The following is a 72,089-nucleotide window of genomic DNA, read 5'->3' as shown; positions in this document are numbered from 1 at the left end:
TAGACCGAACAGCCACGACCGCCACGACACTGCCGCCGAACCCCGTGACTCACCCCATCGAGCTCTCAATCTCCATCAAGCCCCAAAAAACTAGAATCATCAACGAAGGTGCGTTCTTTCTCATCTCAATTTTCTCATTTACAGTGCATTACGAGCATAGATTTTGGAATTGCGGGATGTTGAAGAAATTTAGGGCATCAACCTTAATAGAAGGGCGAAATCTTGGGTATTAATGAGAAAATTAGATCTATTTTCATATTAATTTGAAGACTTTTCATCCAGAAGATGGACAAATTCATCTCACTTTTTTAAGCAAACTAAATGGATTATATTTCTAAATTTAATTTTGTGTACCCCCCAACTAAAAAGATCACCCCCGAGCCACTCAAGAAAATTTTGATACAAATATTTTGTATAGGTCAATTAAATTTTTTATATAGGACTACTATATAGGTCAATTAAAATTTTGTATAGGTCGGTCAAATTTTATATAGGTCAATTAAAATTTTTCTGATTTGAGAAATCTGATACAAAATTTTGTTGCATACATCAAAGTTATGATCGATAGGACTACTATGGAGAGCATTATTGAGAACCAAAAGATGATACCATTGATAAGTTATGTATACAAATATTTTCAGGTTATCCATAACAAAAAAGAGTTTTTATGTTGTGAAGAGTGGTCGACGATGTGATATTTTTTTTATAATTGGGAAGAATGCAAATCTCAGGTAGATAAATTCCCAAATGCCTCCTATAAAGGGTATGCAACGTACGAAGAGGCTTTGATTGAATGGGAGAAGCACACACTCACTCGTGATTCAGCATCCAGCTCAAGGCATGTCCAGATATCTGTTTATGCTCAAGAACAAAGATATTCAGTGAGGCATGATTTGGATGAGGACAATGAAAAGCTTGGGGCAACGGCTAGTTTCTCCATCAATGCTTTTGTATTAGGTTCACTGTTTACAATAGTAGTGTTTCTCGTATGTATCGTTACGGTATTTGTTGGTTTCTCTATTGCAAAAAAACATGTGATGTTATCTTTTCATTTTTGGTTTCTCTGGTGTTTTAGCCGGGGCTCGTTTTGTCTGTTGTTTTCGAGTCTTGTATCCCGTTTGGCATCCGTGATGTTTAGTGTCTGGGTCTGTTGAGGTTGCTTTTGCACAGTTCCTTTTTGATGCGGGAGAGTTGCAGGGTTTTGGTTATGGCGGTGGATTTTGAGCTTGCCATGATAGCCATTGATGTTGTTTTTTTTTCACCAAAGCCCTGCTTTTACTGGCTGAAGTTATGGCATTGTAATCTTTGTGACCTTTTCTAAATATTAGTGAAATAAGTCCTTTGTTGTTGTGTAGTTGTGGCTGCTATTCTTCTTTTATTCCTTGCATTGGCTGTTGTGCGTGATTTTGTGATCTTTGTCTTGCTTTGTTATTGAAAGGTTTTGCAGTTAGGAGATAGCTAGTGCTGTTCAGAATTGCGCTTTGCGATCTCTGTGTTGTGTTGTTTTTGTTTGTGGAAGGGGTTTGCATGAGCTTTGTGTTGTTTTATTGATGACAGGTTGTCTAGTTTGGAGAAATTTGGAAAATTCAGTTGCTGGTGGTTTGGATAGTTTTAAGGATCTGTTCTCTTATGGGTCATGGTTACTTGAGAGCATCAAGAGTTAGTATCTGCGTCGCTGCAAGTTTACATCAGAGGGGAGAATTGTGTTATTTATTTCTTTTCTTAATGCTATCTTCCATTCTAGTTTCAAGTTGATTATATATGTTTAAGGAAAGGAAAAGAGATTATCTCCAAGTTCTTTGTAAATGCTTTTTGGTTATCTAAGCTATCTAAGCTTGCTGCTTGAAATCTGATTCAAATCCCCTTTTCTACATTGTAGGTAGTGAATGCAGAGCTCAATTATTCAATCAAAATTGATGTGAAGTTGTTTATTATTAAGTAAATGGTTATGATTTGCTCAACATATGACAATCACTGCTTCTTCTATTTAGTCTCAACATATGACAATGCTTGCCACTAAGAAGTATGATAGCCCATTTCCTTTGCAAAGTAGAGGTGGGGAAAACTAAAGTATTCTAGGAATTGGGATATCATATTTCCAGTATCAGAGGAAGAAAATTATTTAACATGCGTTCTCAGTTCTCATCCTGTTACATAACAACTATGTACATTACAAAAATTAGTAAATGAATCTAGTTTAGTGAATGAGCAAAGTAAATTGTACATAACCACAAGGCAATTTGATGATTTAGCTAAAAATAATCAAACAAATAACGCACAAATATAGAGGATTCCTCATAAGCAAACACAATAGGTGCATACATAGCTGCATTCTGCAATGTCACTAGGCCTAGTTAACAAACTTGCTTCCATCCCATGAAACCAGTCAGACAGTATGGCTCTTCAGTAGTCCTACATGCACAAACATATATAGCTGAGCATTACATTTCTTCAATAGTCCTACATACAGAAAAGAGTGTTGTTTAGGTAATGAATACACATTCTAATTTAAATAATACAAAAACAAACAATTCATGGATGTACTATTACGAAAAAGGAGACTACTTGGAGCATTAAATCAGTCAAGGTAATCATAAAATCACACTAGAATTCATAGCAGTGATTGACAGCAATTCACAGCAATTTGCTTATACAAAACGTATAAATTTTGTGCATCTACACATCAACATAGATTTTATTTTGGTATATTAATGAATGACATGCAAATATTTGTTAAGTTGAATTTTTTTTACCAAGTTGAAATAAGAGTTGAAAATTAATCTTATCCTGGACATATTCTTAAGCTTCTAATTGTACTAGTTTTTTAAACTGGTATCTTCAAAAGTCCAGAACCATTACCCTCTTAATCTTCAAAAAGATCCACATCTTCACTTGATGACTCATCATTACCCTCTTGCAAATTTGTATCACCGCATGTAGAAGACCTACATTATATATATATATATATATATTTTATTATTTATGTTGTCTTATTTTTCACATTCTAGTATCCTTCTTGATGTGTGTGTGTGTGTGTATATATACACACACACACACACACACACACATCAAGAAGGATACTAGAATGTGAAAAATAAGACAACATAAATAATAAAATAATTATTACTTACAGATTTGTGAGTGCCGGACAATTTAGCTTATCATGTGATTGGCCTACTTTACCACACACGTGACAACGTCTATCTTTTTTATTTTTGGCTCTAGTCATTACTTTCTATTTTCCTCCTTTCAACCTTTTGCCACACCCTTTTGCTCGCACTTGATCGGGTTCATTGAAACTATTTTCATAACTACAAGAACCATGCGCACTAGTACCATCACCTATTATCTTACTACATATTGGATTACTTTTCTCAGTGAAAAGTAATGACTACAACATAAATAATAAAATAATGTGAGTACATGCGATTCCTCTTTCAAACTTTTTACAACTACAAGAAACCAAATCCAACTGCTTGTCGTAAACGATTTTGCGTACTTTACTTGTTGCGAGCTTCTTTCTTTGAATTTGATAAATACATCGATTGTCGGCTTCCCTAACAAACTGCAACTTGTAGTTAAATCTGTCACACACTTTAGCCTCAAATTTGTAATACATCTCATTCGTGTAAATATCAACCATTTGCTCCAAAAAGTCATGATTTATTCTAAGTTTAGGTTTCTCAATTACGCCTTTGTAATTGGCCATCAACTCCTCGTGACGTTAGCGCACTAGTCCCCTGCCAAACTGTATCATAAAATCCACCAATGAATTATTCTTTGAAATAAATTTCTTGAAGAATGCATGTCCACTTTCTGCTTGTTGACCACTTGACATGTCTGCTGAGAAAATGTGATTAACATATGCAGGAATCCATCTTGACCGAAGTTCATATTGGTCTTGTAACCACTTGTTTCCTTCTAACCCACTTTTCTTAATCAAATTTTCCCATTGTAAATCAAATTCTTCAGGAGTCTCTTATTTCCAAATGCAAGCCGAGAACTCACTTTTATAAATACAATACTTCGCTGCATTAATTTTCTCAGAAAACTTCATTAATATATGCTAACTACAATACCTGTCAAAAGAATTAAATAAAGTGTAAAAAAAGGCTATTTATATAAATATTTTTAATAGTCTATACAAACTATAATACCTATGAAAAGTATTTGGAAGAACATGAGGGAATGCCTTTGTCATAGCTGAGTCTTGATCGGTAATAATCATCTTTGGGGCACCACCAGGCATACTTTCCAAAAATTTATTACATAACCATACAAAATCATCAACGCTCTCATGATTCAAAAATCCACAAGAAAAAGTAATTGTTTGACCATGATTGTTAACTCTCATTATTGGTGCAAATATCAGGCCATAGAGATTAGTGTTATAAGTAGTATCAAAGATTACAACATCACCGAAAAAATTATAAGCTCGCCTTGAACTTGCATCGGACCAAAAACAACGAGTAATCTTTTGTTCCTCATCGGCCTCAATTTGAAAAGTAAATGCAGGATTCTTTCCTTGTTCCAATTTTAAATACTTGTAAAACATTTCACCATCATGCCCCTTCATATCAGCACGTATATCCCTTTTATGTTTATACAAATCACTTTGAGTGCACCCAATATTTTCTATACCTCCAGATTGTACTCCAAGAAAACTAAATTGTTGATGCTGAGGTATATTCACCATTGATAACTGTTTAGTTAAAGACTTTGTTGCGGCTAAAACTTTACGATGGGACCTTAAAAGATGAACCTTTGATGGTGTTGATAGCGAATGGCTATGCTCCTCTTTAAAAATAGTAACAATGTATTTTCCGGAGTTTGATTTTAAAACTGTAATTTTGGCAGTACAATCTTCAGCTATGCTTCCTCGACGTCTTTTATTTCCAACATCCGTGATTCTTAGAGATTTTCCTTGTTTAAAACAAACATACTCCTTCCTTCTTATTTCACCACTTTCCAGTTCTTTCTGAGTAGTCCATGCCCTTACACTAAACCCAGCTGTTTTAGCATAAGCATTATAGAATGTTACAACATCATCTATTGTGTAAATTCTTGCCCCTTTTTTGGCCTCAACTCATCTGATACTTGAGGAGTATATATCGAACTATCGTCATCCAAGTTTAATTCATTAGCTTCAGTGTCCAAGTTTTCCATTTCTCATAAAAAATTTTAATTATCGTCATCCAAGTTTAATTCATTAGCTTCAGTGTCCAAGTTTTCCATTTCTCATAAAAAATTTTAATTAACCTATATAAAATGCACTGTATATCAAATTTCTCTAATTCGAACCAAACAACAACTGCTTGTTTTAGAAAATCAGAAAATCATCAAATTCTTAGACTTTAGTTAAATTATTCTAGTCAGCCTTCAACATTCCAAACCCAAAAAATTTGATTCTTCAACATCAGAAAATCCGAAAATCAGAAAATCGAGAGCTCGTGAGGAAGAACGCACCTTCGTTGATGATTCTAGTTTTTTGGAACCTGATGGAGATCGAGAGCTCGAGGGGGTGAGTCACAGGGTTCGACGCAGTGTCGTGGCGGTTGTGGCTGTTCGGTCTATGACGCGGCGGTCATGGTTGGTCGAGAGAGGGGGGGGGGGAATTAGGGGTTTCAGCACACTGTGTCGCCACGGGGCGTGGTTGGTCGGGGTCGCGGTGGATGCGAGAGAGGAGGAGGCAGCAGGGGTTCGGCGGCGGTGTGGCCGTGGTTGGTCCGAGAGAGGGGGGAATTTAGGTTTGGCGCACTGTGGTCGGGGTTCAGTGGCGGATCGAGAGAGGGAGGGGGAAGGGTTGGAGGGGTGAGCACAGATCTGGATAAGGACCCCTTTGTGAGCTCTCGAACTTACTTATTTAGTTGATGGTTTTTTTAAAAAAAGTCGTCCCCCCCCCCCAACACACAATACGTACGCACAGTGCGTACTTGAAATGCACTATATATATATATATATATATATATATATATATATATATATATATATATAATATATATATATATTATATATTATATATATATATATATATATATATATATATTAGAGAGAGAGAGAGAGAGAGAGAGAGAGAGAGAGAGAGAGAGAGAGAGAGAGAGTAAGACTCCTATCAACTTAAGTTGATGTCCACCAAACTTCCTAGCCACTCGCTTATTAATTAAAAAACATTTTTATATCATACAAGGATCCCAAGGCAATATGAGTGGCTAAAAAGTTTGGTGGATAACTTTTTGCTATCCACTTAAGTTGACACAAGTTTTGCTCTCTCTCTCTCTCTCTCTCTCTCTATATATATATATATATATATATATATATATATATATATATATATATATATATATATATTATATACCATACCTTCCACACACAAGAAGCAAGAATGTTTCTTTCGCTCTGGCCTGAGGAATCTCACACTCACACACCAACCATGTGGCACATTTAATGCAGCACGAGCGCATCTACCACTCGTGGATAAAAGTTAGAGAGTAAAAGTTTTCACCCAAAACCCAAATATAACTCCCACGCAACACCATGTGCTATGCCTCATTGCCACCCACACGTGTGTCAGCTGTCAACGTAATCTACATTCTCGCGACCCCATTTGTATTGAAGGAATGTTGGGTGCGCATGCGGAGTTTGGAGGAAGATGAAATTTAACAAATTTGTGATGTATGGTTGAGTATATGTACCTGCAGATTTGCTTAAATAAATTGTGACATGTGTGGACTGCGTTAATTGAACTCATGTCCAATTGTTTAGATGTTCGATCCAAAATTCTTTCCTTTTTTTTAGCACTAAGAAATTTAGTTATTGTACTCAATAATTGAGGAAGTTAATTGAATTATTTATCCGCCGAGCTAACTAAAATGAAGACTTCGTCCGAATATCTTGATGATTAGAAAGATGTGGGAATAAATAGAGATGCGTGCATATGACGAATATGTATTAAGAATTCTAAGAGAACGAAATCAAGAATTGGGGCGTCACAGTGGGGATTCATCTTCCCCATGTGACTTAGGGGTTGTGGGAAAGCTTGGACCAAGTACATTCGGAGGGAATAACCACATTGTGTTTCCAAATATATTTATTTACTTATATATCCATCTCATTATCATACTTTCGATTAGGAACTAAATCTCTTCTCATGTTTCGTGCTAGATCAAAACATACCTAATCTGAATCGATTGACACGCCTATAAATCTGTGCGCTTTTTTTTTGGCAAACCAAGCTTGTATTATGATAAATCAGGATATTTAGTCGATATAAAGGGAACATTCAGATGTAGTATAATAAATTGAGAAATTTTTTTTATAATGTTTGTGCAACTGTCTCGTTTATGTAGTGATACTTCGAAAAAAATAACCTTACAAAAAAAGGGGTGTGGGTTGGGTTTGAAAAAGAAAGGGAAAAGAAGAAGGATCCCAGCTATATATATCAGCCTCACACTTGCTAATGTGCAGACTTTCAAGCCGAGTAGTATCGGTTGGTGGGCAACACAAGAGTATCGGGTGATATATGCCCTTTGTGTCATGAACCGCCCTATTTTTGGCTCAATTGAGTTCATTTGGACTCACTTATTCATGGTTGGGTCTATGAAGATCCTAGGGTTTTCTAGAAGTTTCTTGGATAATAAAGCTATGATAAATATCTTGTATCTAAAAGCTTCTAAGAAGTCTCATTAAAATATCTTGCAGAACGCTCTTGCTAAAAGGCCAACAAGGTAAACATAGGGAACACCACAAAGGGATATCGTCAGTAATTAACAAGTTAAATGAATTAATTCTGAAATTATCATGCTCATTTTATACCGTGCCTTCTGATCCCCATACCGTAATACAAACATCAAGCTTGATCCAAACATTTAGTTAGCCTAATGGCACCTGTCAAATCGTGGAAATCGCATGCAAATTAACCAGGTAACAAGTCAATGTTTTTCAAATCTCTCTGATGTCACTTTGCAATGGAGAAATCAGTTTCTTAATATTATGACCCTCATATTTAGATGTTGCGATTTATTTCTAATATAATTAAAATATATCCCTTACGAATTGTACTGATTTTATTTCCTATTTAGAGGATATAAGATGGTTCTGATTATTATAACTAGTATTCCGATGTACGCGATGTGTGCCTCACAAAAAATATGGAAAGAGTACCTAGGAGCATTGTGTGATTTCTTCTAAGTGTGATAGCATTTCCTTTGATTTTATCAAGTATGAAAGCATTTATATTGACTTTTTAAGTACTAGAGCATTTACGATTGATCCTTTTCATATATATATAGCTTTACCACACATTCAATGGACATTAAATTTATTTATTGAACTGTTACATAAAAAAAAGGCTAATTGCACTTTGATATCCTTCTCATCGGTTTCATAACTTTTAAATCCTGAAATTTAAATTTGTTCAAAAATAGTTGACAGTTTTTAAAGGTATATATATTTTTTAATTAACAATTCTAATGTTGTAACACTCTTATTCAAGCATGAGAATGTAGATTTTCATTTATGAAATATCAATTAAAATCATTATAGAGAATACATGCGCCTAAATATTATAGAAAATTATAAGGAGAAAAAAGTTGTACTATTTGAAAAAATATGCTCTGCGATCATGTTCAATTTTTTAATCGTTATATATTTCTATTGACATGTATCTGATAATTTTTTGGAAAGAAGCTAATATTTTTATTTTATTTCTTTAATACGGGAATTGAATTCAAGACCTTGGGAGTCATATTAGAACCTTCAAACCATCCGGACTATCGCGGTTCCCATTAGTTTATATTTATATCTCGTATTATTATTTTATATTATATATCTCTTGTAACAAATGTAAGGTGGTGGATACTTAATTATATTCTTTTGGTAAATAAAAATTTTCATTAACCAATTGAAAAACTTTATGTCCACTCTCACCCAGGCATGCCTGGTGTGTACAGTTATTAACACAGCAATATATTTGTGTAAAACTCAATGAGAGATCATCCTACAAACTCATAATCCAGTCACGAATTTGACAGGATTTATAAACACTTAGCAATTTGGTAAGCACGTCTATCTTCACTTTCTTCAACACAAATGACCCTAGACTGGAGAAGACCAACCTAGCTATATGATCTCTTCGATTGCAAAACAGAGCATGATATAATGTGGATATAACCTCGATCAATTTCCCCTCTATTTCCAGCTAGAGAATAGTTTGATCAGTAGACCCAAAATAACCAAGCAACCAATCCCTTACTTCCAACAGCTTCCTCCAAAACCAAGCGTTTAATCCGTAAATGATCCTCTTTGTCACGTACGTACAGCCCATAAAAGCTTTGATCATAGCCTTTTTATTCCATAATTCGGCCTTAATTAATTAGCCCCAAACCACTTTGATTCTCAGGCACACACAGTTTATCCCATGAGACTAAATGAATCTTATGAACTCCCTCACACGTACCCCATATAAAACTGACAGCAAAAAGCATCAATGCTCTGCATGCAACACCCTCTTAGGCAACATATAAACTCCAGACCAAAGAGTATGAATGTCAAAACAATACTGGCTGAACCAGTTCAAGCTTACTTGGATAAGAGAGAGTATTTAATTATATTTAGTTATGTAAGTTCATTTCGCTTTCTCGTTCATGATTTAAAATGTTCCAAAAATAAGAAAAGAAAGAATTATTAGAATATTCTCGAAAATAAGAAACTTTTACCTGCATGAGAAAGAGTATTTAATTATATTTAATTATGCAAGTTCATTTTCTTTCACATTCATGATTTAAAATGTTCTAAAAATAAGAAAAGAAAAATTTCTTGCGAAATTATAAATTAGAATGTTATAGAAATAATAAATTCTTAATTTGAGAAAGTAAGGAATGAAAATCATGGAACCTTCTAGAAATAGTGGAGAAAATGAAGGGAGAGAAATGAGGAACCCACATTAATAGCTAAGGTGACAAATGACCAAATTATCCCTACCTTCTACTAAAATGACATCATATTCTATATTAAATTGAAGGAATAATAACACAATCCTTCACTTTTATATACCCTCATAATTTCTTTTATATAGTAGCAAGACAATGACATTTCAGAAATTCTAAAACTATGGCTTACATTGATTAGAGGGGAGACTTTTCTCAATACACTAGTATTTTAACTCGTGCTAAGCACATACTTAGCTCCATATTTTCCAATTTTATTTTATTTTCTGGTTCATCATTTAATAAAATGATCTCCAGAAGCCAAAGACAAACATCCAATGAAATATGAAATATCAACAATGCGTTTAAAACATACTGGAATAATTTTAGATTATTAAAAACTAAATTCATAATTTTTTATTGATAATGATTATATTAAGAACAAATAAACATATAATGTATATATCTTAATATAATTCAGTTTTATATTTATAATAAATAAATTTCTTAGTGATAGCACTTCTAAATTCAATGATTGAGTGTTGTATGTTACTACCCATTCCATGCAAGGTCATACACATTATGCGCATCATATCATATAAATGGCTATTTGCATCAAGCATATGGTAAACACAAAGGATCAAATTTTTTTTCAAACTTAAATGATCAAAATTATACAGACACACACACATGCATATGTACATTCATACATGTAAAGGGAAAATAATTTAAAATTTTTAAAAAATAACTCCCGTTAGTTAATATTTTTCATATATAATGAATAATCTAAATTAATACCAAACTATGTACTATAATGAAAATTTTTTAAAATATAAAAAATTAACTCCCATTAGTTAATATTTTTCATATATATAATGAATAATATAAATACCAAATTATATACTATAGGTCAACATTTAGGTAATTTAGGATATTAAAATGTTTAATTCGTCAACAGATTATTTGCAAAACATGCTATCGTAATCTAACAAAAAAGTTTTCAATCCCTCAACATTTTTGAATATAAATCAATCAACATAAGTAAAATTCTCTAAAATTACAATCATTTTTTCTTCGTGTTGATCTTTTTCTTTAAAGTTGAAACTGCAGAATCTTTATTTATTTATTAATAAATATTTTACTTGATTGCGTCCTCGTCTTTCGAAGGATGGGAGATGGGACAGCGCATTACTAGTAATATGTTGATTCTTGTAATATGTTGATTCTTTCATGAACAGCGCATTACTAGTAAAATATATGTTTCAACATATTACATAAGATAGTAATTAATAGTTTCATCTTTAGACTATCTGTATATCATGTGCATTAATTTTGTGGGAAGATTTCCATAGTAAACACTAGTAAAAGGAGACCCAGCCCAACGGGTGGATAGAACAGTTAGGGCTGATTTCACCAGCCCCGACGGTTTCAATCAGTTAGGGCTGATTTCACCAGCCCCGACGGTTTAAACCGTTGGGGCAAGTTGATTTACACTACTCACGCGAGGGAGGAAAATTTCTCCTAATTTATTTTCACGAAAAGAAGAAAAAAAACCCGAAAACCCCCCCCCTCTCTCTCTCTCTATATATATATAGAGTAAAACTTGTGTCAACTTAAGTGGACGTCCACTAAGTTTCTTAGTCATTAATGATCACTTGATTGAGCTACATCGTGGATGATCCGCTCCGTTGAAATTGATCTACATATTCTAAAACCCCAACACACCAAATTTGGGGTGAATCCGTCGTGGTTTGACCCTCTGTCGAGCCATGTAAAAAGTTTTATTCATTCAAAACCGTTAAAATTAATACGAGTGGATGAAATGTCAAACCACGACGGATTCACCCCAAAATTGGTGTGTTGGGGTTTTAGAATATATAGATCAAGTTCAACGGAGCGGATCATCCACAATGTAGCTCAATCAAGTGATCATCAATGACTAAGAAACTTAGTGGATGTCCACTTAAGTTGACACAAGTTTTACTCTATATATATATATATATATATATATATATATGGGAAGAGGTTAATGGGTATCATGATTCATATGTCATATGAGGGGATAATACAGTGATGTTGCTCAATCTCAACCAAGTGTGTATATAAGGATTTCTCTCACGTACTCTCTTCACTTGGTTGAGATTGAGCCACATTTATATTGTATATGAGAGAATCTCCTCATATGACAAAGATACTTATTATTTTCACGTGTTTGTGCATGTATCCTCCTTTTTACAAATTTGTCATGTCATGTACCTGCATATGTACCCGTATCCGCGTAACTTAGATGGATAGTGTTTTTGCCCCCTTTGAAACCAGCGTCTCAATATCATATGAAGAAGGGAAAGTTTTGCAATTTAATTCAATTATGATGCAAACTCCTATTTAAGCAGTTGCATACTAGCTACATAAAGACTGCTAAAGAAAGTTTTTCTTTGACAAACTTTAGAGTTCTTTTTTTTCCCGTGTTTTGTGAGAGCTACATAAAATGGTTGAGCTATAGAAAACTTCACCTTTTTGTTGTAGTTTGTTCTCTTCAGTTCCCCTTTGTTGCTATCAAATTTCATTTGATCCATCATTTGATTGAATTTATGTATTTGTTTCTCAACTAGCTGTGGGATTTACAAGAACTTCTAGATAGTAAACAAGATGCCTCTAGCAGTCAGATGGTTGAAGCTGAGAGTGATAATGATGAAATGGATACAGACCCACTTCCAGGCAAGTCTTTTAAATATACTATCTTCAGTTACCATACTGTATGTAATTTTAATGTGCAAAATTTCAAAAGAACAAAAAATACACCTAGATTTTCCCTCTATCAAAATTATTGTTTTGGTGGATATCAATAAAAAGAAAAAGGTTAACTGCAGATAACCTGCTGTACCATTACGAAGTTGACCACTTATTATCCCTAAGCTTTTTCATGACATCTGCACCTTAGATGTCCATGTCGACAATTAACCCAGAATAAACAAAGAATATATATATATATATATATATTAAAATTTCTAATTTAGGGATTTACTATCCATTTTCAGCATCTAAGAATAGTCTAAGTTGATACTGGTAAACAAAAACAATAAGAATTGATTAAAAACATCCGGTTAATGGATAATTTTTTTAAAAATATTATAGATTAAAAATTATCGGCACTATATAAATTAAAGTAATTTCATATAATTTTAGTAATAAGTTGGGGTAGCCAAAATACATTCGTAACATTAATTGATAGATGTTTAAATCCATAGAAATGATAAAACACTATAATATTATACCTTAGCATTAATTGATTTTAATTTAGAAACTTTAATCTTTGACGTTAATAATATTTATAGGGTAAAAGAATACAAGGAATTACATATGGAGAAACTATTAGAATATTTAGAGATAACTTTAAAAGAATTGAGTTATTTCCATTACAAATGGGAAAGTAATGGAAATAAATCTAAAATTCAGAAAACGTCAATGAATCACTTAAATTGACATTAACATAAGACATATCTATTAATGAAGGGAGAAACTATTAGAATATTTAGAGATAACTTTAAAAGAATTGAGTTATTTCCATTACAAATGGGAAAGTAATGGAAATAAATCTAAAATTCAGAAAACGTCAATGAATCACTTAAATTGACATTAACATAAGACATATCTATTAATGAAGCACTGAATTAGTTACATTAAAAAATAATTTAATAACTTTATCCTAATCAAAGAAAAAATCTCCATGAAGGACATAAGAAAAATTAGTAAGTATTCATAAATTCCATACTGTGTTCTTCAAATTAAATATTAATATTATAATCTAAGAGAAATTGGTAATGAATAATACAGGTATTTAGTTTAGATCTTTATGGAAAATAACAGGGATAGACGGCATAAGGAGTAATGACTTGTATGTTCTACGTCAGCGAATATAAGGACATGAGAAGTTATCTATTCGGCGATGGCACATCAGAAGCAATTCATTTTTGAGGAATAAGAGATAGGCAGACTTATGAGGAAGATCTTATTTCCCTTATAATTATGAGAATAAGAGATTACATTAAGGTAATAAGATATGATGTAGAAACAGCAACGATTTTATATATACAGCTTGAGAATCTAATACATGTTACTATTGACTGCTACTGAAATAGGAAAAGATAAAAATGTGCAAGAGTCTACCAAACAGACTACTTTGAATTTGGGAAATAGTCAAAGATCTTGTGTTTGTAACATGCTTCATAAGTACGTAGTCTTTTTTGGGACCTTGCTTTGGGTTTTTCAAAAGTTAATGAGACTCTGATGAAAAAATCGTACCGTTCGGTTAAACCATGGAGACCTTTGATAAGAACAAAAAATATATGCAATTAATTATCGATATGAAAATGTTTTGAGCTCTCCAATCCTATTAGAAGCTCTATTACTTGAATCTTATATTGGTATTTCGCGGCAATCTTAAGCATTTTAATGTTACCAAGTCAATAAAAATTGGGATTTTTGTAAGGATGATGAAGAAACAAGTACTCTCATGCAATCCTAATTCATAATGTAGGAGTAGTATAGAAATGTGTGCCGGTGAGCCTGAAAATAATCAGTGGAATAAAATGAATAAACTAGAAGAATTGTGATGTGATCTTTTTAAACATCATAACAAATCAAAGTACAGGAAGCAAATAGAACAACTAGATCATTTCCTAGGAATATTTTCATAGGAATATAGTCATGTATATGTATTTGTGGGGAGGCGTGGAAGGTCGTTAGGGAATGCCTATAGGAAGGCGCAGCTTTCAGTGAAGTCTCTGTGTTTTTAAATCTAGCTTTTATACTTCCTTCATGGTGGATGTTTTTAATCCATGTAGGTACTTAATAAGTATAGTCATGCTCAGGAGTTAGGGCCCAGTTCAATCTTTAATTTAATATTGAGTCTTTATAAAGTCTATCAATGATTAGGAATAAAACTTCATATTGCTCCTTTTGGCCATGCCGTTGTCCTAGGACATGACTTTTAAATCAAAGGTCATTTTGGACAGTCGATACTTGGTTTATAATCATGTAAGCCCTCCAAGTCCGCTTGTATATCACACACTTGTTGCTCTTTATCATTTTTCAGCCTATTGAGGCCAAGTGGCTTCGAATATAACTTCTTTCTCAATGAAAGCTTAGTTTTGCATTTCGGGAATCAAAGGACTCTTCAAATGAATATGAAAATTCAAAGTTATTTTTATTAATGTATCATTTTGTTTTTTCCGTGACATTACAACATTGGTACAAGCGTGATATAACATGAAAAGTTTTAAATTGAGTGCTATCCTTTAAACATACCTAAAGGATTCGATTTATTAACGTAAATGAATAGATATAGGATGCGTAAGCAGTTTACAAACACTTCAGTTAATACAATTTGATCAAACAAACTGGCGAAGCAATGACTTGAATTCATTTTTGTATTAATTAATGCACCACGTGCATTACACGTTGTGCAAAAACTAGTAATATATATATGATACTATTATATATATATATATATATATATATATCATATATATATATATATATATATATATAAAACCCGTTCTCTCTCATCAGAAAATCGGCCCCAAACCCCGCTGCGTCTTCTTTGAACTCGCAGGTTGCGTCGGAGTTTGCCGCCGCCGTCGAGCCTTGAAGTTCCCCACCGCCGTCGAGCGCGTGAAGTTCTCCGTCGCCGTTGAGCTCGTGAAGTTTGCCGCCACCGTCGAGCCTGCAATTCTCCGATGAGTACCTGTCCTGGTCAAGAAAACCAACTATGAACTCGCCGCTGCCGTCGAAGTTCGCCGCCACTATCAAGCCCTGAAGTTCCCCGTCACCGTCGAGCCCTGAAGTTCGCTGTCGCCGTTGAGCCTACAGTTCATCGCCGAGTCCCCCTCAATTAGGTTTGGTACATTGACCTTTCAACTTACTTAAATCAGTAAAATATATTGTTTGTTTGAAGATTAATATCAATAATTAGTTGATATAAGAAGTATTGGGCAAAAGGTAAATGGAAACTTCAGCCTTAGCTTTTCTAAATACATTGTTAGAATAGGATTGTGTAGAGCTAGCTTGAGTTTTCTTGTGTTCTTTGTTAATTAAAAAAAATCATGGTCTATCATTTCCTGCTATTTGTTACTGGTCATGGTTGATGAGATGTATGCATCTTGTGGATTATTATTGTATCTACATATCTGTGAGAGTGGCTCATGAATAAGTTATGGACAAAACAGATCCAGGTCTCAAGATACTGGTATTTAAAATTTAAGGCAATGCATAACTGTGTTAATTTTAAGCTAATGTCTAGATCGAGTTGCTAATTTTTAATTGGCCAGTTGTTATCATTTAATTTCTAAGAGGTACTTGGTAGTCGGTGTTAGATTTTGGTGATTATGAAATTAGACTAATTTTGATGTGCTTTAATATTTTGATTATAGGAAGGATTTCATGTGCAGAATAAGCTAGGAGATTATGTTTTACATCTTATCTTCTCCAAAAAGTGATACCATAGCCTTCTATTTATGTATCTGCATGGTTGTTCATAATTGACATGGTACTCTACTTGAGGATCTTTTTTTTTACATTGAATTACAATTATGTGATGTGATGTCAAGAGTTTATGTTAAGCTAAATTTTGTCATTGTGAATTAGTCTTGCATTTTATGAATGATATTTGTCGGTTGCAATCCATTGTAAATTAAATTATCCGGGTCCGTGTGCTTTGCAAAGTTTACTTTCTTGAAATTTGTTTATCTTTATTTTGATCGTACCACATTTTTAATCTGTTATACAAAATATATAAAGCATCTTCATGTGGTTCACTTGAAACAGATTGAGCAAATGCAAATCTAGCCGTAGTTATTAGAAGGTAAATTGTATGGTTCTTATTTTTAATTTTACCATTGTGTGCATCATTTCTAGTTTGCTCTGTGGATAGGTTTGTAAGACCCTTCACTCTGCTAGTTTGCTTTCTTAATTTTAGAACATTGACTATTTTCCTTTTCATGTAGTTACCTTATGTATGGCTATACAATGATTTTTATTTTCCTATTTTTGTTTTTGGACAGAAGTTTATTTTTAAAAGTGGAGAATTTAATGCCTAGCTTCTCATATTTCATTGTTCTGCTATCATGGACTTTCCTTGATTTTAGAGTTTCTCCGAAAATATTAAACCCCACAAAATTGCAGATATTAAAACCCTTCGTTTGTATGTTGTTTTTGTCTATGGGACTAGGACCACTTATTAACGAATTGTTTCATCTTAGGTTTAACGGCATGTGAACAAGTGGTGAAATCGTTTAGAGAATATTTAATTGTTAATTGATGCTTTTAACTTGGATATTAGTGAATGCACAAAATCCATATTCATAATATATGCTTGCATAGATAATGTTGTTTTCGTCAAAAGTTGGTTTTGCTGTGAAATTCATTATATCTTCGGTCGATTACAATAAATTCAAAAGAGATAGCCTTTTTATAAGACTTCTTTTATACAACAAGATAAAAATTACAACTTTTTAGAAACAAACGCAGGATCGTTGTTTGGATCGCTGCTTGCGTGGGATCTTTGCCTGTGCCGGGAGCTCTTTGACTCGTGGACCACCAAATCACAGATTCTGATTGAATCGTGAGGGGTTTAATGATTCTTCCTTCGTGTATCGAAGTGAGAATTTGAAACGATATCTTATCAAAGTAAGATAGTCGTTCTTCTTAAGATCAAGTCAAAGCTCGAATCTCAAGGAATGGCCAGAAGCTCAGGAACTCTGCTCTCTCTCTGCTTCAAAGTGCTCAAAATGATCAGCCCTTCAAAAATCGACCTCAATGGGGTATTTATAGCCCCTAGGACAAACTGCACTCCCGAGACAGTGTTTCCTGTCTTGGCGGCCGAGACAGCAAAGACTGTCTCGGGTTCCGAGACAGTAAAGACTGTCTCGGCCCGTGAGACAGTAAATACTATCTCGGAAATAGTAACTGTCTGGCAGTTTTTGTTGTAACTGTCTTTCCACGTTTTAAAACTTTGTTATTTTGGCAGTTGTTAACGTGATTCTCGCCCACAACGTTTTCCATGTTCTTTGGCAGTTAATGGCCACGTGTCGGCGGTTTATAAAACAGTTTCTGAGCCTTCGAGAACTGTCTCGCTCTGCGAGATTAATGGACACGTGGGTGGGAGTTATTTAAGTGGTTTTGGTCGTCTCGACACTGTCTCGCTGGCGAGACAGCAAACACTGTCTCGCTGGCGAGATAGCAAACACTGTCTCGCTGTCGCTGCGAGACAGCAAACACTGTCTCGCTGGCGAGACAGTAAACACTGTCTCGCTGGCGAGACAGTTCATATCTGTCTTGATTTTTCTCTTAAGACAGTATGAGGTGATTTTTGATGATCTTCTCTATGTTTGGATATCTATTAGCATTTTTTTATAGAAGAGTCTGGGATACTTTGGATAAGATAGATTTTACTTACGATCCTTTCAATGCTTGGTTGAGTAGATCGTGTTGAAGAATCTGAAAAATAGCTTCGGCTCTTGATCTCTTCATCCATTAGTCTATTTAGTTCTTTGTAGAATAGCTAATACTTCTCCGGCACTGTGTTTATCGCTCGACCGTTGTTGAGATCTTGAATGGAAGCTGGTATTTCCAGATTGATGTTTGTTTGTCTCTCGAGAGTTCGTCAGGTTATCCTTAAGAATATCAAAAGTAATATTCTCCAGAAACTTCCCATCGAATGTAGGAAAACAGTTTAGACTCGTGTACCCATTGGAGTATTTTAGTCTCTTTTTTGTTGGTAGAGGTGAACCCGATGATGGAGAGGAAGAATTTTATATTCTATCTCCTGGTCTCTTGTTTGTTGGTAGAGATGAACCCGGAATTGGAGAGGAAGAATTTTATATTCTATCTCCTAGTCTCTTGTTTGTTGGTAGAGATGAACCCGGAATCGGAGAGGAAGAATTTTATATTCTATCTCCTGGTCCAAAGGAAACTCAAAGTGGGATCTTCACTTAGAGAATCTGGACGGGTTTGAATACTGGACCTCTCGTTCGTGGAAGGAATCGAAAGGGGATTTTGGTTTTGGTCCTAACTGTAGTAAGGTTTGACCAAGTTGGAGTTTTGAGACGATCCTAACTGTTTAAAGGTTTGATCGTTCAATTTGTGGACCTCTCGTTCATGGAACGAATCGAGAGGGGATTTTGGCTTTGGTCCTAACTGTTTAAAGGTTTGACCAAGATGGGAATTTGAGACGATCCTAACTGTTTAAAGGTTTGATCGTTCAATTTGTGGACCTCTCGTTCATGGAACGAATCGAGAGGGGATTTTGGCTTTGGTCCTAACTGTTTAAAGGTTTGACCAAATGGGAATTCGAGACGATCCTAACTGTTTAAAGGTTTGATCGTTCAATTTGTGGACCTCTCGTTCATAGAAGGAATCGAGAGGGGGTTTTGGCTTTGGTCCTAACTGTTTAAAGGTTTGACCACATGGGGACTTGAGACGATCCTAACTGTTTAAATGTTTGATCGTTCAATTTGTGGACCTCTTGTTCATGGAAGGAATTAAGAGGGGATTTTGGCTTTGGTCCTAACTGTTTAAAGGTTTGACCAAATGGGAATTCGAGACGATCCTAACTGTTTAAAGGTTTGATCGTTCAATTTGTGGACCTCTCGTTCATGGAAGGAATCGAGAGGGGGTTTTGGCTTTGGTCCTAACTGTTTAAAGGTTTGACCAAATAGGAGTTTTGAGACGATCCTAACTGTTTAAAGGTTTGATCGTTCAATTTGTGGACCTCTCGTTCATGGAAGGAATCGATAGGGGATTTTGGCTTTGGTCCTAACTGTTTAAAGGTTTGACCAAATGGGAATTCGAGACGATCCTAACTGTTTAAAGGTTTGATCGTTCAATTTGTGGACCTCTTGTTCATGGAAGGAATCGAGAGGGGGTTTTGGCTTTGGTCCTAACTGTTTAAAGGTTTGACCAAATGTGAGTTTTGTGAGGGAAGATTGATCTAAAGAAGTCATCGAATCTCATCTCAACAAAAGAGTATTCGGAAATCACTGTGGGGATGTAGTGTTTATCACTTTGTTTGTAATGATTGAGTTATCCCTAAGAAAATTATATATAACATTCTTTTGGGAACTTCCGTTACACGAACCATCAACCCCCAGCTTTCTTTACGAAACTGGGTCTAACATCATACTGAGTTACATGACCGGGTTATCCTTAAGAATGTAAAAATTCTCCAGGAATTTCCCGTCAAGAGTGGTAAACAGTTTAGACTCATATACCTATTGGAGTATCGAGGAGCAGTTTATACTCGTATACTCTTTGGAGTGTTGAGAAGCAATTTATACTCGTATACTCTTCGGAGTGACATGAAGAAGCAGTTTATACTCGTATACTCTTCGGAGTTAGGGGAAAACAGTTTATACTCGTGAATCCAATGGAGTATGGGGTCATTTTTATTTGGCTTGTTTCGCCGTTATGACGCCGGAGTCAATTAAGGCTTGGATTTTGTTTTTGAGTCCAAAACAAACCTTAGTGGGATGAAGAACCCTTCTGTGGTATGCACAGTAGTTTGGATCCGTAATCCTTTTAGCTCCCTCCTGATCTTTAATAGGTGGTAGCTCGATTTTGTCATTGGCGAGGAGGTATTTCAAGATGGCTGGAGCTTCATCATCTTCGAAAGAATACTCCTTTTGAAACCTCGGATCGAGAGTCGCGTTCCCAGCGATTGTAGATGTCGTCGGTCGGCTTCTCTCAGCTTTCTTTCTTTTAAGAAAATGTTCAGCTTGTTCACCGCGCATTTTCAAATATTTTCAAGTTTTGGATGGTATGACCCCCAGGGCTTCCAGGACATCGATTGAGAGATTATTATGGCATGTTTGCAGGATGAACTACTCTGTAACAGGATCTCTGCAATTCATTGCCTTGTTACGGAAGCGCTTGAAAAAATTGTCGACTGACTCTCCGTCTTTTTGCTTCTCATCTAGAAGGGTTCCGATTGATACATCGGTGTCATCATCGAAGAAATTGCTGAGGAACAAACTTTCCATGTCATCCCAGCAATTGATGCTCCCTGGCTTGAGACGTCGGTACCAATCGAAGGTGGGCCCACGAAGGGTGCCAACGAATGACTGGACCACTAAAGCCTCATTTCCAGAGATCATGCACAAATGAGACTTGAAATAAATCAAGTGTTGAGTAGGCGAGCTCTTCCCATCAAATGGTGTGAAGTTAATCAAATTGAATTTTGACGGGTACGATATTGAATCCCATTCTCTTGGATATGGACATGGAATACCCGTCTTTTTCACTTCTTGAGCCGTCATCAAAGCGTTGACTTTGTTTTCAAGCTCTTTCATTTTTTCGTTATCGTTTATGTCTTTATTCGCGTGACGTTGAGGAGAATGAGTTAGACCACCCCCTGTAAGAGGTGCCATTGAACCACCCCCAATATCGTTATTGGGAGGGTGCGTTAAACCACCCCCCAGCGTGATTGCTATTGGGAGGTGTATCAGCCATAATGACTTCATCCACTACTGGATCACTATCATCTGCCACATTCTGATTGTGGCGGCTGGATTCAGCTCGCTGACTGGACTCTGGAGGTTGAGGCCGCTGAGCTAGTAATTCCCTCATTTGTTGGATAGCCAACTCCATCTCTGTCTTCATCTCAGCTCTAATTTCTTCACGTTGCTTCGCTAGAGCTTCTTAAAGCATTTGAGCAAACTGATCAGAAGTGATTGTGAACACTTCTTTAGTTTGTCCCGTGCTAGACATTGTATCATCCGAAGCGATCGCAGAACAAGTGTCCAAAAGCTCATCCTCTGATGACATTCCTTCATGCATTCTCTTGTAGTCCCTATGTCTGATGGCTCTTAACTGGAGTCGGGACATCCGTTTGGCAACTCTTGAATTGACTTTTTCTCTCGGGGAAAAGTTGAGATTTGATTCACTTGAATGCCATTTAGATTTTCCTTTATCAGCCACGTTGATGGTGACTTCAGGGAATTCATCATCTTGGACATCTGATCTTCTTTTGCGGAAATGTCTCGGCTTAGGCTTCGACATTTCGGTAAAAAGACTGTGGAATACCAGGACTCTTCGTGGGATGGCTTCTCGTTTTGTGTAGTTATATTCCGACAATGCTGCTTTTATAAGTCGTGCACAGGAACAATGAGAGTGAATAATTCTCTTTCGAAATTTATTCACACCCCCAACTTGATAATACGATTCATCGATATGATTGCCAAAAAATCGTATCGTTTGTTGGCATGACCTTTCAGGTATGACGATGTCTTTTGGTGAATGCGTCTTTTTCTGGGGGTGTAAAATCTTGTTGGCATTCTCAGGACAATTTATTACTGTCTTTGAGCGATCCAAGGTTATGTCGGGAGTCACACGTTTAGAACCACCCCCTTGCGGGTATGGAGTCTTAACGGGCTCCGAATGCTGATTTTGCGCACCTCCAGACTTTAGAATCCAAACTTTGCAGAGTTTTGGTGGTTCTTTGGCCACTATCTCCTTGTTTCATTCTCTTCTTTGTTGTAAGAGAGCACAGGCATGAGCAGCGTTTGCACGACGCTTTTGTATACGTTCTTTGAGGGTCGAACAAGCCCTCTTAACAATAGTCCATTCCTCCATCGTGAGTTTAGTAGAGACATGAGTGATTGGTCGTTGAGACAACTGAATCACTCGATGCCTCCTCGACTCTAGGTCCGCGTGATAACGAACCCCGTCGGTTTGTTCCAAGGCCTTAGCCATTTGGTGAGCGCGGCATTAGCGTTGTCTCTGACGAGCTCTTTTCGTCAATGCCGGCGGGCTTTGGTTCAATGACTCTTTAACTAAATAAGAGTCATTGTGAGCAGAGAGGTTGCGAGTAGAATCCTCAGCAACAATCAAGCGAGAGTCTTCATCTGTAGTGTTCGACGGAGTCGAAAACTTGAAAACCTTCTTAGAAGATGGAATATTCCTGCATTTGTGAGGCGAGGAAGACTTTGAAGATGAGGATGACAGATATTCCTCAAACTTTGCTTGGTCGAATTTATATTCAATCATGGACTCAACCAGTATATTGATCGGCTGCGACACGACGGTCTCGGTAGTGAGACCGTTGGCTCCCACTGTGGTCGCCAGCTTGTTTTCGTCAAAAGTTAGTTTTGCTGTGGAATTCATTATATCTTCGGTCGATTATAATAAATTCAAAAGAGATAGCCTTTTTATAAGACTTCTTTTACACAACAAGATAAAAATTACAACTTTTTAGAAACAAACGCAGGATCATTGTTTGGATCGCTGCTTGCATGGGATCTTTGCCTGTGTCGGGAGCACTTTGACTCGTGGACCACCAAATCACAGATTCTGATTGAATCGTGAGGGGTTTAATGATTCTTCCTTCGTTTATCGAAGTGAGAATTTAAAATGATATCTTATCAAAGTAAGATAGTCGTTCTTCTTAAGATCAAGTCAAAGCTAGAATCTCAAGGAATTGCCTGAAGCTCAAGAACTCTGCTCTGTATGCTCAGCCTCTGGGTTTGCTCTGATCTAGGCTGGATCTGATCTCTCTCTCCTCCCTAAAAAATCATCTCGGGGGGTATTTATAGCCCCGGGTGAAAAAAAATGCTTTTGAGGCTAGCGAGACAGCAAACACTGTCTCGCTGGCGAGACAGCATACACTGTCTCGCTACGAGACAGCATACACTGTCTCGCTACGAGACAGCATACACTGTCTCGCTACGAGACAGCATACACTGTCTCGCTACGAGACAGCATACACTGTCTCGCTGGCGAGACAGTAAACACTGTCTCGCTGGCGAGACAGTTCATATCTGTCTTGATTTTTCTCTTAAGACTGTATGAGGTGATTTTTGATGATCTTCTCTATGTTTGGATATCTATTAGCATTTTTTTTAACGCCTACAAATGTATCAATTACTTTTTGATGAGAAAAATGTTCCAAACATTAACTTATAACGTCTCTATTATGATTATATCCTCAATTTGCTATTTGATGATTATTGATTTTGTCCTTTAATGCAAGCATGCATAATTCATAGAGTTTTTATCACTAACTTTGAATTATTTAGGTTGGCATGGCACAACTATATCAGAGTTAAGGATTGAATGTATGTGAATTGTGAAAAACGCACAAAGCCTGAATTCATTGAAGGAGTTACTTCTTTCATAAAATTTGTGCATGAACACGATAGGATCCAATATGGGATGATCCTTTGTCCATGCAGTCACTGTGGGAATAGGTTGTATCGTAAGGAGGAAGATGTAGAATTTCACATTGTTAAGCATGGTTTTATTAAGGATTATACAATTTGGGTATATCACGGAGAAATTCTAGCTCCTAATATTGCTTGTAATGAAGAAGAAGATAATGAAGAAATTTTTTTCCAGAAGAGGAGATGGAGGAAATGGTAAAAGTTACTTTTGGTGGCTCCAATCTTGCTAAAGATGATCATTCTTCCGGACAAGAACATGTAGATGAGAATGAGAAGTACATGAAAGATGCCAATAGACCGATTTATGTGAATGCAAAATATTCCCAACTATCATGGTTCATTCAACTTTTCCAGATTAAATGCCTACATAAATGGAGCAACAAGTTATTTACGATGCTTCTAAAATTCCTGAAAGATCCAATGCTTTTGGGGAACAATGTACCTCAGAGCTGGTATGAAGCTAAAAGGATAATGTCTGATCTGAGTTTGAATTGTGAGAAGATTCATGCATGTCCTAATGATTGTGTGATGTTCTGGAAAGAAAATTCTAAACTGAAAGAGTGCCCTAATTGTGGAGTTTCTAGATATAAGAAGAAATCACATGCTCACAAGAAAGACATACCAGTCAAGGTGGTACGATACTTTCCTATGATACAGAGGCTGCAGAGGCTCTACAGGTGTAAGAAGACAGTGATGGAAATGACCTGGCACGACCGTGCTATTCCAAGTGAAGATGGTAAAATGAGTCATCCAAGAGATTCACCAGCATGGAAGGATTTCGACAAGTTGCACACAACATTTAGTCAGGATCCCCGTAATATTAGGCTTGGACTAGATAGTGACGGTTTCTGCCCCTTTAGTTTTAATGGCAATCCGCACAGTACATGGCCTATTATAATGATGATATATAATCTTTTACCGTGGTTAACGATGGGTTAATCATACTTTCTGATGCCTCTTCTTATTGATGGGATGAGTTCACCGGGCAACAATATCAACGTCTACCTTCGACCTCTCATCGATGAGTTATGATCTTTATTCATTAATGATGTAGAGACATATGATGTAGACAAAGGGGAAACATTCATGATGCGTGCAGCCTAATGCGTGTAGCCTTAATGTGGACAATTAATGACTTTCCTGCATATGGAATGCTATCAGGTTATTCTGTACATGGTTATAAAGCATGTCCTTACTATCATGCCGATACATCATCGGTATGGTTGCCCTTTAGCAAAAAGATCTGTTATTGCGGTCATCGACGTATGTTGGAAGAAAATCAACCCTATAGGAATGATGTTGTTCACTTTGATGATACTACAGAGCATAGAAAGGCTCTAGCCTCCTTATCCGGAAAGGACATACTTGCTCAATGGAATGTTTAAATGTAACTTTTGGGAAAGTAAAGGAAAGACAGGAAAGGCCACAACGATGGAACAAAAAAAGTATTTTCTTTGTATTACCGTATTGGGAGACAAATACCATGTGTCACAATCTGGATGTGATGCACATTGAGAAGGGAGTATCTGAGCACATACTTAACTTGTTTCTTTGTAAAGATGGAAAATCAAAATACAACCTCCAAGTTCGGAGAGATTTTCAGCTCTTGAACATTAGAAAAGAATTGTATCCTATACCTAAAGCTGGTAATCCGAGCAAATTTGTACTCCCCAATGCCGTTTATCATATGTCAAAATTAGAAAAGAAAATGTTTTTAGAGGTATTACATGAGCTGAAGGTTCCTAGAGGCTTTTCAGGATCATTTAATAAGAAGATAAAGACTGTGAAAGGCAAGATCGATGGGTTAAAGAATCATGATCACCATGTTATTATGCAACACCTTATCCCACTATCCATAAGGACTTCTCTTCCAGGATCTATTGGTTTAGTGATCAATGAACTTTGCACATTCTTTAGAGAATTGTGTGCTAAAAATGGCAATGACAAGGATCTAGAAAAGCTAGAGAAAGTGATACCTTTGATATTGTGCAAGCTTGAGCGGATTTTTCCACCGTCGTTCTTTGATATCATAATCCACTTGACTGTTCATCTTGCAAAAGAGGCTAGACTTGCAAGGCCATTACAATATAGGTGGATGTATCCTATAGAAAGGTAACTTTAATTTTCCATTTGATGCAATAGATATAATTTTGTTATTCTGCATTCTTGTGTTTAGTAATTTAATGTGAGCCTTTGTGGGTATCTTTTGACTCTAAAAAATTATATACGAAATAGAGCCAGAGGGTTCTATTATGGAAGGTTATCTCTTGGAGGAAGTAATAACATTTTGTTCTCGTTATTTGGATGAAAATATAGAGACAAAGCTTAATAGACTTGTGAGTATTAATGATGGAACATATGGAGAACCAACTTACACGACAATGGAACTCATATTTATTAATAATATACATCGCTTTATCCTCCTCAATAGCATATGCCTTGAGGAAGTTAGAGAGTAAGTATGTTTTATATTAATTGTTATATGTATGTATGTATAAAATAATATAATATTAATGTTATAACAATTCATGTTGAGAGCAGAATTCACAAGGATAAATTACGTGAAGAACATCACAATTGGAATGTTGAATGGTTGGAAAAACATCATCATGACAATTTTGTGCTTGGTTTATAAATTATGTAAGATTTTCTTTATCAATATTTATGTGTCATTATCTTAATCTAAATTTGTATCTTTATATAATTACCACACGAACTATTTTGTCAGGTCCAAGATCCAAATGTAGAATTAACATTGGATAAGGATTTGAAATGTCTATCTGAATATCCGAGCCGAGAGGTTGCATACTATAAAGGATTTGGTGTAAGCGGTTACAAGTTTGAAATCAAGGAGAGAGAAGAATCTCAGATCACCCAAAATAGTCGAATTGCGGCTATTAGAACCGAAGGAATGATTTACTATGGGTATTTAGATAGAATATTCGGTAATCGCTATCCTGGAAGAGCAAAACTAATTTATTTATTCAAGTGTGTTTGATATCATACAAGAACCGGACATGAAAAGTGGAGAGAAACATATGGAACTTGGAAAGATGATATGGGTTAACTAGTGTAAACACTAATCTTTTGAGTTTGAAGATGAACCATATATATTCCTGGAATAAGCATTTCAAGTATATTACTCAAAGTGCTTGAAACATCTGGGATGGAGTGTTGTTTGCCGATTGAATCCTAGGAATACTTACGATGTCCCACAATTTGTGGATGTTGACATAGAGGACAATGTTGAGACAGATTCTGGTGATGAAGGACATAGATTGTTACAAGCTTCTATTTCTATACATCCAAATGAATCTCAGGTTGAGCATGAAGTTTTATGGGTTTGGAATGATTTTGAACATGAAATCATTGTAGACATTCCTACAACGTCCAAGGAGTCTGTAAAAAGAAAAAGGTAGTAATCACTTAAAAAAAATTCATACACTCACATATTTTCACTTTGTTACATGTACACACTCATATCACACATTTACACACTCATACACACTCATATCACACATAACTTTATATGCTAATAATTTTTAGGGGGTCATTTAACTTTATTAATCCACTTATATACAATGCTTGGTCGGGTGAGCAATCACACTAAACCTGATTATATACATATATATACATGTTCACTATATGCATGTATTGCATGCATCTCATATATATATGTACTCCTTTCCAGGGATTGATGATGTCTGGTAGAGGACCATCAAGGTCTAGGACTAGACGGGTGCCACCTAATAAACTTTCACAACAGGCAAGGGAGCGTCTGAAGGAGCTAGAGGACGCTCGTCGATCTACATCTATCCCTAGCATTCCAGCATCTACCCCTAGTATTCCAGCATCTACATCCTTAGTCGAGGATGATTTATAGACCCCCCTTACAGGTTTGTAAATTTTTATTTTGATTTTATTTTGCACTATGATTGATTTCTTGATATGATTACGCATCTAGCAGATATGACCGAGAATTATTTGCAGACCATCCTTACGCACTCTATACCTTCTAGACACTCGGCGGGTTAGTATAATTTAATGTATTGATATTATATTGATTTCATATTATTTTATTAAATACTTACATAATCTTCTTTTATTGTTTAGTTGGTGGGGATGCATCTGCATCCACATCAATAGCTCGTCCTCTACACTTGAGAAACTATCATCCTAATCGTGCTGCTAAACGACTGGAGAAGCGTGCTGAAAAAGCCGGAGGTATGTAATTCCAAGTAATGTCTAAAATAACGTCCACTCAGTTGGCTGGTACCATGCCCTGGTTAGCTTGGAATTGAAATGCTCCAGGATAGCTAAAGCTTTTATCAGAGAATATCACTTCTTCAAACTTGGTCAGAGCATAAAAGCAATGCTCCAGGTCTTCAAAATTCAGAAAAATATTAGGTTGTACCTATTACAATCATTCAAATATATTCCAAACAAGAAAGGGCACACAGAAGTTTCATTTAAGGAACAACTGAACCTCGCCTTAGCAATATCTTTTACTATTCGTTAATGTGTATGTGAGTGTGCATGAATGCTCACGTAATGTCTTTTTATGGCTTAATCATGACAGGTATATTGACGGGGATTGGCTTGTTATTCAAATTTTACTAATTACACAAGAGCACGATGAAAGTACCCTAGAGGGGGTTGAATAAAGTTATTGCTAATCATATTAGATATTAATGTCGATTAAAATTAATTAACAATTATATCCTAACAATGATGATATTCAATAAGATATATGCAAGGATATATATGCAAAGGAGAAAATAAACAACAAATAATATAAACAAATAGTGGACACAAAGAGCAATCCAAACACAATAGTATGATCACGGAGTTCGGATCTTCCGTCCTACGTCTCCGCTCCTCACTCTCGGGGAGAACTCCACTATCGACACACACGGTTTGGAAGCCGGAACTTCTCTACACACTCGGTTTTCTAGCTTACTAAAAACTCTACAAATCTCTTACAATGTACATACACAAACTACAACCTCAACTATTAGTCCTCACGTATCGTCTCCCTCAAGTGCTCGACTTTACTACCTCTCTCTAGGTTTTACTACCGACGCCACTCCTCTTGGTATCGACTACGTCCTCACCACACACTCCTCTTGGTGTAAATGTGTATTACAAAGTGATACTCTCACAATAAGGCTCAAGTACAATAATTTGTTCTCTAACAATGAATGAGAACACTATGAAGCTCACTCTCACTAAATCACTCACCAGAACCCAACAATATATTGCATGAATAATATTAAAAGCTCAATTGAGGTGTGAGTGATAAATGAGAACAATAAAATTCTAATTCAAATAAGACTAGCTAAGATATGAATATGAAAATAAAAAGATAAATAAGCTAGATAAAAGAGTTAGAAATCTTCTCTATAACACAAGGAGCTGTAGTTAGGTGATGAGGATGAATTCCTCAGTTGAAATAAAAAAGCTTCCTTCTTGTGAAAAAGTCCTCTTCTGAAACAAACTTAAAACAATGCTTAAACACAAACTAAACTCTTTGAAAACTTGATTAAATAATTTTCTGCATTACCATAATAGTTGAATGCACTGGGGTATTTATAGGCACTCAAGACATCAGCCAAAACCCAAAGAAAAAGACAAAACAGCTCAAAAACCGAAAATCTAGAAACTGCACAAAACTAGCCATTGGAAGGCTTATCAGTCGACTGACGGGTTTCATCAGTCGACTGATGAGCTGATTGTTACAGGCAATCGGCAGCTTATCAGTAGACTGATAACCTTTTATCAATCGTCTGATGGATCATCAGTCGACTGGTCAGTCGACCAAAATAAAATAGAGACTTTTGATGATTGCAGACACTTTCATCAGTCGACACATCAGTCGACTAATGTCATCAGTCAACTTACTAGTCGACTGATAACAGGTTATCAACCTGAATCGATTTTGAAATTAAGTTTTAAGGCTCTGTTAAAAGTAGTAAATAAATTCCAAAAAATGTGAAACTTTGTAAACAGTTTTTAAACATTTTGACAAACATGTTTGAAAAGGAATTTTTCAAAAAGATCCTCATATTTGTGAAACTCAACGTTTATCAAAAATATACTTAATACATGTTTTTGATGAATCTTAAAAATGAAGTTTGACATGTAAGAACATGTGGAAACTTTATGAAATGTTCTTATAAACGTTATAAAACATGAATGTAATATAAACAAGATTAATATAAAACAATATTGCATTGTTTTCTCAAATAAACTCATTTTGTAATAAAATCAAAATTGTGTGTGTGTGTGTGTGTGTGTGTGTGTGTGTGTGTGTGTGTATATATATATATATATATATATATATATATATATATAGAGAGAGAGAGAGAGAGAGAAAGAGAGCGCTTGAAATATATTCACACAATATACACTACAAAACAACTAATATACCAAAGCTTGATAGATCTTCAATATGCTCGTCTTGGTAAAAATGGAAGAAGCTTGAACTTGGATTTTGACTAGTATGCATAGGCTTCATTCCACTATTTCCTTCCATCCTCCAATGGATATGATCGTGAAAGCTCTAGTCCATCCATCCTCCAATGTATTATTTGTTTAGAATACCTAATAAGAAAACATAAACACTAGACAAATAATATTAGGAAATATTTGTAATTATCAAAACAAGATTGAAGATGTAGGCTCATAACATGAGACCTAACACACAGGCATGAGATTTTTACCAATTGAGCTCAGGTCTAATAAGTTGCCACTTTAAAGAATGATATTGATGTCCGTACAACAACTAGGTCAATTATAGCCACAAAAGAACAGAAATGGTGGAATGAAGCCTTTTGGTCACTTATGTTGTGAGTAAAGGAGAATTTACAAGAAATAAACATCCAGTAAGAACAATAGGAAGTGTCCTTGTCAGCTTGTCAAAGAGCCACTATCACCATAAGTTCACAAACTAGATAACATCTTTAATTGAAGCCTAAATTTTGTTAACTGCAAAGTTGCTAAATGTGATTGAAAATAGGAATAAAAGGGGATGAAATGTAAGATACGCATAACAAAATTTGTAGTCAAGAAACGCTTTCCACTGCTTTCCAATTCTCAGTTGTAAAATCCCATTGCACTTTGATATTGTTTAAGAGTTTCATTGCCAATGAACTATGAAATCCCATTGCACTTTGATGCAGGTTTGCCACGAACGTCCCAGAAGGTTCGATCTACAAATAAAGCCAATCGATTAAGTCCCGATACTAAGAAGAATAAACAGGCATTCCTCTTGCACTTTGATGAGTATTTCCGTATCACAGGCCCCAATGCTGAGAGATTCAGACAGTATGTGAGACAAGTGAGCTGCCAATACATGGACTTCCCACTTTATAAGAACTAGGGCACAGATCATGAGCGTTCGTCAGATAAGTTCTTTCTCCAAGCCCAGGTTTAAATACATTTTTAATCTATTTTGGTCCTCGCAAAACTAGCAAGATCTTATTCAATTCTCATGTATACGTCACTGACCACAAACTAGACACTTTAGATATTTGTACATGAATTCATGTAAACTGTTTAATGTTTTTTTTGTTAAATATGCAGAAAGATTATGAATTTCTTCATGTAGATCCTTATTGTCCTCTTAATCTTCCTGCTATACATCGAGGCGTGAATATAAAGATGCAGGAGAGAGTCCGAGGCAATTGAAATTAGGTGAAGAAGGAGTGTTATGAACTATGGCTGGAGACTCCCCAAGAGAAAAGAGATGATCTTTTCAAGACAGTGGTGTTCGAAGGGATCAATAAAAAATTATGGGACGGCCTCTGTAAGTTTTTTTTCTTCTAATAGGAAGTAGATATATGGTTAACAAATAATTCAATGATTAACATGTACTTATTTTTGGATCACAATCTAAATCTTACATTTTTGTGCAGGCGGAGGCAAAAATAAATAAAGATAATTGGGAGTCAAAGAAGCGAGGTTGAGCAACCTATACGGGTGGCTCGAGGAGCATGGTTCGGGCAAAACAGACGGTGGTAAAAATAATTCTTAAGAATTTTAAAAATGTATTTATTGATTTATGATACGATATCTTATACAAATTTATGTGTTGGTGAACTACAGAGAGCTCGGATCGAAGAATCAGGTGGTAGCTCAAGTGCATTAAAGGAGTATTTGGGTACCCAAGCGACGTTAGTCGATCCAGCAGTTGATACATATTCATCCACATATCCTGACACCCAAACTCAGGAGTATTGTGTAAGTGTTTTGTTTTTGACTAATTGAAATAATTTTCTTGAATATGTTTATAATAATATTGTTGACTTAATATTTGACTACTTTATGTGGTGTAGGCTCGGGTGATAGAAAGGGCTAAATCATTAGGGGTTGACCGAGAACTCAAATCTACTGCAATGACCACGGTCCTAGATGATGTACATGGAGGACATCATGGTGGTTATGAAAGAGGTTTGGGTCACAGTGTCACTAGATTTTATTTGAAGACTTCCTCCACTTTGACCTTCGCTACTCCTCTTGATGTGCTTCGTGAGATGGCGGAGCTTAAAGCCAAGATGGAATGACTAATCCAGCTTGTACGTATGGTTACTTTAATATAACTTTATTTTCAATTCAGAAAATAAATTTTTTCTGGAATACTTTCAATTGACAGAAGTGAGTAGGGGTTTCTGTAATATTTGGCTGCAGTCCCCATTCCTCCTTTTTCAGACTAACACTTTACTCCCCTCTCCCTCTCACTGCATCATTTCTAGAATAAGATAAACTCAGAGTCCAAAGCCACTTCTCTCTCTCACAATCTCCTCCAGTATAGTATAATAGAGCCTTAAGCTACGCACAATACTCATAAAGTTTATATTAAACTGACTTGTAGTTTGTGGCTAGTATATGATGTTTGACAAGCTTTTGTAGGAAATGTATATGTTTTCGTTGACACCTATGTGAATGTGGGATGCATTTTTGGTTAATTAATACAGTTCATATCTAATGCTTAGTTTGTTGTATGTGTAAATGTTTGGTACGTATATGTCTGGTATATTGATTTTTGGAGTATGAACAATGTCTGGTTGAAGCCTCAAGTTGGTTATATGTGTGGTAATAATGATGCTTGAATTTTGTATAGGGTGAGAATCAATAGAAATAAGCAAAACTATTGCCAATTTTTTTTATAAAATTTGGCAAGTAATGTGAACGCTTGTATAATGGACACATAATTTGGCATAACAGTGGAACGTAGATTTCATTACTTGGCCAAAACAACATGAACACTTTCATCCACCATTACAAAATACATATCCCATGTTCACATACATTTCATTACAAAAACAAATAAAATTAACACTAAAAAATACCAACAATTACAATATTTCCTCTTTTACAGTAACAAATTTTAGTTTTAAATTTTTCTTCTTATTTCCTCAAATATTGCTCAATTCTTTGCATTTATCCCATGTACTCGTATCAGGTTACATCACTTCTGACTTTATATGTGGTCTCGGTTAGTATAAATTGGTTGCATATGTTGTGCGCAGCGGAAATTTCGGCAGCACCTCCGGTGCGCAAGGTGCACAACAAGAGATTAGATCACAACGGAATTCTCGTTTCTCAAAAGAAACAAGAACCAAAAGCCAGATATCAGATCAAAGTGAGATATCAGCTCTTCCTCTCGTCAGCTCTAGGACTGCGCGTCGAGGGTCCTCTCGTCAGCTCTAGGACTGCGCGTCGAGGGATCCTACAAGCTATTACAAATCACGACAAGAACACAACTTTTACGTGGTTCGGCAAATAGCCTACGTCCACGGGGCAAGGAGGGGGAGATCTACTATTAGAGGGAGAGATACAACTAGGGTTTACAATCTCACAATCTAAACCCTCTCAAACAAACTCTCAAATCCCTCTACAAATATTCTCTCAAAGGGATGCACAAACAAAGAACAACTACAAAAACTTCGCAACCAAAAATATTCCTGTAGCCGCAATTATTCCTTGCTTCAAAGCCTTTTCAAAAAGAAGCCTCTGATTGCTTTCGTAGCCGCCAACAAAAACCCCAGAGACTCTGACCTCACTTTAAAACCTAGGAACAATTTGTTCCTATTTTATAGTCTGGAAAATTCGAATAGAGGAGTTCGGGTGGGCCAGTCCAAGAAACAAAACATCCGCTGCACATGTATTGCAGCGGGTGGGCCCTCTGCAATTGTCCAATCGTGGACATGGGTGTGAGACCCCCACGTTCAAGAAACCCCTCACGTTCACAATTCTCCACCTCGGCGAAGTTTCTTTCAAAACTGAGCCGACACCAAGGCAACCAAATGTCCCACTTGTTGTGTCCAATACGAACTCAATCCACAACAAGTCGAGAACCCGAACGAGAGTCCAAACAATCTCACCCCCATCAAAATCAATTAATCCAAACCAGCTGCATCATAAAGACTGTAGTTCATCCCAATGGCCTCGAAAGGCCTCAACACCGAAGAATGTTCAAAAGTTCCAAACAATGACCAAACTTAATACCTGAAACAACTTTGGTCAACATATCTGCAGGGTTATCCTTCGTGTGGATCTTCTCCAACATGACGTCTCCTTCATCCAAAACGTCACGAACAAAATAAAATCTGACATCGATATGCTTCGTGCGTGCATGATAAACCTGGTTCTTAGCCAAATAGATAGCTGACATGCTATCACAATATACCCGAAGGGTCTTCTGTGCAATCCCCAAGTTCTCCAATAATCCCTGCAACCACAAAGCCTCCTTTACCGCTTCAGTCAACGCCATATACTCTGCCACCGTAGTGGAGAGAGCCACTGTAGACTGAAGTGTGCATCTCCAACATACCGGTGCTCCTGCTAGTGTAAACACATATCCGCTAGTAGACCGGCGCTTGTCCAGATCCCCCGCATAATCAGAATCCACGTAACTAATACAATCCTGCCCATTCTTCTCATTCTTCTGAAATACCAAACCAACATCTACGGTACCTTTGATATACCGTAGAATCCACTTCACGGCCTCCCAATGACCCTTCCCGGGGTCGTGTATCTGGATACCATGCTCACGGCCTGTGATAAATCTGGCCTTGTACACACCATCGCATACATCAAGCTACCCACAGCATTGGCATATGGAACTTTGGACATGTATTCCCGGTCCTCAACTGAAACAGGTGACATCTTAGCTGATAGCTTAAAGTGGGGAGCTAATGGAGTACTCACCGCTTTGGCATTGCCATCATAACTGAATTTCTTCAGCATCTTCTGCAAGTAACTCCTCTGTGTCAACTTCAACTTCCCCTTCACCCTGTCTCTCTCGATCTCCATACCCAATATCTTCTTTGCTTCTCCAAGATCCTTCATCTCAAATTCGGATGACAGCTCCTTTTTCAACTTTCTAATGGCTTAAGTATTCCTGGAAGCTATGAGCATATCGTCAACATATAATAGCAAATAGATATACTCACCATTCTGTAGCTTGTGCATGTAAACACACGGGTCATATGGGCTCCTTGTGTACCCTCGGCCAATCATCAAGCCGTCGAATCTCTTGTACCATTGTCGCGGCGATTGCTTCAATCCGTAAAGAGACTTCTTCAGCTTGCATACTAATTCTTCCTTTCCTGCAGCTTTGAACCCTATAGGTTGTGTCATGTAGATCTCCTCTTCTAAATCTCCATGTAGAAAGGCTGTTTTCACATCCATCTGGACCAAATCCAAATCCAGCTGTGCTACCAATGCCAATAAAATACGAATCGACGAATGCTTTACAACAGGTGAGAATACCTCATTGTAATCAACGCCCTCAAGCTGTGCATAACCCTTGGCAACCAATCTGGCTTTGAATCTAATTTTCCCAATAGAAGACCCCTCTTTCTTTGCATATACCCACTTGCATCCAATAGCCTTCTTACCTTTCGGTAGCTTTGCAAGTTCCCAAGTGTCGTTCTTATGAAGAGACTGCATCTCTTCCTCCATGGCTTCCCTCCACCTATTCGAATCAGAGCTTGACTCTGCTTCCTTGAATGTAAAAGGAACCAAATCATCAACGACTTCTGCTGATAAAGCATATGCAACCATGACATCGTTATATCTAGCTGGCCGACGAATGTTTCTTCTTGGTCTATTAGCTGCAATGGACTCCTCAACATGACCCTGTTCCTGAGTCCCAATACCCACTGTATCCTCTAAATGCCCGGTTGTCATCCCATCTCCTCCCAGTGTCCCCTCTGTAGGAGCCTCGATGGATACAATGTTATCTGGAGTGGGTGGAGTCACATCATCCTCCACCTGCTGTGATATCTCCTGAATCTGGTCTTCCTCCACCTGCTGAGGAACTTGAGGCTTCATCATGTACGTCTCGTCAAATGTGACATTCCTGCTAATAACTATCTTCTTGTCCTGTGGATCCCATAACTTGAAGCCTTTAACTCCATCTCTAAATCCCACAAAGACTGCTTTCCTCACCCTCGGATTCAATTTACCATCATTGACATGGTAATAAGCAGGACACCCAAATATCCGAAGCGACTCATAGTCACTAGCTACCGAACCAGACCAACGCTCCAACGGAGTCTTCCCCTGTATCGCAGTGCACGACAACCTATTCACGAGATGACTCGCATAAACCAACGCTTCGGCCCAAAAGGATCTTGACAATCCACTCTGCGTCATCATACATCGCACCTTCTCCAGCAAGGTACGGTTCAACCTTTCAGCCACCCCGTTCTGTTGCGGTGTCTCACGTACTGTGAAGTGTCGTCTAATGCAACCAACGCTTCGGCCCAAAAGGATCTTGACAATCCACTCTGTGTCATCATACATCGCACCTTCTCCAGCAAGGTACGATTCAACCTTTCAGCCACCCCGTTCTGTTGCGGTGTCTCACGTACTGTGAAGTGTCGCCTAATGCCATGATCCCGGCAAAACTGCAGAAATGGATCACTCTTATACTCTCCACCGTTATCTGAACGTAGAGTCTTCACCTTTCTACCTGTCTGCAGCTCCACTTTCTTCTTCCACTCCACAAAAATATCTAGGACCTGATGTTTATGCTTCATCGGGTATACCCAATTCCTCCTGGAATAGTCATCAATGAAAGTGACAAAATAGTTGGCCCCACCAAGTGATGTGTGCTTGGAAGGGCCCCAAACATCTGTGTGAATATAGTCCAATATACCTTGGGTATTGTGAATAGCGGTGCCGAATTTCACTCTTGTCTTCTTCCCAAGTATGCAATGTTCGCACAGCTCCATCTTGCAGGTCTTCGCACCCTTCAATAGCCCCTGCTTCGCCAATACCTGCAGGGACTTATCACCAGTGTGTCCCAATCTCATGTGCCATAATCTGGTAGTATCTTCCTCTGTGGTAATCGAAGCTGCCAGACCTCCTGTTACTGTCTTGCCCTTCAAGTAGTAAAGGTTATTTTCCCTGACACCTCGCATCACCACCATGGACCCCTTTGTGACCTTCAGAGTCGCATTCTCCAAGATCACCTTATAGCCAGCTGCCTCCAAAGTTCCAAGCGAAATGATATTCTTCGTCAATTGAGGAACGAATCTCACTTCCTTCAGCTCCCGAGTCACCCCGTCACACATCCGGATCCGTACTGTACCAATACCACCAATAGGGCATACGTGATCATTACCCATGAGCACGACATCCCCTCTTTCCAACTCCTCAAAGCTGGAGAACCAATCCCTCCTAGGGTAAATATGGTATGTGGCACCAGAATCCATCATCCACTCCGTAGAGTCAGCGTAACAAACTGACGGTAGTGCAGAGCAGGAATAGCCTGAAGAATCTGTATCTGAATTGTCGTCACTAGCCTTGACAACATTCACTTCCGAAGCTTGTACAGCTTTCCCTTTATTCTTCCCAGCTTTGTCTTTCAACTTTGGGCAGTCGTTCTTCCAATGTCCTTCTTCTTTGCAAAAGCGACATTGATTCCTACCAATATTTCTATGGCCACCTCTTGACTTCGATCTTGAGCGATCACCTGGACGACGGTTTGGACCACGGCCTCGAACTGCTAATGCATCTCCCGATGCCTTCTCGGAGGGTTCGTCATCACTCTTCCTCAACATAATTCACTCGGAGGGTTCGCCATCACTCTTCCTCAACTCATAATTCACTAAAGCTGAGGTCACCTCCTTGTAGCTAACTGTAGTTCTTCCATTTATCATAGTAAAAACAAACGTACCAAAATCATCCTCCGGCAATGAACACAACAGTGGCATCGCCTTGTCTTCATCCTCAACCATGATATCCACATTGGTCATGTCTGAAAGTAGCTTTGTGAAGTTGTTAACATGCTCCCTAATGGAAACTCCCCTCTTCATCTTGAACTGGTAAAACCTCTTCTTCAAGTGAAGCCGATTCTTAATGCTCTTAGCGTTCATTACGTCATAAATAAGATCCGGCGTCAAGCATGACCGAATAACTCCACAAGCCCTACTATTCATTTTCTTCCAAACCTTGTCCTCCATATCAGCGGGTTTCTCTTGTAACTCAAGAGTCTCCTCCAAATTTTGTGCATCCAAGGCGTCCATCACCTGACACCTCCACAAACCGAAATTGATCTTGCCGTCGAACTTCGGAACATCAATTTTTGTATTATTGATGCTCAGACTCTGTATTGCCTTCGAAAGAGTCGATCCCGATGTGCTTGTTTCTCCCATGTTGTCGATCTAATCTTTAAATAGGAATCCTTCAGCGAATCCTTCGAACAAGCTCCCAAGTCCAACCCGGAGCTCTGATACCACTTGTTGTGCGCAGCGGAAATTTCGGCAGCACCTCCGGTGCGCAAGGTGCACAACAAGAGATTAGATCACAACGGAATTCTCGTTTCTCAAAGGAAACAAGAACCAAAAGCCAGATATCTCATCAAAGTGAGATATCAGCTCTTCCTCTCGTCAGCTCTAGGACTGCGCGTCGAGGGTCCTCTCGTCAGCTCTAGGACTGCGCGTCGAGGGATCCTACAAGCTATTACAAATCACGACAAGAACACAACTTTTACGTGGTTCGGCAAATAGCCTACGTCCACGGGGCAAGGAGGGGGAGATCTACTATTAGAGGGAGAGATACAACTAGGGTTTACAATCTCACAATCTAAACCCTCTCAAACAAACTCTCAAATCCCTCTACAAATATTCTCTCAAAGGGATGCACAAACAAAGAACAACTACAAAAACTTTGCCACCAAAAATATTCCTGTAGCCGCAATTATTCCTTGCTTCAAAGCCTTTTCAAAAAGAAGCCTCTGATTGCTTTCGTAGCCGCCAACAAAAACCCCAGAGACTCTGACCTCACTTTAAAACCTAGGAACAATTTGTTCCTATTTTATAGTCTGGAAAATTCGAATAGAGGAGTTCGGGTGGGCCAGTCCAAGAAACAAAACATCCGCTGCACATGTATTGCAGCGGGTGGGCCCTCTGCAATTGTCCAATCGTGGACATGGGTGTGAGACCCCCACGTTCAAGAAACCCCTCACGTTCACAGCATAGAGCTAGTTTTACTCAAACTTACTTTGGTTATTACGATAAGAACTACTTTAGAACTAATATTTAGATGTTTTTATTGGTTTAAGTTTGAGTTAAATTCAATTCAGTTGTCTTTCTTTTTCTCTTTTCTGACTATAAATTCAATTCGGATTGGTTTATACATGCATACATTTATTAAATTATAGATTTCTGTGAGATTCATCTGAACGTGCCCTCTAAATATCATTACTTATACTTTACAGGTTGATCATCATACCGCTCATCCACCTTCCGTTGTTCCGGCTACTCAATCGGCTTCTGCTCAGCCTTCTCCGAATGCTCAGGGTTTGACTTTTACTCAGCCTTCTCCGGATGCTCATACCTTCTCCGAATGCTCAGGGTTTGACTTTTGCTCAGCCTTCTCCGGATGCTCATGGTTTTACTTTTGTTGCTCAACATTCTCCTCATGATATTTCAGCACAAAATCTTCTTGCAAGTTGACTGGGGGCTTGTTAAGGGGCTTAGCGCAAGAGGGCTATGGCGAGGAGGACATCCGTAAGGCTTTTGTCAATTTTCTTTATTTCAGTCAGTAGTGACTTGTATTTTTTAGATATTTGAGACATTGTATTTTGGATACTCTTTATATTTGTGATTTAGTTGTTAAATTTACTACACACATTTCATTTTAGTAAAATTTTTGTTTTGACTTATAATTGCGCATGGTGTTAGGATCTTGAATTTATTTTATGATATATTTGTGTTTTTTGTTGTATAATTATGTGAGAATATTGTTGTGAACAAGTTGATAAGGTGCATGACCTGTGCACATTTCAGCACCAACGATTTCAACCGTTGGTGCAAATGTCAGCACCAACGGTTGAAACCATTGGTGCACATATCAGCACCAACAGTTTCAACCGTTAGTGCTAACATTTGCACCTACGGTTGAAACCGTTGCTGCAAATTTCAGCACCAACGGTTTTGGTGCTGGAATTTTTATATTTTAAAAATTAAATTTAAAAAATATCAGCACCAACGGTTGAAACCATTGGTGCTGATAAAATAACTGTTGGGGCTAACTTTGCCCCAACGCAATTTGCCCCAACGGTTCCAATCGTTGGGGTCACTATCTGCCCTAATGGTTTGAACCGTTGGGTCTGCTATATTTTGTAGTAGTGAAACGCTCATTTGGATAAATACTCAAATCCCTTTTCCTTATTTTTTTATATCCATTTTCTAATTAAATGATTTAAAACAACTTCCATTCATATACCATAACAAAAACTCTTATGCAAGTAAATTGATTAAAATTTAAACTCATAATGTCATTGAATTCGTAAATCATTATGAGGAAAATTTCAAAAGTTTTCAGCATTAAGTCACCTTTCACAAAGACAAGGTTCGTATTTCTTGATTGACTTGATTTGCTACTGAATGCGGAATGCTGAGTAATTATGGCAGAAACTATTTCCTCAAAGATGGATGTCATTGAATCTTGACTATTTCCTAAAATTTTAAAAGTTACATTATCAAAACATCGAAACATAAATGCATATATATAAATCAAACTTTCATAAAATATAATTAAATTAAATATCAGATTTATACCTTCTTCTTAGTAATGTTCATTTTCCTTGTCAAAGCTGGTTTTTTTTCCACTGAATTAGATGACATTGGTACATAACATGGCTCAGTTGGACTATCAGTGACACCTTGATTATTTACATCCTGAATGGGCCGTCTGAAATAAATTGGTGCTTTTAGAATTTCTAATTGAGTGTGTGCCTTTCTCTTTTCTATGTAACATTACAAGAAATCACATCATTACATCAATAAATTTGATAATATTCCCATAGATCATTATTTTTTATTTGTATGTCTCTCAAGAAAATATATTTAATAAAACTGATATTAGCCTATCATATTTTGTTTCGAGTAGTATTGACGACCTTTATCAAACAAGGGATTTGCGCGTGGATTAGAAGAGTATTAGGGTCCTCAAGCTTCTTCAAATGGTTAGTTTGGGTACCTACAACCCTCTCTTGCACATGAAAACTCGTGAGAGGCCAGAATTAGGTTCTCCAGCTGTTTCTCCGACGATCAAGTCAGTATATGAACTCGAGTGAAAAAATGTGTGATGATAAAGAAAGTTTCAAAGTTGTGAGAAAAAACCAGAGAGTTACCTCGAGCTGCATAACTTCCTTTTAGAGAGGATTAGGAAGGATAGATATATAACTTGAGCCGAGTCCAGGCAGACATTTGACTCGGCAGACAGCTGATAGGTATCGGCCGTTGGCAAAGATGGTTCGTTCAAGTAGTTAGTGCCAAGCGAGTTGATGGAGCCATATAAGTCATAAAAACTTTAGGGACTAGAGCAATGATGACTTTGTCAGAATAGTTAATGCAAGGGAAAGTGGTTGTTGGCGTGAGATTCGAGAAAACTACCACTTCTTTAGTCGTTCGATTGAAGGCTGACAAACACTGCTTATTTAGTCGGCTACACAAGTTGTCAGCTGATATAACGGGCCAAGTGTGGGTTATTCGCAGAGGTGATTGTTTGGGTTGGATGACAAGTACCGCCTTTTTAGTCGGCTATGTAGGTTGTCGGCCAATAGAGTCAGCTACATGGGTGGCTCGAGTCATTCGAATTGTACACAAGTTTGATTAGGCGTTGTCCAGGACATGTGTTAGTTTCCCAAGGGTGGTTAATACAAAGTTATTTTCAGGCTATAACAATGGCTCCCTTTTCCTTGAATTCGGCTGGTCAAGTATGGGCGAAAGTTGAACAATTGTCAGTTAGCAACTCTCGAGGTGCATTTATGAGGAAAATGATATGCGACTGTTCAAGTAATCTCCTGATGTCAGCGAATATGATGCGACGTCATCACTTCGACTTCTGAGCTGAGAGGCATTTCGATTAAGGTGATAACGCTTTACTTCCCATGCTGTTGGTTCGACTTTTAAGGTCGATCTTAGTCGTCCACTTTTTAAGGAGTCGGCCACTCTGATCTTGACACGTGTCTGTGCTCTCAGCCTATATGTAGCTCATTCGGAGATGGACTTTCCCTTTACAAAAGTTTTGCACTCAAAATTTTGAACCTTAGATTTATGTGTTAGGACTTATGTTTACGAGCCTACTATCTAATCTAGTTTTGATGATTAACAAACAATTTATAATCGTGGTTTTTAGTATTTTTGTTTCTTAGATATGTATCTAGGTTGAGTGTATTTGTGCCATATCGACGATATTTTAATGGAGCCGATGTAATTCAAGTAAAAGTATCAAGATCAAGCGTCATACATAATCATTTTTGGTATATTAGTTTAGGAGTTATATTTTGTGTGATAATAATTTAAGCTCAATTTTATACACACACGTATTTCTCATTTTTATCATAATATGTGTATTTTTGAGAAAATATTGTGTTCTTGGTTTATGGACTAAATAATTCTAGTTTACATCTTTTCCTAAGTCTATAAAACCATTCAAAAGATTTCAAAACTTGGTTTAAGTCATTAAACTTAGTTTACATGCCCAATCAATGATGGTGCTTGAGAGGAAGGCCTTCAAGTGGCTGGTGCAATCTTTATAGGACCCAGGTTGGTCCTGTCAAAAATGCAACCATAAAGGGTCCGCGGAAGGGAGTTGTTGCAGTGATATGCCTGCTATAGCTCAAGGGATTCTCAGATGTCAACACTTCTCAACAACAAAAAATACATTATGTTTTACTTGATGTTAGATTGGTTTAATACTTGTTAAACTCTGTATATATGAGGTTTTCTTATGAGGTTTAGTTACAGGTTTTTTGATATCTCATAAATGTGATGAGATTCTTGATGTACATACAAATTTCACATTGGTGATGAATAATTTTTTTTTCAATTACCAAAAAAAAACCTGGTTTAAGTTATTTTGTCAAAATCAAGTGTTTTAACGAACACGTATTTTTAAAATTTTGCAAAATGATGAGTTTTCACAAACGGGAAATGATATTTAAATTTTTTTTGTAACATGTTTATTTTCATGTCTATAAACATTTTCCCAAGTTTTATAATTTTTGAAATTTATTTGTTATTTTTAAATTCACTTCAAAAATTATTTTTACTGTGCAAATAAGTTCATGTGCATGTTTTTAGTCGACTGATTAGGACCATCAGTCGAATGAAGAAAAAGCATAGAATTAGCATTTATTTCTGCTCAGTCGACTGATGCACCATCAGTCGACCAAAGTAGCTCATCAGTTGACTGATGGTGCATCAGCCGATCGACGGGCTTTGAGCGGGCTACTAACGGTCAGCTCATAAGTCGACCTATAAACCCATCAGTCAACTGACAGCTACTGTAACGACTAGTTTCTAGTTTTCCTGATTTTTAGGAATTTTGTTTTTTTATTAGATTTTTCTGGGTTTTGGGGTTTGTTCTTGGAACCTATACATACCCCTTAGCCTCAACATTCTGATTCATCCAAGGAAACTTTAAAAACAAGTTTACAAGTTTGTTTAAGTGTGTTTTAAAGAAAATCAAGTGTGTTGTTTATGAGAAGAGAGTTCCCACAAGAGGAGGAGATCATTTTGGTTTTGAGCTTCAATTCTAATATCTCTATCTTTTTTGTTTTCAGAGAAATTTTACTAAACTCAATCTCTAGCTATTTATATTTATGATTATTATTTCTATAAGCTAGATTTTAAAATGATTTTATATTTCATTTTACTCATTAATTGCACACACAACCTATTGAGCTTTTGGTATTTCACATTAAGTATAAATTGGGTTGTGGTAAGTGATTCATTGAGTGTGAGCTTAATTTCATTCTCATTCTTGTTAGAGAACAAATCCTTTGTATTGGTGCCTTATTATTATGATAACACATTATAATACACAAGAACACTTAGAGAACTGGTTGGTGAGAGACGGGGTTCAATTCCAAGAGTGGCGTCAGTTGTAAATCCTAGGGAGAGGTAGTAATTCCGAGCACTTGGGGAAGGTGACACGGGCTAGGACAATACTTAGAGAAGTGTATTGTGTATTAATAATTGTGTAGTATTTTTGAGATAGTAGGGATTCTCGTCGAGGGTGAGGAGCCGAGACGTAGGTCGTGGATCGACCAAACCCCGTGATCATTTGCATTGTGTTTGCGTTTATCATTTGTGCACTACCTCTCTTGTTCTTTTGTTCATGTTTATTTCGCCCATTGTTTAATTGTATATCCTTGCATATTTCATTGTATATTACATCATTAGGATATATTAGTTAATAAGTTTTAATTTTGACACTAATATCAGATTAGATTATCAATTACCTTATTCACCCCCCTCTAGGGTACTTTCATCCTGCACTGGACATCCTTCGCTCTATATTCCGATGATAAGAATTGGCCTTTGCTTCTGCTACCAAAGGCCGTAACGAGATGAGGATCTATCTCCTCTGCTTATTCTGCTCAAAGATCTACGCAACTGAGCTTGCTGTCTACTTTGATCGATTTGATCTTCCTCTTTCTTTCACTTTGTCAACGTCGGAGAGATCAAAGGCCATATATCAACACAGTGGCGATAGGGCATCAATTTATCTTAAACATTTCGAGTATGGACTCCAATTGCCACTCCACCATTTCCTTCACCAAGTTTGTGAAGCATTGGGGTGTCCTCATCGCAAATCAAGCCGAACTCAATTGCTACTTTGGCGACATACGTGTTGATTTGCCATCGGGTTAGCATCAAGTTGAGCTTGTGCATGCTGGGCCATCTGGTCAGTGTCAAGATTGTGAAGAAGGAGGGGCATTTCTAACTTTAGAATCATGGTGGCTTCAAGTTGGTGTCGGATGCCCCTCGACTACAACATAGATTGGAAAGAAAAGTTCATGTGGGTTTTTGAGGCCAACCCAATCTTCTCTTGCCCGACATGACCAGAGATAAATACGGATGCATTGAAGCTGGGTCTGCTTATATATAAGGAGAAGCAGGGGCTCGACAAGTTCTGAGCTTATGTTAGGTCTTAGGAGATCAGCAATCTCTTTAAAATGACCGTCCACCAAGTAGTCGGCATATCCAGCACTCTTCCGACAAAGGAGGATGGGATTCGAGTGGTTGTCCTAGTACTCCCACTCAAAGGATCGAAGGAGACGCAACCGAGGTTGGTGATCAGGCCCCAAAAGCTCCTTAAGGACCGAGGTGGCCCCTCCAGAATCTAAGGAGATAGGGGCGAAGACCACTGAAATTGCAGCTCGGTTAGCAGGGCTGAGTCTATTGCTCATGCTGAGAGGTTAGAGAAGAAGAGGAGGAGGTTGCAAAATGTGAGCAGCTGAGCTCTCGAGGGAAGCATTGAGCTGGCTCAGGTTGGGTTAGAGGAGGCAGTTGAAGCAAGTGCACCCGTCCCAAATCAAGAAGTTAGCCCACACCCTTCAGCTCCCAACGTTCTCCTCCCTAAGCCGACCAAGGTCATGATCATTAGTGAGACATCCCCTACTCGGGGAGAGGAGGTGGTTGAGCATGTTATGGTCAAAGTTCGGGTTGAGGAGGAGAAGGCCCAGCCTCCTCTACCCTAGTCAACCCACAGGGAGGGCTAGGCGCCAACCGAGGAAGAGACAACCCAGCTTGTACAAGCTGTGGAGTCGACCGCGATAGCTCCACCTTCGGTTCCAGGAATCTACTTCAAGTGGCCCTTCCCCCACCGTATCGATGAGACGGGCTCAAATGTGTGGGAGCCATTGAGGGAAATGTTGATCGACACGCCCAGAGATGGCCCCTGATATGATAGAGAGCCATCAGAGGAGCACTGATATGTGGCTCAGAGTCACTAGACAAGAGGAGCTCGGTCCTGGAGTCTTGGATGACCCAGTCACGAGCCTTGGAGAAATTCTATCTCCTAAGGGATGAAAAAAATCCTTATGGTGATGCATAATATCGGCCTCTATCAAGCCCTCAAGGGTTATCGTTGTGGGGAGTCCTGATCGAGCATGACTTGTTTTCTCTGCTCAAGCTTGTTTGAGGTGTCCCCGGAAAATTCTAAGAGGCGCTAATGGCCAAAAGGGTAGCTCGGGGGGCAGGCCGAGAAGAAAGCTAATGTCCTGGAAGTGGAGATAGAGGCTTAGAATCGGATCAACAGCAAGTGGCGTCGTGAGCTAAAGACTCACCAAAAAATAATCGATGGGCTCCAGGGGCACCATCCTAAGCAGTCGACCATGATCTCCAAGCTAAAGGAAGAAATTAGCCACCTCCAGCATGATATCCTTGAGCGGGATGGCACGGTAAAGTTTTTAGGGGAGGAGCTTGAGATCGAGAGGCATGACAGTGCGATCGCCTTCAAGCGCGATTAGGGTGCTCATCGAGAGGTGGAGAACCTTCAAGTGCAGTTGAAGGAAGAGATTGCCGCCTATGAGAGGTTGAAAAAGGAAGCGGCCCATGCAGTAATTGAAGTTGAGAAGTAACAAGTTGAAATGCAAATACTGTAGGATTGCCCAAGCTACCTTAAGTCCAAGGCCTATTAGGTGGAGGTCATGGAGAAATATCACGACAACCCCTTACACAAGATCAAAGTGGCGATGGCGTGCAAAGCCGGCTTCGACTGTCTCTTGGAACAGCTTCCTCTCGAGTCTCGACCCTAACCTAATCGTCTATGTTGCCCTTATTGCCTTGACATCTTGAAGGGAATTAAGCCTAAGGGAGGCGGATTAGTCCTCGATGTGGATAATGGAGATGAGGGAGGCAAGGAGTCGGTAGAAGGCTCCAAAGTAGATAGCTAGGTTAGCCAGCTTCGGGTGACCAAGGAGGTGTCAAAGAGGATGACCCAGGTGATGAATTCGCCACCACTTCTCGACCGATTCTAGCTCCTGAGTTGAGCACCAGTTTGCCAAGTCCTACTCCTGGCCTGAGTTGAGCTCCTTAAGTTTTATGTACTTTTTTTGCATGGTGAAATAGATGTGAATGTAGACAATGATGTAAATATCTAGATATATGAATGAAAATTATATTTTTGTCTTCTCGATTTGTGAATCTTTCTCACTTGTATTTATTTTATGCTTTATCAGTCCGTGTTTTGATGTAGAGTCGAAGCGATTTAGTCGTTACCATATCTCATTCTATTGAAAGTGATCTTAAGTTTTTAAAATACGTGCCTTGGGCTTATGAATGGGCCAAGGTTTTGTAATAAAAATTTAGATATAAGGATTTGTGTTAGTAAATGCAACCGTGTACCTTCGAGTGTTGATTGATTTTTTGTGCTGAGACGACTTGGATACGTGACTTGGTCTTATTCATGATAGTGATACCAAGGTCTTTTGAGGCGAAGCCGACCGAGTCAATGTGTGCCTTGGTTTTATACCTAGGGAATACTAAGGTCCTTTTACAATGGCGTCTCTTGGTATGGCCCTGAGTAGGTGCCAAGGTCTTTTGAGTCGATGGGGCGCCTTAGTTTTACTCAAAGTGATAGCAAGGTCTTTCGAGTCAGCCATGTTGTTATGTGCCTTGGTTTTATCCCAAGAGGGTACTAAGGTCTTAGATTCAATGGCGTGCCTTAGTTTTACTCAAAGTGATATTTGTTCACGTCGAAAGTTGATTTGTTCATTGTGGGACTTATTACAACTTCAGTCATTACAATAAGTTCAAAAAAAGAAAGACTTTTTATAAGTCTCCTTACACAATGAAAATAAAAAGATTGTAACTTTCTTGAGAACACACGTAGAGTGATCGTTTATCGATCTTTTGCTTGTGCAAGATCTTTGTCTGTGTCGGGGTTTATCTGTGAACCACCAACTGATCAGATCTGAATAAATATTTTGTTGCTTTGCAAAGGAGACAAGAGATTGAAGTGACTATCTCGGCAACAACGAGACAATCACTCTTCTCGAGAATCACAGTTAGGTGGGATCTCAAGGGAAATGGATGAATGTGATGCAGATCTCTCGAACTCTTCCTCTCTTTGTGTTGAAGAACTCACCAAGGTCTCTTCCTCATCTCTAAAATTCATGCTACCCACTCTTCAATTCGATAGGGCTTCGCCAAGACTCGAGAATTCTGGATCTGTGTAAATGAAGGCCCTAGGGCCATATTTATATGCTTCAAAAGCTCGGTTTTTGGATAAAAACAGCCGATTTGCTCTTATCTTCAGTTGTAACTATTTAACCACGTTCCAAGATAGCTTTAAAATTAGTTGGAGATGCTTTGGGATGAAGAAATCCCAAAATCTTATCGAAAAACTGGTTTTTGGGTGGTTAACGAGCGAAAAATAGTATTTTTGGGTGTCAGACACATCTTGTGTCTCGGCCAAGGCCGAGAAACACTCTGTGTCTCGTCCAAGGCCGAGACACAACTTGTGTCTCAGCAATAGGCTGAGATATTACTGGTATCACTCTGTTGTTTTGCCTCTAACACTCTCATCAGACATCAGAATAAATTTATTCAAGATGTATTGGAAATCTGATGAAGAGACCTAAAACTTTTGTCTTTTGAGCTTCTTCAAATTCGAATCACATAATGGCCAAAATGTGTGAGACATCATTGGTGTCCTGCAGGTGTGAAATAGCCTAGACCATCTTGGTTGTTTTAGAATTAACTTTCACATAAAATCTCAGAATGAGGTGATACAAGATGCGTTGGAAAGATAACAAAGTGATCTACAAGTTTTGTTTTTTGATCTTCTTAATATTTTAAGTGAATCATGGTCAAAACAGCTCTATCAAGCGCAAGACAGACTTTCACAACGTATGTCTCGGCCTTGGCCAAGAGACATTTTGTGACATGGCCTTGGTCGAGACATATTTTGTGTCTCGGCCTTGGCCAAGACACGGCATGTGTCTCGGTTTCGACTGAGACGCCATTTTACGCGTCTTTACTATTTTTCCTGTAATTTCTAAGTCCGATCTTGAAATGACAAGATTCAAAGTGTGTTGGAGAGCCGGAGAATAGATCTACAACCTCCAATGGGTGAATTATATATGGAGTAGATGAGACACGAGTATCTCATCATCTTTCATGAGTAAAATATAACTCTCGTTGTCACGTTGATTCATACACTTCGTTGATTCGCTTCATGTACTTGTCTGCATCAAATAATCCTTCTTGACTTAGATAATAATACTCTTTATCTTCTTTTTGTCTTGGGCTGCGTATGGGAACCTATAGATAATTTTTGACGCCTTCAAATACCCTCTCAAAAGTGTTTCAGTCTCGTTTCTTTTATAGGAAAGCCTAGAATACTTTAGATATGATTGGCTCAACCTTCAATCGGTATAAAAGGACTGGCAATTGGTTTTAGTTCTTAACTTGTTTAATTTTTAGTATATTCAGAATTTTGTCGAATAGCTAAAATTCTTCCGGCATTGCGTTTATCGTCTGATCGTTGTCGAAGTCTCAAACTAAAAGTAGTATGTTGATTTCTGATTTTAGCTCGTATCGTTGAGTCAACGTTGAACTAACTATGTTCATCGGGGATTCGTATCTGAATTATGATTGAACCACCTAGGATTATCCTTTGTATCGAAGTTGATCTGAGCCTTGTTTTGGCGAGACTTGACAACGCGTTGACTTTGATTGCAACGCGTTGATCAGCATTGACTCACGGCTACGCATTGACCTGCGTTGACTCTCATCGTAACGCGCTGACCAGCGTAAACACAATTTATACTCATACGTTAACTGGAGTCTACATAGTTTAGGCTCTTAAGGAGTTGGAGCGGGGATGACAAGTTTATACTCGTATACTCCTAGGAGTTAGATTATACAAATATTTTAAATCTAAAATACCATTGAGCATAGGAAAAAGCATTGAAAGAAGGAGCAACATTTATATCATAGCCTAAACAAGGTGCAATATGCATATCCATCATTATAAATATGTGCAAGCAAGATTAAAATAAAATCAAAATAAGATTAGCAATAGAAGATAACTTGGATCTTAATTCAAGGCGATTATGTTGGCCTTCTTGTTTTGATGATGATTTAACAAACAATTTACATCTAATATTGTTTGTCTAGTGTTTGTATTTTATATTTATTCTAGGCAAACAATATGTTAGAGGATGGATGGAATTGCGCTTCAACGATCATATCCAATGGAGGTTGGCGGAATTGTGGGGTGAAGCCATACAATTCAAGTTAAAGATCCAAGTTCAAGCTTCATCCGCAAGATTACCAAGAAGAGCTCATTAAAGATCAAGATCATAGCTTGGGTAATTTAGTTTAGGTATTATATTATGTGTGTTAAGTACTTTAAGCTTAATATCATATACACACACATTTTATTGGTTTCTATGTATATATAAATAGTTATATATATATGTACACATTTTGGATTTTGGTTTATCCACAAACAATGTTTTTACATGCATATAAATAAATATTTATATTCATACATGTTTGTTTTTATGTGGATAAGTTGGTTTGGTTTAATTTCATAGATATGAAACAAAAATATATTCATATACATACTCATATGTTTCGTATTCTATTGTATTTGTGAAAATACTATAATCATTGTTTATAGACTTCATAACAATAGTTTATATCTTTCTTTAAGTCTACAAAATCATTTTGTAATGTTTCAAAACATGGTTAAGCTAAAATGTCAAAACTCATATGTTTACATTTTCATGTGTATTATCATGTCTACAATCATTTCCCAAAGTTTTATATTTTTTGGAATTTATTTGATATTTTAAGCAAGGTTTTAAAATCAGAAAAACTGCTTTCAAACCTGTTTTTAGTCTGTGTTAATTTGCGGTCGACCATCACGGTTGACCGCCTTGAGTCCAGAGACTCAACATGTGTTTTGATGGCTCGCGCACGGTTGACCGCCTTGAGTCCAGAGACTCAACATGTGTTTTGATGGCTCGCGGTCAACCGTGGAGATCGATCGTATACAGTCCAGAGAATCTCACGGTCGATCACCACGGTCGACCGTCTGTTTTCCAAAGCTCAGTTTTGCTGTTTTGTTTCTCGTGGTCGACCATCGATCTGTCATTCAGATTCCAACGGCTAGTTTCCAGAGCTGTTTTGGGTTGGTTTTTTGGTCTTTTCTTGGCTTTCTCTTGGCTTTGGGGCTTCATATAAATACCCCCTTATACCTCAGTTCTTGGTAGCCATTTTAGAGAGGGTTTTAAACAAGTTTAAGAGGGTTTTAAAGTTTGTTTTAAGTTTGGGTTTTTTGTTTAAGAAGGAGGAAGCTTACGTTGCAAATTGAGGGATTCATTCTCAATCTTCTTCATCCTCTCCTTTGTGTTTATAGAGAAGTTTTTCTAACTCTTTTCTCTAGCAATTCTATTATTATTATTTATATTCTTATTATTGCTAGTTTGCTATTTGAGTTAGATTTTATTTCACTCATTGTTTACACACACCCACATGAGCTTATCGTATTTTCATACATATATAATGTAAAACCCCGAAATTTTATAATGAAATGGTGTGATTAATAGTAATAAATCTTTCTTTAGTGATAAATAACCATACATATATATGAGATATATATGTTTATCAGTGTTTGGGAACCCACCAGGTGTTAGTAAGTGAGAGTAATCGAGTAGTAGCTGGCCAGCACAAAAAAAAAATACCTGAACCAGGCATTTTAGTGCTGACCAGTCGACCGGTACGGTCGACCGAGCAGCGGTCAGTTTGTTTTCCAGGTTCCTCTTTTTACGATTTCGGTTTTGGGCCTTAGAGGGTTTCGGGTCGGGTTTAGAAGGGGGTATATAAGCATCTGCTCACGAGAGAGCCTCCAGGAGTTCTGAAATCAAAACCCTAAAACCCCTCTCCCTTCCTTTAAACCCTAAGCCTCTGTTTTGATGATTTGGGGAAGCTCTTGAGGATTTTTCGGCGGGATTCAGGGATTTCCAGCAAAGGGAAGCAACCTACTGAAGATCTAGGGCTTTTGTCAACACTCAAGGCGAGTATCATCTCGCCCAATCCCTCACCCCTATTTTTCTATGATTTTATTTCGATTTTTCATGAGTTTTTGAAGAGCCCAACTGGTATTTTCGTATAAAAATGAGTTCTTTACATTATGGGTTGCAAGAATCGACATTTCAGTTTATGAAAGTTCACCAACGTTTTGTCTAACAAAGATCTAGATCTGAGTTTTCTTAAACAAGAGTTAACCATGATTTACTGTCATTTAAAACGTTTCTAATTTGTTCCTCATGTATTTTGAAATATTGGGAATATGGATTTCATGCTTGAGACTAGTTATTTTTCTTCAGAACGTTAGAACTTGTTACCGTAGGAGTTCTGTCAAATTTTGTTTCAGGTTTCGAGCTGACAGAAACCCAGATTTGGGTTTCTGTCCGCTCGGCGGTCGACCGACGCGGTCGACCGCTGAGCTCGATTTGAGGTTTCGGTCGACCGCCCGTTATTTCGGTCGACCGCGTCGTCATTTCGGTCGACCGTCGATTATTTCGGTCGACCGTGGCATTATTTCGGTCGACCTCCAGACTCGTATCAGAGATCGGTCGACCGACTCGGTCGACCGACGCCTGTCTGTGGTATTTTCCTGGTTTTGGGTATTTTTGTACATTTCACTCGTATTTGGGAGTTTGACCGGACTATCTGACATTTGTATTTAGTCCTACTATGTATCCAGGCATGATGGATGACCTGAGGGTACCAATTATGGATATATACACTGATATGATTATGAATTGATATAAGTAGTTTTCGTTCTTAACCCTGCTCATGACTTCTTCACAGAAGTTCACGACATGACGTTGGCATGACACTTATGTAAGTAATAACGTGATATTCATGTTAGCTATGGTATGGCACTGTATATTGTTCTGAGATTAGCTGTATTTCTTTTATTATTGTTTCTGCACTAGAACCTTGGGTTTGGTGTTTAGAGATTTACAATTTGAGATACAAGGTATATACATGAGGGTTTCCTTGTTTGGATTATTTCGCTCGACGTACCCATGCTCGTGTTGTAAATTTCTAAATACTTGAACCCTCTTTAGTAGGATCAATGATGTTAAATCTATTATACATATTATCTGTATTTTCTTATACAACGAGCCCTTTTCCCTTGGGGTTGGTTGTGATTTTACTCGCTAGCGCTTTGACGCTCGTTGTCCCTCCCCCCTTTCAGGTCACGAGCTAGGAGCACGGAGAGCCGCAGGTTGATAGCGGACCACATTAGTGTTCAGCTTTACTTTCTAGCTATGTATTATTTTTCTTTGGGCTCCACTGTAGTGAGGTTAGACATTTGAGAGTCTTGTTCTAGAAGTTGTAAAGGCTGTGTGCCTTATTTCCTTTTCGTCAGATATTTGTATTTGAGACTTGTTGAGTATTCCAGTTTATCTACTCAGATCTTGGCTATGTATTTTTTTTATGTGGGATGATGAGATATTTATGTGACTGTTATCATTCCATTAGTATATCTTGTATTATCTTTTACCTGTTTTGTACCTACACCAGTTGTTGACTCTACTAGATAGATGTTAATTGTGATGGTGAAACATGTTATTGCACGGTGTGGTGCATGGCAGGTTTGACATTCTTGGTTTCACCTTGGACTGCAGCCTTGTGTGAACCCAGGGGCGTCACAGTATATTTGGGTTGGTGAGAGTTGTAACAATTGAGTGTGAGCTTTCATTGTGTTCTCATCCATATCAGAGAGCAAACAATTGTTGTAATTGTGTTTTAGTGAGAGGATCACTTTGTAATACATTTGTACACCGAGAGCAGTGTGTGGTGAGAGTCGGGGTCGTCCTAAGAGGAGTGGCGTCGGTTGACGAACCTAGGGAGAGGTTGTATCCGAGCACTTGAGGGAGACATGTCTAGATCCTACACTTGAGAGGGTGTAGAGTGGGATCGCAAGAGTGTTGATTGTAAAGTTTTCGGTTAGCTAGAAAATCGAGTGTGAGGTATAAATGTTATTCGGATGAATGTAGAAAACCCTGTTGTGATAGTGGATTTCTCCCCGGGAGTGGGGAGCGGAGACGTAGGACGGAAGGTCCGAACTCCGTGATCATTTTCTTGTGTTTGAGTTTGCTTTGGCGTTTCATTTGTGCTTAGTGTTCACTACATTCTTGTCGCCATTGTCAATTGCCCTATCACATTTGTAGATTATTTATTTCACCCTTGTGTTAGTTTATATATCCTTACATATATTTCACTATATATCTCATTGCTAGGATATTGTTCTTTGTTCATATTGCTTATTCTTGCTTGTAACATATTGTATATCTATCTTGCAAGAATAATTTATTAAGCTTATTCTTGCTTGTAACATATTGTATATCTATCTTGCAAGAATAATTTATTAATTAGTTTTAATTAGCATAAAATCATTGTATATCTATCTTGCAAGAATAATTTATTAATTAGTTTTAATTAGCATAAAATCGGATTAGATTAGTATAAGACCCTAATTACACCCCCCTCTAGGGTCTAACAGATTAAACCTTAACTCAAAGAGCACCAAGCTCTGATACCAATTGTTAGCACCCTAATGACATTAGGAAAGAACCCTAGACGGGGGTGGATAGATTTTATGCTAATCTAATCCGATTTGTACCAATTAAAAATATATTAACAAATATATCCAAGCATGAATGATATATTACAAATATATGTGCAAGGATATACAAGTAACACAAGGGTAAACAAACTACGAAAGTGATAGGGCAATATAAACAACAAGCAATTGACAAAGGCGATATAAATGACAAACACAAATATAAAAGAACGCCAATGACAAACATAAACAAACGATATGATATGGGAGTCGGTCCCCACGACCTACGTGTCCGCTCCTTACCTTAAGGAGATCTTCACTATCACAATCTGATTTTCTACGCTAACCCGAATAACGTTTACACCTCACACTCGGTTTTCTAGTCACCAAAAACTTTACAATCCACACTCTTGCAATCCTACTTTACACCCTCTAAGTGTTGGTCTTTAGCCCGTGTCTCCCTCAAGTGTTAGGAATTACAACCTACCTCTAGGTATTACCACCTACCTTACTCCTTTTGGGACGACCCCATCTCTCACCACATACTCCTCTCGGTGTACAAGTGTATTACAAAGTGATCTCAAAAATTAAGCACAAATATAACAAATTTCTTCTCTACAATGGATGAGAATTCTATGTATGCTCACACTCAATTGTTATAACGACCCACAACCCAAATTATACTAAGTATGAAAATACAATAAGCTCAATGGTTGTGTGTGAACAAAGAGTATAATCAAAACAAACTAAACTCAAATAAAACTCTAGCTTATGGAAATTATGAACAAAATAATAAACAGCTAGAAATATAGTTTAGAAAAACTTCTCTATAGATTAAGAGAGAGAGAGAGAGAGAGAGAGAGAGAGAGAGAGAGAGAGAGAGAGAGAGAGAGAGAGAGAGAGAGATGAGTTGAAGCTCAAACACCAAAGGATGATCTCTTCTTCCTCTTGTGAAAATCTCTTCACAAACAAACTTAAACCAAACTTAAATGCCCTTAACTTTGTTTAAATATTTCTCTTTTGTTAAATAAAAACTAAGGGTATGTGGGGGTATTTATAGGAAACCCAAAACCAAGAGAAATAGGGTAAAAGACCAAAAACCCAAAACAGAACAAAGTCTGAAAATATAGTCGTTGGAGGCTATCAGTCGACTAACAGGTTCTGCCAGTCGACTGATGAGATGACCATTATAGGTCAATCTCAGCTCATCAGTCGACTGAAGACATCATCAGTCGACTGATAATTCATTAGTCACAAAAACAAAGACATTTACATTTTCTAGGCGAGTTCATCAGTCGACTGGTAAACTTCATTAGTCGACTGATAACAAGTTATCAGCCTGATTAAAACAAAAAATCTGATTTTTTAAGTGTCTTTAAAAATAGTAAATAAATTCCAAAAATTATGAAACTTTGGTAAATAATTGTAGATATGATAATACACATGTTACAAAAACTGGTTTTCAAAAATCACATCCCATTTGTAAAATATCATCATTTTGCAAATATGTTCAAAACATGAAAGCATGAGATACTTGAAATTTGATGTTTTGACATAAACCAAATTTTGAAACTTTGTAAAATAATTTTATAGACTTAATGAAATATATAAACTATTGTTGTTAAGTCTATAAACCAAAAACTCAATATTATACAAAAATGAAGATTTGCACAATATGCATTTGGCAAAATGATAAATATGAAACATGTATATTTATGTAAACAAGAATATATGTTTTATATTTATATAAACTTATAAACTATAAAACCATATATATATATATATATATATATATATATATATATATATACTTGGTTCTATGTCTATATAAATCATCTATTATTATGTAACATTTTGTTTTGGTTTACTCGCACAAAGCAAATGTTTTTCATGCATATAATAAATTTTATATCTCATACATGTTTGTTTTATGTGGATAAGTGGTTTTGGTTTAATTTCATAGGATGAACAAAAATTATTCATATACATACTCATATGTTTCGTATTCTATTGTATTTGTGAAAATACTATAATCATTGTTATAGACTTTCATAAAAGTTTATTCCTTTCTTCTAAGTTTCTATACAAATCATTTTTGTATGTTTCAAAACATCGGTTAAGCTAAAATGTCAAAACTCATATGTTTACATTTTCATGTGTATTATCATGTCTACAATCATTTCCCCAAAGTTTTATATTTTTTGGAATTTATTGATATTTTTAGAGCAAGGTTTAAAATCAGAAAAACTGGCTTTCAAACCTGTTTTTAGTCTGTGTTAATTTGCGGTCGACCATTCACGGTTGACCGCCTGAGTCCAGATTACTCAACATGTTTTTAGATGGCTCGCGTCACCGTGGAGATCGATCGGTTACAGTCAGAGAATCTCCACGTCGATACCACGGTCGACCGTCTTTGTTTTCAAGCTCCAGTTTTCGGCTGTTTGTTTTCTCGTCGTCGACCATCGATTGTCATTCAGATTCCAACGGCTTTTCCAGAGCGTTTTGGGTGGTTTTTCGTCTTTTCTTGCTTCTCTGGTCTTGGGGCTTCATATAATACCGCCTTATACTCAGTTCTTGTAGGCCATTTTAGAGAGGTTTTAAACAGTTTAAGAGGTTTTAAAGTTTGTTTTAAGTTTTGGGTTTTTTTGTTTAAGAAGGAGGAAGCTCTACGTTGCAAATTGAGGATCTCATTCTCAATCTTCTTCATGCCCTCTTTGTGTTTATCAGAGAAGTTTTTTCTAACTCTTTTCTCTAGCAAGGTGGTCTATATTATTATTGTATATTCTTTATTATGGCTAGTTTGTCTATTTGATTAGATTTAATTCACTCATTCGTTTAGCACACACCCACATGAGCTTATCGTTTTTCATACATATATAATGTAAAACCCCGAAATTTTTTAATGAAATGGTGTGGTTATAGTTAATAATTTTCTTTAGTGATAAATAACGCTATACATATATTATGAGATATATATGTTTATCAGTGTTTGGGAACCATCCAGGTGTTAGTAAGTGAGAGTTAATCGAGTAGTAGCTGGCCAGCACAGATAAAACAAATACCTGAACCAGGCATTTTAGTGCTGACAGTCGACGCGGTACGGTCGAACCGACGCAGCGGTCAGTTTGTTTTTCCAGGTTCCTCTTTTACGATTTCGTTTTGGGCCTTAGAGGTTTGGCGGGTTTAGAAGGGGTATATAAGCATCTGGCTCACGGAGAGAGCCTCAAGAGTCTGAATCAATAAGCCCTAAACCCCTCTCCTTCCCCTTTAAACCCTAAGCTCTGTTTGATGATTTGGGAAGCTCTTGAGGATTTTGCGGCGGATTCAGGGTTCCAGCAAAGGAAGCAACCTACTGAAGATCTAGGCTTTGTCAAACTCACGGCGAGTATCATTCTCGCCCAATCCTCACCCCTATTTTTTCTATTGATTTTATTTCGATTTTTCATGAGTTTTTGAAGAGCCAACTGGTCTTCGTATTAAAAATGAGTTCTTTTACATTATGGGTTGCAAGAATGACATTCAGTTTATGAAAGTTCACGCACGTTTTGGTCCTAACAAAGATCTAGATATGAGTTTGTTAAAAAGAGTTTAACCATGATTACTGTCATTTAAACGTTTCTAATTTGTTCCTCATGATTTTGAAATATTGGAACTATGATTTCATGTCTTGAGACTAGTTATTTTTTCTCAGAACGTTAGAACTTGTCGTAGGAGTTCTGTCCAAATTTGTTTCAGGTTTTCGAGCTGACAGAAAGCCAAGATTTGGGTATTCTGTCCGCTCGCGGCTCGCACCGGCGCGCGTCGGACCGCCGAGCTCGGTAGAGGCTCCGGCGTGCGACCGCGAGTTCATCTCGGTCGACGTCGGAGTTATATTTCCGGTCGACCGCATATTCCTTCGGTCGACTGACATTTTTCGGATCGACGACGGTCGCCCACATCAGAGTGCGGTCGACCGGTGCGGTCGACCTCGCCACTGTCTCTGTTGTGTTTTCCTGTCTGGATATTTTTTGGGTGTTTTACTCATGCTTCGAGGTTTTGCGCCTGGAGCCTATCTGACATTGTATTTAGTCTTGCTATGCTACCAGGCACAATAGATGCACCTGACGAGCATAATTTTGGATTATACACTGATATGATTATGAATTGATATAAGTAGTTTTTCACTATATCACAACGCATAACTTTCACCAGTTTTCTTAGTCCTCTCGGTGTTGGGCATGCATTACTATTTAAATCCTCGTGTTTTCGGAAAATATGCATTTATTATTCCGGTCCATGAGTGGACATCGGTCACATCCGCGGTCATGCGGTTGGACAACGGGTCACATCCGCCGTCCATGTTTGGATAACGGTAGTATTATGTTCATGAGTTATGATAAGTCTCGGGTGTTGCGACTGTGATTTATAGAAGCTCCTTGAGACTTGGACCAGTGAGCTTATGAAAGTCCTCGTGTTGGACTGTTGATTTATAGAAGTCCTTGAGATGTACTTGTGAGTTATGCAAGTCCTCGTGTGTGGAAACTTGTTTGATATAGAAGTCCTCGTCGTGTTGGACTATGATTCTTTCTCTAGTCCTCCCGGTGTTGGACATTGCCACTTATCGCAAGATGTTTGGAAACCATAGTATATAGTTCCTGTTACGCGACTATTTCTGACTCTGTGCATGCTCCCCCCGGATATTTATGCACATACCACTTATGTAGATTTGTTGACATTGTATATTTATGTACGTAATAACATGATATTTCATGTAGTCTATGATATGGCCACTGTATATTGTTCTGGATTAGCAGTTTCGTCTGTTTATTCATTGTTCCTTACTAGAACTCGGGCTTGGTGTTTAGTAGATTTACAATTTGAGATACAACGCGTATATACATGAGCGGCTTTCCTTGTTTGGATTATTTTGGCTCGACGACAGCCATGCCTGTGTTGTAATTCTAAATACTTGAAACCTCTTAGTAGCGATACAATGATGTTAAATACTATTATACATTTATCTGTATTTTCTTGATACAACGACCTTTCTCACTTTGGGGTTGCGTTGTGATTTTACTCGCGTACGCGGCTTCTGACCTCGTTGTCCCTCCCTCCCTTTCAGTGTCACCGAGCTAGGAGGCAGGAGAGCTGCAGGTTGATAGGGACCACATTATGTGTTCAGCTTACTTTCTAAGCTATTGTATGTATTTTTCGTTTGGTCACTGCAGTTGAGTATGACATTTGAGAGTCTTTGTTGCTAGAACGTTGTAAAGGCTGTGTGCCTTATTTCCTTTTCGCGATATTGTATTTGGACTTGTGAGTATTCCATTTAATCGTACTCAGATCTTGGCTGCTATGGTATTTCTGTTATGTGGGATATGATGGCGCATATTTATAATGACTGTTTATCATTCCATTGTATTATATCTTGTATTTCTTTACCTTGCTTTTGCTCACGCTTACACCAGTTGTTGACGTCTATAGATAGATAGTATTGTGCATGGGAACATGTTAATTGTCACGGTGTGCTGTGCATGGCAGCTGGTTGACGATTCTTGGTTTCACTTTGGACTGCGGCACTTGTGTGAACCAGGGGCGTCACGTATATTTGGTTGTTGGTGAGAGTGTGTGAACAATTGAGTGTGAGCTTTCATTGTGTTCTCATTCCATATCAGATGAGCAAACAATTGTTGTAATGGTGTTCTTTAGCTGAGATGGATACTTTGTAATACATTTGTCTACAGCCCGTAGAGCAGTGTGTGGTGCTAGAGTCTGGGTCGCCTAAGAGGAGTGGCGTCGGCTTGACGAACCTAGGAGAGGTTGTATGCCGGCACAACTTGAGTAAAATTTGTGTGTATATGATTGAGCTTAAAGTACTTAACACACATAATATAAAACCTAAACTATTTACCCAAGCAATGATCTTGATCTTCAATAAGCTCTTCTTGGTAAACTTGCGAACGAAGCTTGTACTTGGATCTTCAACTTGAATTGTAAGACTTCACTCCACTATTCCGCCAATCTCCATTGGATATGATCGTGAATGCTTGATTCCATCCATCCTCTAACATGTTGTTTGTCTATAATAAATACAAAAATATAAACACTAGACATACAATATTAGTAGTAAATTGTTTGTTAAACAAAAACGCCAACAGTGTACCCGTCAAAAGTTCAAGGAGATACAGTTTATATTCATATACTCATCGGAGTGTCAGGAAGAATGAGCTGAGAATGCATCAGACGCTCGCCAGGTTGAGTTCTTTGGGTGAGATTTGATTGTAGGACCAGCTGTTAGTGCTGATACAGCTACTATCTCTGAAGTTGCTGAACATATGAAGTTATTATCCTCATAGCTTCGACTGGAGTTGAGGTTAGCTTAGCTACTCAAGTCACGAGACCAACTGGTGAAGCTGATGTGTTAGTGACTTTTGTCCCTTATTATGATTACTCATTTCGTTTAGAATAGATAAGCATAATACTCATAGGATTTTTAGCAAACCCTCAACAATCAACGGGTTTAAAGTGCCTTTACCGACTACCGTTTGAATTAGGCTAGTATGTAGATTGTTTAAGTTCATTCCACATGTCACATTGCGCTAAGAGAATAAACACTCTTAGACTTGGTGCTATGATATTGAATACATAGGCTTGGTCATTTTTGCTGGAACGGATCACCGGGCAACGCGTGTTAAGCATAGACTTATCTCTGATTAGAGATTGAGATAATGTTCCCCAAGCATGAATTCTGGTGTCTTTTTCATAGTAAAAGACTAACCGATAACACGTGTTAGGCGTAGGCTTATCTCTAATTAGGGGTCAAGATAATATCCCCCAGACATTGATTCTGGTATCTTTATGCGGTAAAAGACTAACCGACAACATGTGTTAGATGCATACTTATCTCTATTTATGGATTAAGATAATGTCCCCCATACATGAAAATCATGGATTTTGGTGCTATGATATCAAATACGTAGACTTGGTCATTTTCGCGGGAACGGACCACCCAACAGCATGTATTAGATGCAAACTTATATCTATTTAGGGATCGAGTTAAAGTCCCCCATGCGTGTGACACATGGATTTGATGTTGAGGGATTGTGTCTTCTCTTGGGGCAAAGACGAACTCGATGCTGGAAGAATTCTATATTCTATCTCCAACTGCAAGAGAAACTCAAAGTGAGATCTCCACTCCAAGAATTGAAAAGATTTAGATAACCCTAACTGTTTAAATGTTTGATTATCAAATCTGAAGGGGGATTTTTCATTTATCGAGATGAAATTTCGACCTTGGCCCTAACTATTTAAAGATTTGACTAGAGGGGAGATTAAGACGATCCTAAATATTTAAAGGTTTGATCGCACGATAGTGGTGGAGGCCTTTCGTTTATCGAAAGAGAACTCCGGTTTTGGTCCTAACTGTGTAAAGGTTTGACCGAGTGAGGTTTTGAATGACTCTAACTATTTAAGATTTAATCGTTCAATTTAAAAGTGGACCTCTCGTTTGTGGAATAAATCGAGAGAGGATTTTGGCTTTGGTCCTAACTGTTTAAAGGTTTGACCAAGATGAGCTTGGAATGACCCTGACTATTTAAAGGTTTGATCATTCAATTTGTAGACCTTTCGTTCATGAAAAAAAAATCGAGAGGGGATTTTGGTTGTGGTCCTAACTGTTTAAAGGTTTTACCAAGATGGAATTGGAATGATCCTAACTGTTTAAAGGTTTGATTATTCAATTTGTGGACCTCTCATTCATGAAAGGAATCGAGAGCGGATTTTAGTTGTGGTCCTAATTGTTTAATGGTTTGACCAAGATGGGAGTGAGGTGGTACAAATAACAGTGGGAGTGTCGATTTTGTTAGATATCATGTCCCCATGATATAATTTTGATGATAACAATTTATTTATAATCACTATGTGTGTTATACTAATGCACTAACATTTAAATGCAGTCTTCAACATCAAATATGAACAAGTGCAAGATGAGTTCAAGGTATTATGAAGTAAAGAATATGAAGAACAAATACATCAATGTATTTTTTACATTATTCTTTACTTAGAAATATTAGACAAGCCTTGATCACTCACACACACACACACACAGAAATTAGAACACACTAACACAGGCTTAGTGTGTTGTTTAACAATAGAAATCTCCTATGTTAACCATTATAGTATTTAGTTAATTATTGAGTCTTAAAATATTTCATACATAATATTTTTTACCCTTAGTATTCGACTAATTAGAATAGTAGTCGACTACTAAAGTCTGAGTTTAAAATATATGTTTCTGTAAAACTATAGAGTAGTCGACTACTAAGGATTATAGTCGACTACTCAGCTTTGAATTTTGATTTACAGAACTTAGAGTAGTCGACTACTAAGGATTATAGTCGACTACTCAGCTTTGAATTTTGATTTACAGAACTTCTGTTTTACAGAGTAGTCGACTACGCTTTGAATTTTGATTTACAGAACTTCTGTTTTACAGAGTAGTCGACTACAAGCAACTATAGTCGACTACCGAGCTTTTAAATTTATTTTACAGAACGTTTGTTTTATAGTGTAATCGACTACTAACAATTATAGTCGACTACTGATCTTTGATTTTTGTTTTCCATACTTTCTGTAATACAGAGTAGTCGCCTACTAAGAAGAATAGTCGACTACTAAGATTTAGTTTCTAAATTTCAGACTTTCTGTATTACAGAGTAGTCGACTACTAGCCTTTATAGTCGACTACAAAGACAGTTTTTTTGAACGTTTAAGTTTAAACTTGTGAAAGTTTTTCAACCATTTTTTAAACATTTTAAAGTTTAAAAATTTGTCTTTTCAAGGGCTATATAAAGGTTATTGTTAGCCCTTATGTTTTGATGATGATTTACAACCACCATTATTGGTACTAATTACTTGTTGAGTGATATTATAATTAATATATATATCAAGCTTGTTAGTAACACTTATAGAGGATTAGATGGAATATGAGCTACAACGATGATACCCAAAGAAGGAGGAGGTATAGTGATGAAGCAAATGTTAATCAAAAACAACATATACAAGTGAAAGCTTCATCAACTCAAAGCTATATCAAGACTCAAAGAAATGTAATTTTATGTGAGGATATTAGCTAGTTTTTATTTTCTCTCTAGTGCTAGAATGTAGGCAAGTAGTTGTAGATTTCATTTGAAGCTATTGGGATATCACACACACGTTTTCATACTTATATTTTTGAGCGTTTTGATAAAATATCAATTTTCACAAGTATGAGGACCTATTCATAAAATTACTTTTCTAAACAGTTTGTTTTTAGTATTAAAAACAATTTACAAAGTTACACAATTTTTAGAAGTCATTTCAGTATTTTTACAAAATTTTAAAGAGTCGAAAACAGGTTTTAAAATAGATATCTTTTGTGTCAGTTTGCGGTCGACCGCCACGGTCGACCCTGCCTATGTTTTTCTCTGAGTGGGCAGCAAAAACTTTCGCGGTCGACCGTCAATCTAAAAATTCCCACGGTCGACCGCCACGGTCGACTGTAAAAGTCTCTAGAATTTTTCTCAGATTCGAAAGTGGCTCCCCCCCCCCCCCCAGAATTCACCCCACCGAATTTTTTGGAACAGTTTCAGAAAATCATTTTTACAGGATTTTGGGGGATTTGGGTATGGATTTTTACAGCTGTTCTTTTTCCTATATAAACCCTTCTACCCCTCTTCTCCTAAATGCTCTTGTCCATTGAAAAAAATCATGTTGTCTTGTTTTACTATTTTCAAAAGAGCCTCAAACTTTCAAACCTTACTTCTCTGTTTTTCAAGTTCACATCTCAAGCTTCAGTGTAATCTTTCTCCTTTCCATAAGGACACTGTAAAGGGAGATTTTACACTATTTTCTACTGTTGTGAGCTTGATCTTGTGGAGATCAACTGTGTGGGAGTGAGATCTTGTGTTGATCAACTGTGTAGTTGTGAGATCTTGTAGAGATCGTTGTGTAGAAGAAGTTCCAGCTTCCAAACTGGGTTATGTAGTGGATTCTCCTCGAGAGTGGGGAGATGAGACGTAGGTCAGCGGGCCGAACCTCGTTAACACATCGTGCATCACTTGGATAACGATTTCTAACTCTATCTCATTTACTTTGGTTGTTCATTTTGTGGTGTATTGCTTGTCTTATTTTTTATTACATAATTATTGCCTTAAGATCCTAATCACCCCCCTCTAGGGTCTAACAATTGATATCAGAGCTTGGTCTCTATATTTGTTTTTGGTCTAACCACCTTAGAGAAAAGATCTTATGGAGACTTCAATGAATGTGCATATGTTAGAGGGACAATCCACCACTAGACCCCCACTTTTCACCGGTAGCAATTTTGCCTATTGGAAGGCTAGAATGAGGATTTACCTTTGTTGTATTGATCTTGATATTTTAGAACTCATAGAGAAGAAATATGTAGAAAAGTCCAAGATTAGTAACATGACCGATGGAGAAAGGTACCAAGATAATCTCAATGCAAAGGCCATGAATGCCTCAATTTGCGGTCTTTCTCCCAATGAGTATAATAGGGTTTCTATGTGTGCAACCGCATACAAAATTTGGGTGAAATTATGTATTACACATGAAGGAACCCCAAAGTTAAGGAATCTAAGATTAGTGGGCTTATGCATGACTATGAGTTATTTAAAATGCTTCCAAATGAATCCATTGATGCTATGTTTTCTCGTTTTACTAATATCATCAATGAATTGCATGGTCTTGACAAGAAGTTGACTATCCAAGAGACGAACTACAAGATCCTTCACTTATTGACTCTGGCATGGGAACCCAAAGCTAAGGCCATAGAGAAAACTCATGATCTTACTACTCCAGCTCTCGATGGACTCATTGGTAAGCTTAAGGTTCATGAGAAGAATCTTAAGGGAAAGGAGAAGAAGGAAGTGACCCCACAGAAAATTGAGGAGCCATCACCAAAAATGAAGACCATAGCTCTCAAGGGAGCTAGTGAAAACTCCTCATCATCATCGGATAGTGAAGTTGATTTTTCTAAAGAAGTGGCTCACCTCTCTAGAAAAATATCAAGACTCATTAAAATGAATAAGAAGTTTAATCATCGATCTAACAACAAGTTTTCTTCACGTGTAGGAAAATATTTTAAATGTAATGAACAGAGTCATATCACCAAAGATTGCCCCAAGCTCAAGAAGAAATACTTGAAGTACAAGAAGAAATACTTGAAGTACAAGAAGAAAAAAGCCATGTATGTCGAATGGGAGGAATTCGAACCAAGCAATTCGGATAGCAATGAAGAAGGAGCAAAGATTGCTCTTCATGATCCTAACATTTGTTTCATGGCTTATGAAAAGGAGGTAGTTTTCAATACCGAAAGTGAATCCTTTTATATACAATGTGATCTAGCAACCGCATTAGAAGAATTAAACATTGAGTTTAAAAGGATGTCAAAAGAATATTCTTCTTTTAAAAAGTTGCATGCTTCTTGTGATTCCAAACTTAAACAACTACAAACATCTCTTGCTTTAAAGGATAAATTGCTAGGTGATCTTGATTTTGAAAACAAACAATTAAGATCTAAGATTGAAAGACTTGAAATTAAAAGTGGTAGAATTAGACCTACTCATGCTTATGCTAATCATCATCACCATGAGAGAAATAGATTTCATAGATCTTATGCTCCTACACACAAGAGAAATTTTGTGTGCACATATTGCATGAAACATGGTCATATCTCCACTCATTGTAGGATTAAAGATAATCATAATTTTTATGGAATGACATGGGTACCCAAAGGTACCAAGCTTACAAACCACCAAGGACCCAAGATTTGGGTACCTAAAGTTACTACATCTTCATCTCTTGTAGGGAACATCACAAACATGACGTAGAGAGATATGGTATCTTGATAGTGGTTGCTCATATCATATGATGTGCAACAAAGAGCTTTTTGCAACCCTATCAAGGATTGAAGGAGGTAGCTTCTCCTTCGGTGGCGGTGAGAAAAGTAAAATCATAGGTATTGGATGCATTGGTAAGACACCTTCTCCCGTAATAGAAGTTGTTTATTTGGTTAATGGCTTAAATCATAATCTTCTTAGAATTAGCCAACTGAGTGATAAAGGTTTTGATATTTTGTTTGAACCGGATAAGTGCATTGTTAGATCAAATGGAAAAACTATTTTTGTTGCTAATAGAAAATCTAATGTATACATTTTTGAGATGAATGAGCTAGTAGATCAAGATGTTAAATGCCTTGCGACGGTTGATAAAAACCCTTGGATTTGGCATAAGAGGTTTGGACACGCCAACATTGAGTTTATATCCAAATTATCCAAGAGGAATCTTGTAAAAGGGTTACCAAACATGCATTTCATCAAGATACCATTTGTGAAGATTGTGCTAAAGGTAAACAAACTAAGTCTACCTTCAAATCCATCAATGAGGTATCAACTTCTAAACCCTTGCAATTACTTCATCTTGTTTTATTTGGTCCTATGCATGTTATCTCTCTAGGAGGCAAACACTATGTTTTTGTTATCATTGATGATTTCTCTTGTTTTACATGGACAATCTTTTTTCGTAGTAAAGATGAATGTTTCGAAGAATTTTCAAATTATGTCAAAAGAATTGAAAATGAAAAAGAGTTGAAAGTTGTTAAAATTAGAAGTGATCATGATGGTGAATTTCAAAATAATTTTTTCTATGATTTTTGTGCACATCGTGGTATAACTCATATGTTTTCTGCTCTAAGAACACCACAACAAAATGGTATTGTTGAACAAAAAAATCGTACCATACAAGAGATGGCACGAACTATGTTAAATTCTTTTGATTTGCTTAAGTATTTTTGGGCGGAAGTCGTCAATACGGCTTGCCATATTTTGAATCGTGTTTTGATTAGACCAAAGCTTAAGAAAACCCCTTATGAACTTTTTTATGGCAAAACTCATTTTATTGGATATTTTTTGTGACGCCCCTGGGTTCACACAAGGCTGCAGTCCAAGGTGAAACCAAGAATGTCAAACCTGCTATGCACCACACCGTGCAATAACATGTTTCACCATCACAATTAACATCTATCTAGTAGAATCAACAACTGGTGTAGGTACAACACAGGTAAGAGATAATACAAGGAATACTGATAAAATGATAATAGTCACATAAATATCTCATCATCCAACAACATAGAAGTACATAGTCAAGATCTGAGTAGATAAACTGAAATACTCATCAAGTCTCAAATACAAACATCTGACGATAAGGATATAAGGCTCACAGCCTTTACAACTTCTAGAATAATACCCTCAAATGTCTAACCTCACTACAGTGGAGACCAAAGAAAATAATACATAGCTAGAAAGTAAAGCTGAACACTAATGTGGTCCGCTATCAACCTGCGGCTCTCCGTGCTCCTGGCTCGTGACCTGAAAGGGGGAGAGGCAACGAGCGTCAAAGCGCTAGCGAGTAACATCACAACCAACCCCAAGGGAACAGGGCTCGTTGCATAAGAAAATACAGATAATATATATAATAGATCTAAAATCATTGATCCTACTAAAGAGGGTTTTAGTATTTAGAAATTTACAACACGAGCATAGGTACGTCGAGCGAAATAATCCAAACAAGGAAACCCTCATGTATATACCTTGTATCTCAAATTGTAAATCTCTAAACACCAAACCCGAGGTTCTAGTACAGAAACAATAAATCAAGAAAAATACAGCTAATCTCAGAACAAATTTCAGTGCCATACCATGACTAACATGAATGTCATATTATTACTTGCATGAGTGTCATGTCAACATCATGTCGTGAACTTCTATGAAGAAGTCATATGCAGGGTTAAGAGCTATGCCAAATCAGGAACTATTTATGTCGTACTCTTCCAGACTCATAGATTAAGTGGCAAATGTCCAACACGAGGACTGGAATGAATTTATAGTCCAACACGAGGACTTCCATGGATTATAGTCCAACACGAGGACTGTGAAACTGTGAAACATGTCGCGGTGATATATAGTGAAATCTAAATTACATCACTTCATAATCATATCAGTGTATATATTCACAATTGCGGTCGACCGAAATAACGTCGCGGTCGACCGAAAAAAAGTCACGGTCGACCGAAATAACGTCACGGTCGACCGAAGCCTCAAAACGAGCTCAACGGTCGACCGCGTCGGTCGACCGCCGAGCGGACAGAAACCCAAATCTGGGTTTCTGTCAGCTCGAAACCTGAAACAAAAATCTTAAAAAACAAAAATCCATCTTTATGGAAAGTGTTATGCAGTAGTAAATCACGAATTTAAACCTTTAAAACTTGGTCAACAAGATCCCATATATATATATATAAACATGATCCACCCATTGTTAACAAATTAAAAAAAAAAAGAATAAGATTTTTACTTCTTTTAAGCTAGATTCAGATCTAGATCTTTTAGACAGGAACCATTGGTGAGTTTTAAGAACAAAGAATACACTAATTTCATACTTTATGCCATAATGTTCTATTAGCTATTCAAAAATACGAATTTGGCTCAATGAAACCCAATAAAACTTAGATCTTGACATGAAAACGAAAGGGGTGGGGGATTGGGCGAGATGATACTCGCCTTAGATGCTGACAACTGCTCTGGAGATGATCCTCCTTTGCTCAAATCCGCGAAAAATCCCCTGGAACTCCTCCAAACTCCCCAAATCACCAGGTCCAGCTAGGGTTTTGAGAAAAGAGGAAAGGGGGCTAGGGTTTTACGTTGAGATGAAGAGAGAGGCTCTCCTGGGTAGGTTTAGAATATATACTAATTCCCTAACCCGACCTGAAACCCAATAAGACCAAAACAAAAACCATAAAAGAAAACAACCTGGATAAACTCTCTGATCGCTGATCGGTCGACCGCACCGGTCGACCGCCACGGTCGACCGCGTCGGTCGACCGCTCAGCACAAAAATGCCTTTTGCAGGCATTTCACCTGCTGGACTTATATCTCTCGATATCTCTCATATATAAACACCTGTTGGGTTCCCAAACTCTGGTAAAAATATATACATCATATATATGTATGGTTATTTATCACCAAAGAAAGATTTATTACTATTAATCACACCATTTCATTATAAAATTTTGGGGTTTTACATTCTTCCCCCCTTAAAAGAATTTCGTCCTCGAAATTCGGAAATTATACAAATCTCAAAATATGAACTACTAGGTAATATATAGAGATATTTATACTTAACGATCTAAAATGATAATATTCTCGCTAAAATCCTAATCTAGTGGAACTAGTACATCGGGTGAAAATCCAAACAAGGAACCCCCCCATACATATACCATGTGTTCCAAAAGATTAGATATTAAGCGGAAATATCTTCGTTCTAGCGTTAAATATAAACATAACCAAAAATATAACATAAAGCAATATATATGATATGGTACGAATTTTATTTACCTGCTTAACCAAGTGTGGGTAGTCACGACGCATGTCCTCTTCGCGCTCCCAAGAAATCTCCTCAATGCCTCCTCGGTTCCACTGAACTTTCACCAAGGGAATTACCTTGTTTCTAAGCCTCTTGTCCTCTCTGGCAAGAATACGAACCGGAATCTCAATAGTAGTCAAATCATCCTGAAGCTCGATCTCCGGTGCATCCAATACTCGCTGCTGCTCCTCATCATGCAAGTGTTTCTTGAGCATAGAAACATGAAACACATTGTGTATACTAGACATCGATGCTCGACCCGGAATCTCAATAGTAGTCAAATCATCCTGAAGCTCGATCTCCGGTGCATCCAATACTCGCTGCTGCTCCTCATCATGCAAGTGCTTCTTAAGCATAGAAATATGGAACACGCTGTGTATACTAGACATCGATGCTGGAAGATCTAGTCTGTATGACACAGCCCCAATGCGCTCTAGGATCTGAAAAGGCCCAATATATCTCGGTGCAAGCTTCCCTCGCCTACCGAATCGCTGTACGCCTTTCATAGGCGATACCTTAAGCATAACCAAATCTCCAACCTGAAACTCTAGGGGTCTTCGCCTCTTATCTGCATAGCTCTTCTGCCGACTCTGAGCGGCTAAAATCCGCTCCCTGATCAAAGCTACCTTCTCAGTGGTCTGCCTCACTAGCTCGGGCCCAAGCATCAAGCTATCCTCCGGCTCGGCCCAACATATCGGTGATCTACAAGGTCTCCCATACAATGCTTCATACGGGGCCATACCGATCGTCGCTTGATAACTATTGTTATAAGCGAACTCTACCAATGGAATATGATCCTCCCAACTACCTTGGAAGTCAATGACACATGCCCGCAACATGTCCTCCAACACCTGATTCACCCTCTCCGTCTGACCATCCGTCTGGGGGTGAAATACACTGCTATAAGATAGCGTGCTGCCAAATGAGTCCTGAAAACTCCTCCAAAAATGCGAGGTGAAAACCGATCCTCGATCCGATACGATCGTGTCCGGAACCCCGTGAAGTCGAACTATCTCACGAATGAAGATCCTCGCATAAGCCTCGGCTGTATAAGTGGTCCTCACTGGAATAAAATGTGCTGACTTCGTCAACCGGTCCACTATCACCCAAACTGAATCATTCCCCTTCTTCGACTTCGGCAACCCCACAATAAAATCCATAGAAATATCTGCCCACTTCCACTCTGGAATGGGTAAAGGCTGCAGTGTCCCTGCCGGTCTCTGATGCTCTGCCTTCACCTGCTGACAGGTAAAACATCTAGCCACATAGTCTGCAATCTCTCTCCGCATACCACTCCACCAGAAACACCTCTTCAGGTCTTTGTACATCTTGGTAGTCCCTGGATGTACTGTGTACCGAGTACGGTGCGCCTCGTCAAATAACTCCCTCTTCAACTCTGCACTGGCTGGCATAACCAATCTACCCTTCATCCGAAGACCTCCATCTGCTCCAACGGTCCAGTCCACTTTAGGCTCTTTGGAAATCTCTCCCTTACGGGTTTGAATCCAAGAGTCCTCCAACTGAGCTCTGACAACCCTGTCACTCCAAGATGGCTGCACTGACATAGCTCCCAAGAATGCACTGGTTC

At 37.6% G+C, this 72,089-nt stretch overlaps 1 long non-coding RNA gene across 7 annotated transcripts; it reads left to right on the top strand.

Annotated features, from left to right (window-relative positions):
- On the top strand, positions 15,685 to 40,278 carry LOC109843271. Of its 7 annotated transcripts, none has more exons than XR_002247611.1 (10): positions 15,685 to 15,820; positions 27,828 to 28,032; positions 28,104 to 28,166; positions 28,250 to 28,360; positions 31,318 to 31,565; positions 31,721 to 31,943; positions 32,053 to 32,154; positions 32,243 to 32,377; positions 32,473 to 32,712; positions 39,870 to 40,278. It is a non-coding gene; the product is annotated as an uncharacterized LOC109843271 (long non-coding RNA). The 7 variants fall into 7 exon arrangements; XR_002247609.1 differs by having other exon boundaries at positions 31,318 to 31,943; positions 39,870 to 40,006; positions 40,085 to 40,278; XR_002247612.1 differs by having other exon boundaries at positions 28,127 to 28,166; positions 31,318 to 31,943.

Source organism: Asparagus officinalis, chromosome 5, assembly GCF_001876935.1.
Source record: "Asparagus officinalis chromosome 5, Aspof.V1, whole genome shotgun sequence".
NCBI classification, from domain to species: domain Eukaryota; kingdom Viridiplantae; phylum Streptophyta; class Magnoliopsida; order Asparagales; family Asparagaceae; genus Asparagus; species Asparagus officinalis.
This window is presented reverse-complemented; position numbering and strand designations above follow the sequence as displayed.